The sequence below is a fragment of the Juglans microcarpa x Juglans regia genome, chromosome 3D, assembly GCF_004785595.1.
Source record: "Juglans microcarpa x Juglans regia isolate MS1-56 chromosome 3D, Jm3101_v1.0, whole genome shotgun sequence".
NCBI classification, from domain to species: domain Eukaryota; kingdom Viridiplantae; phylum Streptophyta; class Magnoliopsida; order Fagales; family Juglandaceae; genus Juglans; species Juglans microcarpa x Juglans regia.
Genome location: NC_054598.1, coordinates 25,343,468 through 25,414,499, shown reverse-complemented (window position 1 = coordinate 25,414,499; position 71,032 = coordinate 25,343,468). Strand labels below are relative to the sequence as shown.

At 35.7% G+C, this 71,032-nt stretch overlaps 6 protein-coding genes, 1 non-coding gene and 1 pseudogene across 12 annotated transcripts in view; 3 read left to right on the top strand and 5 right to left on the bottom strand.

Moving 5' to 3' along the window:
- LOC121256392 (polygalacturonase At1g48100-like) overlaps positions 1-4,037 on the bottom strand; it is a 4,574-nt gene extending 537 nt beyond the window's left edge. Inside the window, exons 1-6 of one of the 2 annotated variants that reach the window (XM_041157180.1) lie at positions 3,452-4,037; positions 2,353-2,494; positions 1,880-2,107; positions 1,739-1,783; positions 1,444-1,651; positions 548-738 (exon numbers count right to left, since the gene is read on the bottom strand). In XM_041157180.1, coding sequence (XP_041013114.1) covers positions 548-738; positions 1,444-1,651; positions 1,739-1,783; positions 1,880-2,107; positions 2,353-2,494; positions 3,452-3,474 — 837 coding nt within the window. In that variant the 5' untranslated portion in view covers positions 3,475-4,037. The remainder of the gene's footprint in view (positions 1-547; positions 739-1,443; positions 1,652-1,738; positions 1,784-1,879; positions 2,108-2,352; positions 2,495-3,451) is intronic. The other variant, XM_041157179.1, reaches the window with a different exon arrangement.
- A 15,606-nt stretch (positions 4,038-19,643) lies between these two features.
- On the bottom strand, positions 19,644-23,262 carry LOC121253983 (probable polygalacturonase At1g80170). The gene is made up of 9 exons (XM_041153936.1): positions 22,889-23,262; positions 22,446-22,574; positions 22,157-22,327; positions 22,025-22,045; positions 21,706-21,913; positions 21,246-21,327; positions 20,966-21,074; positions 20,315-20,431; positions 19,644-20,166 (listed from the first exon to the last, which is right to left on the bottom strand). The coding sequence occupies exons 1-9, from the start codon at positions 23,135-23,137 to the stop codon at positions 19,846-19,848; spliced, it is 1,407 nt and encodes a 468-aa protein (XP_041009870.1). The 5' UTR covers positions 23,138-23,262; the 3' UTR covers positions 19,644-19,845.
- Positions 23,263-27,551: 4,289 nt separating this feature from the next.
- Positions 27,552-27,657, bottom strand: LOC121256819. Its single transcript, XR_005939109.1, has one exon. It is a non-coding gene; the product is annotated as a small nucleolar RNA R71 (small nucleolar RNA).
- A 2,897-nt stretch (positions 27,658-30,554) lies between these two features.
- LOC121255175 lies at positions 30,555-36,904 on the bottom strand (annotated as a pseudogene).
- Positions 36,750-43,023, top strand: LOC121254201 (cytochrome b-c1 complex subunit 8-like). Of its 2 annotated transcripts, XR_005938591.1 has the most exons (4): positions 36,784-37,110; positions 42,494-42,566; positions 42,791-42,860; positions 42,896-43,023. XR_005938591.1 is itself a non-coding variant. In XM_041154160.1 (2 exons), exons 1-2 carry the CDS (start codon positions 36,941-36,943, stop codon positions 42,540-42,542), a joined length of 219 nt encoding a protein of 72 aa, XP_041010094.1. In that variant the 5' UTR covers positions 36,750-36,940; the 3' UTR covers positions 42,543-42,759. The 2 variants fall into 2 exon arrangements, 1 of the variants encoding a protein (XP_041010094.1); XM_041154160.1 differs by lacking the exons at positions 42,791-42,860; positions 42,896-43,023 and having other exon boundaries at positions 36,750-37,110; positions 42,494-42,759.
- Positions 43,024-44,013: 990 nt separating this feature from the next.
- Positions 44,014-47,044, top strand: LOC121254200 (RNA-binding protein 48). Of its 2 annotated transcripts, XM_041154159.1 has the most exons (10): positions 44,014-44,512; positions 44,714-44,797; positions 44,867-44,947; positions 45,121-45,260; positions 45,392-45,456; positions 45,546-45,553; positions 45,621-45,678; positions 46,133-46,195; positions 46,309-46,525; positions 46,649-47,044. In XM_041154159.1, exons 1-9 carry the CDS (start codon positions 44,451-44,453, stop codon positions 46,378-46,380), a joined length of 633 nt encoding a protein of 210 aa, XP_041010093.1. In that variant the 5' UTR covers positions 44,014-44,450; the 3' UTR covers positions 46,381-46,525; positions 46,649-47,044. The 2 variants fall into 2 exon arrangements, with proteins under 2 accessions (XP_041010093.1, XP_041010092.1); XM_041154158.1 differs by lacking the exon at positions 45,546-45,553 and having other exon boundaries at positions 44,019-44,512; positions 44,714-44,947; positions 45,392-45,508; positions 46,309-46,396.
- Positions 47,045-49,800: 2,756 nt separating this feature from the next.
- LOC121254198 (probable BOI-related E3 ubiquitin-protein ligase 2) lies at positions 49,801-55,427 on the bottom strand. 3 transcript variants are annotated; one of them, XM_041154155.1, is made up of 5 exons: positions 55,169-55,427; positions 54,983-55,042; positions 52,876-53,039; positions 50,940-51,301; positions 49,801-50,455 (listed from the first exon to the last, which is right to left on the bottom strand). In XM_041154155.1, exons 3-5 carry the CDS (start codon positions 52,979-52,981, stop codon positions 49,904-49,906), a joined length of 1,020 nt encoding a protein of 339 aa, XP_041010089.1. In that variant the 5' UTR covers positions 52,982-53,039; positions 54,983-55,042; positions 55,169-55,427; the 3' UTR covers positions 49,801-49,903. The 3 variants fall into 3 exon arrangements, with proteins under 3 accessions (XP_041010089.1, XP_041010090.1, XP_041010091.1); XM_041154156.1 differs by having other exon boundaries at positions 52,876-53,035; positions 55,169-55,408; XM_041154157.1 differs by lacking the exons at positions 52,876-53,039; positions 54,983-55,042; positions 55,169-55,427 and adding an exon at positions 52,580-52,848.
- Positions 55,428-67,900: 12,473 nt separating this feature from the next.
- Positions 67,901-70,297, top strand: LOC121256622 (DNA-directed RNA polymerases I, II, and III subunit RPABC5). Its single transcript, XM_041157465.1, has 4 exons — positions 67,901-68,057; positions 68,187-68,245; positions 69,862-69,956; positions 70,039-70,297. The coding sequence occupies exons 1-4, from the start codon at positions 68,022-68,024 to the stop codon at positions 70,062-70,064; spliced, it is 216 nt and encodes a 71-aa protein (XP_041013399.1). The 5' UTR covers positions 67,901-68,021; the 3' UTR covers positions 70,065-70,297.
- Positions 70,298-71,032: the final 735 nt, after the last annotated feature.

The window sequence follows — 71,032 nt, the reverse complement described above, 5'->3', positions numbered from 1 at the left end:
TAGCAACAACATGCATTGTGATATAATTACTCAGATTGGGTTCTTTAGGTTTCAAATTTTGATTTGATTTCTTTTAGTATTTTGGTTAACATCAAAACTTCTTTTCAAGGTTTCCAACTTCTTTAGAAACTTTTGAAATCCTAGAAACCATATGTTGAACTGGGTCAAATTCACTAAAATGTGAGTATTTTTTTAAAATTAGTTTCTAGACAATACAAATGGTTGACACTCTTTTGGAATTCAAAATAGACATGTTGAATTATATTGAAGGAAAAAAACCATTGGCTGGGCAATGTTAGTTACAATCAAAGGATGAAGTGCTTAGATATCAATGTTTGCCCGACTCTATTGAAGTTTATCTGCCTTCCGGTCAAAGGATAATTCATCCCCATAAATATGGGGGGATAGTGGATGAGATCAGGTTTAAGCATCCCAAGTGCGTGAATGCCTTGCAATTAGAAATAAAAACTTGATCTTCCTTCACGATATTCCTGATTTTGTTACTTGTTGATTTTTTCAATCATATAATTAGAAATGGTATCAATACCTGCCATGTCTTGATTCTGACACCATTCATAGTGTTCTGCATAGTGATGTCTCGGACGGTAATGTTAGAGACGCAGGCTTTGGTGCTATCCTTTCCTAGACTTCCAATGCTGATTCCATGTCCTGGCCCACAGTTCACATTGTGTATGTATATGTTTGAACATCCAGTTTGTATAGAAACACAGTCATCTCCTGCACATGCCATGAGAAATTCAAGTCCTTTTTTTTTTTTAATTGTAGCCAGCTTATCTTGTCACATTTTATTTCAAGGTTAGTGCTCCCTGCTCGCTTTTGACGTTGTTTATGTATAAGTTTTGAGCTTTTAGTTTTTATATAAATGCAGTCATTTCCTGTTCCAAGGATCTGGTATTTAGAACTAAATTTAGCTTATACTAAATGTATGGAACCTGTTTAAAGTTCATGCTATATTAGCTACATCAGCCTTATATAAGTACTAATAAACAAAGAGGAGAAGGATTGGGAAGAAGATGTTCTAGTTGCTGATGAAGACAAAGAAACTACTGGAAGAAAAAAAAAACAAATTGTTATTGTTATCTACGGGGTTAAGACCTAATCCTCCAATGGATGTGCCACTAGTGATTTCAGAGATGACACGCGTCATATAATTGCTAGAGCCTTGTGTCAGACTGTAAATGGTCAGAGATTGTTGCTCTGAGGAATAAGGCTTTGGCAGGATAAGATTGTGTCTGTGTTTTCATCACCCTAACTCAGTTATCTCAATTAAGGAATCTTTCCTCTCTGTTATTTCTATATTCATTCAAGTAATGTAATTTTGATCTATGACACTATAGGTTGTGTTCTTGATTCTTGCTCAGTTCGTGACCACTTAGTGTCTGATCAATTGTCAAATGAAAAATTGTAGAAGTAATTAATTACCACAGGCAAGATTGCTGCTGTGAATTAGAATGTCTTTGGAGTTCTGTAGATGGATTCCATCTGTATTAGGACTGTCACCAGGAGATGAAACACTTAAATCATGGACCAACACTCCCATGCAGTTGTCAAACTTCAGGTGGCACTGGGGACTACTTTGAATTGTTATGCCTGTGACTGTCACATTAAAACTCCCGTAAAACCTGAGTGCCTGTGCAAGGAGAATGCAGCAATTCTGTTAGAGGATGGCTTGGCCATGATGTATGTAGCCAATTTCAAGTCTTGAAGTGGTCCTTACAGTTGGCTTGATGCTTGGCATTATCCTCCCTAGCTGGCTTCTTACCTGCCACCCAGTTGTTGGAGAAGCAAGATTATGATCAGTTTCAGATAAATGAGAATGTAAATGCAGAGGAAAATACAAGTTGAGGTGAATTGTTACCGGTGCTGACAGGTTCTTTTCAACAGTGCTATTTAATGGGACAATGAGTTCTATTTCATCATCAACAGGATCATCGAAAGGGGCATCTTGCCACCAGACTGAACCTCTTCCATCAATGACACCTTTTCCCTGGATGGTAATTCCTCTTAGCTTTGTGAACTCAAGCCATTGTAGCAGACCTTTGCCCCAAACTTTGGAGCTCGTTGGAGCAATGATTGTGCCATCCAGCTGAGAAAAAGCATCACTTCAGTATTTGAGTTAAAATTACCGGTCTTTGTTATTTACTATTGGATAGTAAGAGAGGAGGAGAGCCATGATCAAAGGTGAAAGCATTGTTTAGAATAGACATGGCTGGATTATACTCATTCATCTAAGCAAATTGGATGTTTCCAGAACAACTTTGGATTGTAAAATTCCATAACAGTTTCAATTCTAACTTTGTTATTTGTATCTAAATGGTCACAACTTAATACCTGAAATACAATGTTTGGTTGACAGTATGGACCAGAGAACGAAATGGGTCCCACAAGGAATATATAATTTGATGGAATGATCATCATTGATGCCTCCACTTTACACGCAGCAGCCCATGCAGCTCGGAATGCCTGCGATTCACTGTAAAATTAATCTTATTGTAATAACACATTTACATTAATTAATTAATTACAGATTAAACTATAAAATAATAATTATAAGTGCATCGTTACCTGTGCAAGAGCAACTGTATTTAGTAATAAAAAAAAAAGGTTGGTGTTGGCTAGTGCAGAACTGTACACAATAATTGTTGGAATCGTGGCTCAACTGCCGTAACGGGAATCAATTTTTTTTATTTTTTATTTATTTATTTATTTATTGGTGCGGGTGTCACCAACTGTTTGGCTGGTTCTTTCTTTTTCTCTTGTCTTCTACCTTTTTTTGTATAGCTAATTATTTGATGTATTCCGTACTAAATGTGTCCCTTTTTTAAGGCATGGTCGATCAGTCTCATTCGTTACTGCAAACTAAACGTTTTAGTTTGTGATTGTGTAATCCTATGATCCTTAAAATGTCCTGAAAAACTTGCATGGCTTTCTAGATGACATATCTATATTCATCTATGGTATCCGAATGGACACAAATGTTGCTATATATGATCAAGTTCAAATTTCTAATTGAAAAAAATTCATGAGTCTAATTTATTTTATAAAATCGGTTCAATAAAAGAGGATTATTCATTCCTTATAAACATACTCGAGAATTCTCAACACTTAACGTAAAATTATTTCTCATCACTAATCTCCCTCGTGCCTTCGTTTTTTTTTTTTTTTTTTTTGGTTTTGGAAAAGAAAAACAGAATATTTATTATGAATTGACTCAACAACGCTGCTAAGAATTATCTATATTTTTTTTTCCAGTTGTAATTCTTGCATTCGCCGAATTTTCGTGGGAAAAAGAAATGAACTTTCTGTAATTATCTGAATAATTTTGAATCTTTGCATGCAAACCATATAATGCAAAGCAACAAAAGACATTTTCCCTTGCACATTTTTTTTTTTTCCCTTCAATTAGTCACAGATCGAATTGGAGAATAACCTGTGTGTCATCGGTGCTTCCATCACCCTTGGCTTCAAAATCTAGCACGTTGAAGGTTGCGGAGTGCCCACCACCATTGTGACCTTTCTCTGGCGGCGGCGGCAGCGGCAGTGGCGGGCTTGACGGTGTGCCCTTTTTTGGTGCAGGAGATGGAGGTGAGGGAGCTTTGTGAGATGGAGGTGAGAGAGCTTTGTGAGATGGAGGTTTTGGTTTTGATCCTCCACTACTATGGTGGTGGTTGCCACTGCTGTGACTCTTTCCTTTCTTCTTAAACAGAGTGCCTGAGGAAGCTCTACTTTTCCTCCAATGCTTCCCTCTTCTCGCATTGCAAGTCTCGAATTTTGATGACCAAAGAAGTAGAGCAATGAGAAGCATAAATGTGAGGCTTCTGTAGCTCAACCCACTCATACTTGCAATTGTTGTATTGGAGAGAGAGAGAGAGAGAGAGAGAGAGAGCTACTTAAAGATGGCCAAAATGAGTGATGGTTGGGTTTATATAGGAAGAGAAGTACTACTTCAAGGCTGCAGAAGACTCTGCAGACATAAGCACAGATATATATTATTTTGGTAGGCTTTTTGCGTTTCATTCTTCTTCCTTCATTTTCTGTTTTCCTTGTCATTTATTAATTATCTTGTTTTCTTTTATGTGAATTTTGGTTGGAATTTGCTTCACTTAACAGATAGGTCCCATTGTGCATTCCTCGTTGCATGTGACTCACAGTCCAGTCTTGCTTGTCCAAAAACGTCCTTAATCAATTATCAAAATATGCCAAACTTTGCCATCCTTTGCTATCTGATTTTCTTTTTCCTTTCTATAACATAGCATATATAGATAAAACAATCTTTCTTTAAAGGAATTTAATCGAGAATAAAATAAAGATGACCCTGATCTCATTCCATTATGAAAATTGGTGTACTGGTTTACCATTTATGAAAAATAATCATCTAAGACTACATCTTACAAGTTTTGCTATTTTTTTTTTTTTTTTATACATTTGGGGAGGTGGGGTTTCGTACCCAAGACCTCCATTTTGGAGGTTGAGGATTTATGTCAATCAGACCACAAGCTTTTAGCAAGTTTTCTCTTTCCTAATTTATTTGGCTTTCCAGCTCCAAGGTCTCATAGCTGCATAACCTATTTAACTAGTGCTAATAGAATAATCCAAAATTTGGTGTAAAAGCCAAAAAAGAGACACGTGAGTGGGTCTATAAGGTGTCAAGGGCCGGCACTGATTATAACAGCTCTATACGGTCACATGCATGCAAGCAAGCCTTCACGGGCTGGGACTTTTTGTGCTTTGTCTTCTTAACCCGCGCACCCGTAAGGCTTTCAACAAACTTGAGGCTGTCTCTTGTCATGCTTTGCTTCTCTTTCTCCTTTCCCTTTCTTCCACCAAAAATTCCTGTTTCCCAATGATGGAAGAGAGAGAAATATGAGTAAAAAGCAACTGAAACTAACTGTCTTCCAACAGAACATATGGCCATGAGGGTTTTAAATTTTTTCTTTTTTGTTTTTCCTTTTTCTTGCACTTGTACTTGAAGGAAACAATTTGAAAGAAACCTCCATGCGCCCATGGTTATACATCTGTAGAGTAGTAATAATTAATGAAAGGACTACAAGTGTTCTTGTGTCCAGCTTAAATTGCCATTTAATTCACAAAAGAAGCTTGGAAAAATGGGTTTCTTTCAGATCACATGTTTAATTCCTGTACGTGGAGACTACAATGACCCTTTGACAAAGAAACAAAGGATAAAAGGACAAACAGAAAACATTGTGATGCAGCATTAAAAAAAAAAATTGAACTTTTTCACTTATGAAAACAGAGGTACGGCAAAATAAGGGAAACCCCATCAGCTTTGAAGATTGGGATTTGCCTAAAATAATTGTTCACCAACGAACCTGTAAAGTGTTTGTGTTAAATTCCCACAATCCCAAGAACTGCATGCAGTCAGTGAGTTGGAGTACTTCCTAACTTCAGTCTAAACTGAAGATCAAAGAAGGAATTCTCACAGCCTAAAAGCCAATTTTACCATTGATTGATTGATTTATTTATTTTGTTTATTGGGTAAGAAATATAAGAAAATCCACAAGGCAAAAGTACTCACTAATGAGTGTGATCAATAAGACAAATCATGTTGTTCTTGATCTTTCCCTTAAATTGTGTTATCTTTAGTCACACCACCGAGTGTGACTGAAAATGACAAGCTTTGGAATAAAGACTAGTATTGTTCTTTACCAGCCACTTCTCGGAAAGGCTCTAAACACCAGGACATTCAAACTTGAGATAATATAGAGATCAATGATCCCCTTTTACGTACCTTGTTATATGATAGAAACAGATCAAATGATGATTTTCTTTGATTGGTGAGTGCTTGTCTATATAAGTTGTTTCATGTTTCTTCAAGAATGAGATGAAAATCCAACCCCAAAAGAATAGAATTGCGATGAGTATGACATAAATGCTCAGGCAAAATCCAAGAAAACGACGAGAATGCTATATGCAAACATGATCATTAATTTCTGTTGAGTTTCCGTTTCGTTCATTCAACTTATTTCCATGACCAAACAAGGTTTATCTTTCTAGTCTTAGAACCCCCGCCCGCCCCCCGCCCCCCCCCCCCCCCCCCCCCCCCCCCCTCCCCCCCCCCACCCGTCCCTTTCCCTCAAGATTTCCCATCGAACGTGCACGATTCTCCTTTCAGTACTACTCTGTGTCTGCGCATGTACGTACTTTGTCATCCCCAAGTTTGATTTCTGGGAGCTTCCAAATAACCTTAATCATCACTAAAATTGATACCATAGGTCCATAATTATAAGAATTAAGATTCATGAAGCAAGTTTTTATAATATATATATATATATATATATATATATATATTAAGGCATTCTCCAAAGAATTTGTCCATGTGATTTGCTAAGTACTACAAGGAAAAAAAAAATCAATAGAAAAAATTTTAGAATTCTGATTGCAAATGGGAGACTATTTGGCCTACTTGATCAGAATGTTGTATAAATCATGCCTTATTTCTTTCTGGCAAAAACAGTTAAAAGGCAATATTAATTTAGAATAAAACTACAGTGCCACCTTACTCTTACAATTCCATGTGACCGTTGGTCAAATTTTTTTATTAAGAAAATGATTTTAAGTATATTAATATTTTTTTATTTTTAAAAAATATTTAATATATTAAAAAATATAAAAAAAAAATTACTGAAAAATATATCCAGCTGTAAGAGTGAGGCGGCATAATAGTCCCACTCATTAATTTATATGCATTTGCCAGTTTGTTGTCGTGAATGTCTCTGTTTTTGGACGTACGATATATATATTATGTGTATATATATGTATATATATGTACGTGATATTAATTAATTATAATAATCACACCTGTTGACTGCCCAGCGTGCAAAATTAATAATTAAGCATAAACCGTTAGAAATGAAGTACGAAAATCTGTGTAATAACATCTCATTGCTTGGTGACATGAATATAAATTATAAATATTCAACACGTAGCTAGCTGCCTACTTGAAATTATCATAGAAATTATCATGGGCCACGTTATACGTACCTCGATCACATATTTTTTTTTTATTAATTTTTGCATTTTATATATTTTTTAAATTTAAATAAAAATTATTATCATGGGAAGATTAATGACTTTTGGAGTACGACCTTCGTAGCAGTCCTTTTGTGCTTATTATATGCTCGTGAACTTTGGAGTATGTACTAGATCTCGTGAACTCATGCGTACACATGATTAGGGTTTCTTGTGCTCCATTATTGAAGTGTGAAAATGTTTCGGTAACCATCCAAGTCATGAAAACCTTCAAGCAGCTTTTATATCACTCTTCATCATGATATTGACTATATTAATTATATTGTGCAGCTATTTTAGAAATTTTACACACATTCTGCTCGCTAATAAACAAGGGAAAATGATTTGTATAGTTTTAAATTGGTATGTAAGTCTCGTATATTTATTTAAAAAAAAATTTAGAGAAATTTAAGATTTACAAGAAAAATTTTATTTTTTAATAATGATTTATTCATTTTATTAATAAAAGTGCATGCACGGAATTTACATACTTTTAAAATTGTATCTAATAAAAAAGAAAAAATGATTTGTACAGTTTTAAACTGGTATGTAAGTCTCGCATATTTTTTTTTAAAAAAAAATTAGACAAATTTGAGACCAATATGAGAAAATCTATTTTTTAATAATGATTTATTCAATTTATTAATAAAAATGCATGCACGGAGCTTACATATTTTAAAATTATATCTTATAAAGAAAACGATGACAGATTATCGTATTTTATTCTCAGGCTAGATGCTCCCTGCGTCATGAGATCAGTATTCAGTTGCATGCAGTATGGACATTAATATTCCAAACGTACACTCTTCACACTCGCACCTAAATTTGGTTTCCCTTTTTTCTAAATTAATTCATGAGATATTGCAGGATCGCTTCAGATCATATTGTAAAAATGTGTATCGGTTGGATTAATTAATGTTGTCTTATTCAATGTCATTGTCTCTTGGGAATAAATTAAGCAACAAATTAATTGTGTAATTTATTAACCATGAAGGAACTTTTTAAATTAAGTTTGTAAGATTAAATGAAAAATATATAATTATCAGTTGAAGTCGATGGATCAGGCTCATGATATTGCTATATATACAACAAAAAGCACCCATATTATATATATACATAATGTATGAGTACTGGCCGCAGCTTACAACATGTGGCCGGGCATACTAAATTCCAAGTACTATATCCAAGTATTAATGTTTTTTTTTTTTTAAAAAAAAAGAATCAGGACCACATGTCCAATAGTGACCCATTTCTACTTTTATTAAAGATCTCTCACTTACGGATGAGGAATACCGTGAAAACAAGACAACTCATCAACATGCTTACAAGAAAAACCACAAAAACAAACTCAATAACTACACTGGACTACATGTAGGACAAAGTGAAAAATGAAAAACTCCATGTAGAACCAACCAACGACTACAATAGACTTGCGCCCCCTTTAATTGCCGGCAACCCCACTCTATCCAGTCTAACAATGCCCTGCAAATGTTTTGGTAGTGCATCATCCACACCATACGTACCCACCTGACCCGCTTCCCCACTTCTCACAAGGAAATTCGCAGCTTGATTTCCTTCTCGAAATTGATGAACTACTTGGTAGGATAAGCCCTCAAGCTCTTGAAGTAGCTCATCCCCAAAATCTCAAAGATACCATAAATTGCAACGCCAAGCAGTAAGCCAATCCACTATTACCTTCGAGTCGCATTCCAAAATAACACAGCGACCACCTAGTTGTTTGCAAAGTTTCACCCCCTAAATTAATGCACAAAGCTCTGCCTCAGTGTTGGTGCCAAAACCAAACTGCTCTGAAAAAGCACCAATAAATATGCCTTGATGATTCCGCACTATTCCACCACCGCCACAATTACTTGGGTTCCCCTTACAATTGCCATCCACATTCAGTTTCCACCACCCAGTAGGAGGTTTTTTCCAAGCAATTAGTTGGACTCGCTGGCCAAGACGCCGACGAATGGGAATAGCTATCTCGCTTAAAAACTACTCATCTACGGGGCCTATAACTTCATTATCTTCATTCAAAATTGCCCCCAGCCATATACGGACCTCTCGCCAAACTCCCACCACAGACTCCTAAAGACCTTCCATCTGTACTTTGCACCTCCTTCTCCACAAACACCAAGTTAGAATACTTGGTAGCAACCCAATGAGTATACCTTTCTTGGACGATTTCTTGGCACAAGAAAACCACACGGACACACGACTCCACCATGTCCCTGTCTACATACACGCTACACCTAGAGTTACCACAGCCAAATTCCACACATGTTGAGCCACCTCGCCAGTTGCAAGAACATGGTCCAATGACTCTGTCTGTGGCACACTGCAACAATCACATCTCGAGGCCAGAGAGACCCCACGAGACTGTTTGCGATCGTCAACTGACAGACACCTAAACAACGCCCTCCGCATACACACTGATATCTTGCCTAGTAATTTTGAATGCCAGATCCAATTCATCCATGCACCACACTCTCCCTTCACCCGAATCAACTCCCACCACTTGTTGAAAACTGGCCATCAGGACTCGATCTCTAGACCAAGATGTCCTTACCCTCTTTACCAGCATGGATCTTCCTACCCACCTCAGAGGCAAGTTCTTCACCTACCAACTAATCAAGACGTTCGAAGTCCCATTGTGAACTGAGCCAGACATAACTAATTTTCAAAGTAGGTTGCTTAATCGTGGGAACCATCTCGCACAGTTGTTCATTCGTGAACCACCTATCGAACCAAAACGACGACTTACCCTCCCTCACCTTTTTTTTTAATATTCACACACCTTTGGGATAGCAGCTACCACCGATCGCCATAGTCTAGAAGTAAAGCCCCTAGGTTCCAGCAATGATAGGTGGCTACCCCTCCCATATTTGAATCGCAAAAAACGAGCCCATAATGAATCCGTCGACAAGAGCCACCATGCTAACTTCATATGCATTGCACGCTGTATCTCCGAGAACTGCCTCAACCACAACCCACCTTCATTTGTAGGCTTGCTAATCCGAGACCAAGCACGCCATTTACTATTGGCTTTCCCCCCTTGTTCTCCCCAGAAGAAGGTCGATAAAATATAATTAAGCTTGGAGAGCACACCCTTCAGCACATCCATGATAGCTAGAAGGTGAGAAGCTATGCACGTGAGTACATGCTTTAGTAAGATTTGCCTCCCACCTTATGACAGCAACCTGGTCTTCCAGCCTGCTACTTTGGCTCTTACCTTGTCAACCAGCGGCTCCACATGACATGCTTTCAACCGACCATCAACCAGCGGAGCCCCCAAATAGATCATGGGAAAATGACCTTCCATGAAGCCAAAAATTCATCGTAAGCCATGACGTCTTGCGGTACTTAAATAAGGAGTTGTGCTGTGAAACAAGAGGATTTATCTTTACTAATCCGTTGCACAGACCATTTCTATACATATCAAGCGTGTTTATAAGCCTGCGCATCAATCTCTTTGAGCCATTCAAAAATATCAGAATATCATTGGCGTATAACAGGTGTGAGATCAGAGGAGCCCCCCTCGAATGATAAAATTTTCCAATGCGACCATTCTCAAACTATTGTCTAAGAAGACGTGAAAAACCTCCTGCATCAAAATAAACAAATATGGCGAGAGTGGGTCACCCTGCCGCAGTCCTCTACTTGACTTAAAAAATCCTTTATATGTGCCATTCATCATCACTGAGTAATAAGGTGAAGTTACACATGTTCTAACCAGCTTGCAGAAAACAGGCAAAAAATCAAATCCGACAAGGACTTGTGGTAAAAATTCCCAGTTCACCCTGTCATACACATTTGTCATGCCAATTTTAACCATGACGTTGCCTCCCCGGATTTTTTTCTTCAGCTCGTGCACCATCTCTTGGGCTAGAGAAATATTTTCAAAAATAGCTTGCCCCGGGATAAAAGTTCATTGTTCCTCCGAAACTAGTCTCGGCAAAATACTAGTCAGACGGAATACAATGATCTTGGAGAATATTTAATATGCGACCGAGCAAAGACTAATAGATCGAAACTTCTCAAAAGTCCTCGGATCCACCACCTTCGGTATCAAAACAATATAAAAGGATGCATAAAAAAATGGGAGCTCAGCTCCACTGAAAAATTCCTTGGCCACCTCTAACAAATCATCTTTTATAGTAATCCAGCTTGAAGTATAAAATGATGAACCAAATCTATCCGGTCTAGGACTACTTTGCTGCAGAATAGAGCATACCACTTCATGAACTTCCTCTTCCACGGGCGCTCGAACTAGCTCCGCATTTTCAACCGTCATCACTTCCATATGCAATAAGGAAGTCAAATCCGTTTGCTCAATCTCCAACTCTTCTGACAAGAAATTTCGAAAGGTCCATCGCACCCTCATGAATTGTTTCTGGAGAGTTCAGCAATGTTTCATCCTCAAGGCACATTTTTGTGATGGTAGAACTCATTCTTCTTTGATTTACTACTGCGTGGTAAAATTTCATATTCTTGTCCCCATCTGTTAACCACATCTTCTTGGTTAGTTGAGCAAGCCTTGCTTCTTCTCTCTTTTCCCAAACCTCTAGCTCCATTTTAGTGACAAGATAATCCACCTCAACGTCCTCAGACCATGCCACTTGAAGTTGAGACTCCAATCCTTCCAACCTATCTTTCAAATCTCTTATGTTCTTAACAACCCGTCCAAAAACAGAGTTGTTCCAAGTTCACAGTGCAGTCTTGGTACGTTTCAGTTTCGCAGCTAGCTTTATTAAACCCGATCCATGCACTGGTCTCTCCCACACTTCCTTAACACAGCTTTGAAAATAGTCATGCATGCACCACATCTTTTGAAATCTGAATGGGGATGGACCATACATGGGCATATGTTGAAATAAAGTCACCACCAAGGGGCTGTGATCAGAGGAAGTACGTCTCCTATATTCCAGTTTTGCCTCTAGGAAAGTTTGCGAGAAAACCATATTAGAGAGAGCCCTGTCCAACCGAGCCCATTTCCTGGCATTACTCGCTTGCCCGTTGCACCATGACATTGGATTGCCATGATAATTCAAGTCTACAAGACCACACACATCAATACAATATTGAATTCGTCTATCGCTTGTCTAGTTCAAGGATGCCTGCTAATCCTTTCCCTATATGTCTTGATAATATTAAAGTCACCCATGAGCAACCATGGATAATCCATTCGAGGAAAGCTCGCTAACTCTGCCCACAAAGATCTTCACTCATCCTGAGTGCACTTAGCATAAATAAATGTCACCAATGTCCTTTTATGCTCCATCGTAACCACCTCGTCACCATCTGGTTAGAGACACCAACTACTTTAAACTCATACGGTTGTTTCCATAAAATTCAGATTTTTTCCCCCACGTCCTCGTTACAATAGTACCCATCAAAACCAAAGCCAAAAAAGAGGCTACACAACTTATCCTTCCTTGCAAAAGTTTTGAAAAGAGCCACAATGGTACCATTAACCTTCCTAATCAATTGCCTTAAATCTCTTCTAGACCAACCCAACCCCCTAATGTTCCATGCAATGATGGATTTTGTCATAAATACAATTTCACAGTGCAAGTAGATACCCGCTGTGATTGATGCACATGTAATTTCTAACCTTGGAGCTACTGGCAGACCCGAGTACATGATCAGAGTCATATCCCTTTTGCTTTGCTACATTTTGGCCTTTGGCAGCCTCTTCTACATCCGATGCATACAGATCATCTGCACTAAGTTCAACCATGGGGTCAGACTGCACCACAGTATGACATTCCATTTCAAGCACTTCAGTCACCACTAACACATTACCACGATTTTCCCTAGGCGACATATGCAACTCTGCGGTAAGAACATCCTGCTCTGCATCCATAATAACACTTTGAAGTTCCTGAATTGTAACCTCTCCCTGCACACTGGCATCGCCTGTTTGGATTGAAGGCAACTCATCCCCAGACCACTCACTTTCTGGTTCTTCCACTATCGACAAAGTCCGCACACCACGAGCAACGAGACCTCCCATTTCACAGGCTGCGCCACTAGCATTTTCCTCACCACAATCAACATGCACTTCCTCAATATTCACCAACTCCACCATAGTAGCATCCTGGATCTTAGAATTCTAAACCTGCACTTCTTATGATGCTTCTAACTCCACATTCGTATATTTCATAGTCATCAGATTCTGGACCTGCAAGTCTTGTGCCGCGACCGACTCAACAGTCGTATCTTTCGTAATCACCACATTATGCACCCTCCAAACCCTCTTGGCCCTCCCTGAACCCTCTTCCCTGGTTCTCTTTGACACACTTTCCCCAGCCCTACAAACCACTGACGTATGGCCTTGCCTACAACATTTCACACAATTGAACCATTTTCTTTCATACCTTGCCTCCTACCACAATTTTTTGGCGCCCACCACAATCGGGAAACCCTGAACAGGCTTATCCGTGAGGTTCACCTCCACGCAGAAACGTGCGCCTGAAGCCCTGGTTCTATGACGAGTGGCATTGTCCATACCCAAAAACCAGCCAAAACGAGTTGCAAAAATTTGTAAGCAATCAGTTCAATACAAGTGCAACAGTAGACCTGGGAGGAAAATCCATTGAGGGGCCAACGCGGTCTCCTTACGTAAATCGAGCTCATTCGCCTAGCGGAAGAGACAGAAGATGCAGCCCACCAACAGTCTTCCCTCGCGAGCCCATCCATGAATAAAGTCTCTCTCAGACTGCATTTTCACCAAGACGTGATGGTCATCCATCACACTAACCGTTGGAGCATCCAGCAAACCCCAGGACGCAATTATGCCTCCACGAACATCATCAATGGTTGGTTGTGTACGTACAAACTTCAATACTAGTGCAAAATGAAAATCCTCAGCCGCCTTCAACATCTTTAGTTTAGTGAAGATGAACCCAGGTTCACCATCCACATCAACAGGGTAACGCATCTGCATCTTGAAGGTAGGCAGCGACACCAATTTGGAAACCATCTTAGCAAAAGACACGGATCCATCATCCCCTGCAGTATCCCCTGGGGGGGGGGGGGGGCGAGGGGCACCGCCATGGGCTAACCCTAGGTGCCGCAACCCACACAACTATAAATATGGAAGTTACGTAAAATACAGAGCAAAAAAATTCTAGAGTCCTATGCTTAAAATACTATTAATGTTGCTAATTAACCAAAATTATGCATAATGTTAATTAATTGAAGTGCCATGCACGTTGCTAACAACTAACAATATTTTCATAATTAATACAGATTATGTTAAGCAAATGAGTGCAAGAAGAAATTAAAATTGGTCGATTTATAATAATTATAATTATTTAGACTTGCTAATTACATAAATTTAATTTCATACTTGTCTCAAGTTATAATCTTTAATTTTTGGGTTTTTGTGGATAAATTAAGGCAATCCGTTAGCCTATCTTAAAATTAAGGCCTAGTTTAGGTACTGAGAATATATCACTAGTACTATTTATTATTTTATTATTACTTTTCATATACTATTTACTATTATTCAATATTCTATCATTAATTTTTCACTACTATTCACAGAATACCTGCAAATACCTTACTACTCAAACACAACGTCCTAATTCTCTTGTACTGGGTATCATAGGACTATATATATATATATATATATATATATATATGGTAAGTATTTCTTCCTGCTGATGATCAGAAGAAACCATGCATGACCATACAAATTCAATTCCCAAATTAATCACCATCCAAATAATTAACTGGAATGAAGTTTGAAGTGGTCCTAGCTACCATTGAATATCACTCCGATCCAATATAAAAGAATTAATTTGTGGTAAAATGGCGACGGATAATTCTAAAATATATATATATATATATATATATATATATATATATATAAATGCTTCCCCATTGGCAGTTTGTCGTTGTTGCTTGCTGGTGATGTTAACCGTTGTGGGACAATATCGTTCATATGCAAGAGAATTTTGATCAGTTGGAAAGGTGACCTTTTTGCTGATGTGCATGATCCCAATAGATTCGTCAATTTTGAAAAAGAGATGTGAATTTGTCCCCACCACTTTGTCTGCATCGTTACACAATTAGCTAGAGTACACTCAATTCATGGCCAACAAAAGTCCTTAATTCCAAGCTATAGCGCCTAGCCATATCACGGATCACTAATTTCAACATGACCTAAACTAAGTTTGCCTTATTTGTTTTTAGATCGAGAATAAATTAATTAGATCTCTCTGAGGGACTTCTTCTTCTTCTTCTTCTGCAAGTACATAGCAGCAGCTATCTAGCACAAGATCAGCAACGTTTTTCCTCTAGATCTTCCTTTGTTTGATCTCTTTTGCCGGACGTACGTGTGTTTGTATATATGTTGACTGTGCATGCACATGATGATGCTACTTAATTAATTAAGCAATTAGTAGCAGTTTTTCTTCTTGACGATCAGATCGATGGTTGTCCTTTCAATTACCATCGATCTGTACAAACCAACCACAGAGAATCCGCCAAACACAAAATGATAGGCTTTAATTATAATAATAATTAATAAAGCTTGTTTCATTTCCAATTAATAGATACAATCGATCGCTGTTCTTACATTTATAATATGCATGTATGTATTTGTATGTTCGAATCTACCGTAGAGAATCGGCCAAACATAAAACGAGGCTTCTTTCCTTTTCTTAAAAGATACAATTGTTATATATACATTAGCTGTATGTGCTTCTTTGTCTAACCCCAGATCATACTTTGAAAATCAAATATACCGGTTAATATATATATATATATATATATATATATATATATACACTTTTAAATGGAAAGTTGTTTAAAATGTATTATATCAATCTATGAGAATCGTTAAACAAGACTAATGAATACCTAAAAATATTGATTTAGCTATTCTGCAGAAAAATATTTGGAGGCTACCCTGATAAGATCGACTTCGAAAGTGTTGTAAACAAGTCAATATACATGAAAAATAAGAATGATGTTTCTCTTGTCAGCTACAAGAAAATTATTTATTTGTTACTAGTTATTTTATATAAAAATGACTATTTACTATCAAAATGAGTCTATTATCGTCATAAATAATTATTTTTGTTACAAATAACTCGCCATAAATGCTGATTTTTCTTGTAGTGCGCTCCAAAGAGTACCAAAGCAATGATTATGAGCATGTGTGAGAATAGGGCTGGCAATCTTTAACACAAGGCATGCACGAATTCGACAATAATTAGATATGAAATTCTTGAGAGGTCTAGTACGTAGTCTAAAAAACTAAATACGTTGGGATAAGGTTGACTCATATATGACCTAAACTGATCAATTAATATACACCACTCAAACTCAATATGAGACATTCAAAGCTGACAATTTTTGTCACAACTTGTACTGAATTGGGCACGAACCCAATTTGAGTATAGCATGCATTAATAATGGAGAGAATTAACTTGTTTAATTAAACATGTTAGCTAGGTTAGAGTTAACTCATATATATATGATACAAATTTGCCGTGATCCAAACTTGACATGGAAACATGAATTACTAGCTAACCCTATGTGAGAATGTGTACATGATGAGGTTGTTGCATATTCACTATATGCACTAAGCGCCCGGCCCATTGAGAGTTGCTATTATGTCAAGTGTTGCCATCTAGTTGGAAGGTCGATCCATGGATAGTAATAGTCTTTTTTATACACTAATTGGGTATACCTTTTTGCTAAATCCTATCATTTTCAATATGCAAAAGTGCCTCGTACATATTCTATGAGGCCGCATGAAGCCATTAAAGTTATCTTCTACATTCACAGTGCATGGCAATGCACCTACATGATGGGCTTGTTTGACTTTATCTTGGGAATAGTGGACTCTTGCCTTGATCAGTTGCTTTACTGTTGAAATGGTTTGGCACATTTCATCAGACAAAGCCTATATATTATGAATGGGTACCACCATATAATATATCTGTATTTTCCTTCTTGTTTTGTGTTTGTTTGTGTTAAAAAAAAAAATAGTATTTTTTCTTTGGTCCTAAATCATGCACATATGAAAAACTAGTAAAAAGGAAAAGAAGTTACGTGGAAATTATATTCTTCTTATATATAAATATTATAAATGAAAAACAATGAGGGCCGGAAAAAATATTTTAGTTTTCATTTGATCAAATATATAATAGGTCATGTCAGCCACATTCATGTATGGTCTATTTTATCCACATGCATGCAATTCAAATAGTGATTCTGTATTCGGACCATATATCAACCATTTTATATATATGTAAGAATCGAGGTAGCTAGCCAGCCCATTCACCTGCATGCATTTCCTCTGGAAAAGAGCCTTATAAATTGCCCGGCCTTACCCAGGACTAGGTGTCCTTTGCATGCAGTCTCGTGCCCAATGTTTATATATATAAGGAGTCAAGGACTAGTGACTGACCTAGTTACAGCTGGGGGCATGCAGTCCCAAATGAACGATAAAAATTCAGATCAAGATACAACCACTAGATAATACAAAACGGTTATCATGATCTGGCTTAGCCCCCCGCCCAACCTTGGCATGCATCGATCTCTTGTCTGAGACTTTTGTCTTTTGTCTTTCTCAGTCCTAGCTTGGCAATTGGCATGCAATTCAAGGCCGGAGGCCAGGAGATCAATTTGACCCAACCTCCTGGCCTTTTCTAATTGTCATTAATTAATTAGATCCTTAATTATCGTTTTATCCTACTTATATGGCGCTGCGCACCTGCTTGAGCTGATCAGCACATCAAATTCAGATATCTTTTGATTGTATTATTTCATTTTAAATTAATAGTATAAAACAAAAGCAAAAGAAAATTAAACAATGATGTTTATTAATTAATATATATATATATACTATATATATAGAACATGTTCCAGTAGTACTACTGGACCACCGCTTACATGAATTTCTTATGATATTATATATATTACAAGCTGTATATACGTCTAATTTGCAAATTAAATTCAAGCTTTTGTCACTATGGAAAGAGACTATATATACTAATGGTTGCTTGTATCTCTCTGCATGACATTCTTCTCCAAACGTAGCTTTTAAGTAGAATTTGTTCGTCTTTGGATCTACTAAATAATGTACCAATTTATCGCTTACTATGGACTGGACTCAAAATGTCTCAGTGGTCCATGATTGTCTTATATAAATATATATATATATATATATATATATATATATATATATATATATATATATATATATAATCTGATCTATATCTACGTGTCTTCATTTAGGTTTACCAATTTAAAAAAACCATGCAGCTTTATTGCTTGTTATTTTCTACCAACTTTGAAGACGTAAAAGACAGGGAATTGTATAGGCAATATTGCTGCCAAAACAACATTAATTTGTTCCTCTTTGTGAGAATTATTGAGGAGAATATCTCCCTGGCTTTAAGACAATAACTAGTAGTACTAGACAGTGTAGATGGCGTAGGAATTATAGTAAAAGTTTTTAAATAAAATTAATAATGAATTTGACTAATTTAACATATCTTGGCCCATCTTTATCCATGATAATACTGACTACTAATTAATTGATGTGCGTAAGTACTGGTATAGGCATTCCATATTATTTGAGAGAGAGAAGTTCTTACTTTATGTAATGGTTTTAATGGAGTTTTAATTATTGACTAGTTCTTTTGAAGTATTGGTTCAGATATAGCTAGGCCCTCCAATGGGACATTACAAATAGTATCAAAATCTAGGTGGTGTATAAGATCCCACGTTACTTGAGAGGGAGAAGTTCTTACTCTTTATTATAATTCCATTTAGGCTCCAATTATACCATTGACTAATCATTTTAGAATGTAGGCCCGGGTGTGGCTAGGACCTCCCTTGCGGTGTTACAATCTTAATTTCTCTTTATTTGAATACTACTTACAAGAAATATGTAGGAGTAGGTTAGATAAATTAAGAGCCTCTTTATAGGATAGTGTACTAATTAAGGTAATTTCACCCATCAAGAGACTTATCTTTGAAGCTCTTTAAAGTTTAACCACCTTTAATAATCTTTTATGATTCATTGGTTACAAAAGTTAAAATGCATGAGTTTAGAAAACAAAAGGCATACATTAGAAAATTAAAAGGATTGTTAAAGTTCGGAAAATAGACTTTTATCCACATACATGACACAATTCTGTCATCAGGGCTTAAACCATATATGGTTTAGGGCTGGGCTGGGCCTTGATTTTGGATTTTGTAGCGGAAACCAGAGCCTGGCTCAGTGTTGCCCAACTATATCTCTTATTATTACCATGTTCAATTTTCCTTGGGCCTGAAGCTTTCAGGCTTTTTCTCTGTTTGGATCAGTAACCCCTTAACCTTGGAGATCAGCATATAAAAGTCCAATTTTATTTTTCTTTTCATTTATTTATTTATTTACTAAGAATTACTAATACCCACGATGATTAATTAGATTTATTATTTATATTTTTCTTAATACTCCCGGCCCTTTATGTGTAGACCAAACTCTTTTTTAATAAGTGAACCAAACACATAAAATCGTCAAAATTTCTCTCATATCATGTGAAATGATTCTAAAAATTTAAACTAATGAAAAGAGATAGATTTAATCCTTTATAATTATCTTAACAATGGGCAGTGGCCTCCCAGATGTAACAAAATACATAACTCAACATTCTTAAAATTGATAATCTCTGTATTTTGAGTATAAACTGCATAAAACAAATGCTTTCTATTTTTTCTGAATTAGTTTCATTCCAATTGTCGTTATTTAAGTTCTATATAATTTAGGGATCCAAGTGATCAGAGCTCAGTGTGAACGATATCCTCTGAAGATCTGCTGGTTTTCACAACTTGAGCATCTTCTTGCTGATTGATAAAGACATATTCCTTGTCACGGGAAGATAGGCAGTCAGCCGAGGGTTGTACAACTCCGTACCCAAAGCCTTCGGCAGAGTTGCAGTAGGTCTCTGCTGTGCCATCTTTCTTCTCTAAGTTGATGTTGCTAAGGACTATGTTTCTGCATGGAACTGTGTCACTGCAAGCAAATTTCATGGCCTTTGGACTCTTTGTAGTCCCTCTAATGTTCCGGTAGACAATCTGGCTTATATTTATGGCGGATGTCTGACATTAAATGATCGAAAAATTATTTGTTTGTAAACGAGACATTATGAGTGATAAGGAGGGTAGTTAAAAAGAAATGATACTTGCAGTCGATCACAACGGGAGATTTCAGATCATGTGATGAAAGGAGATTGATGATTGTTATAACCTGGTTTTGACAAGCAGTTGGAGAATCGCAGTAGAACTGATCAATAATGATGGGATTTGATACATCTTCCATCCTCACATTTTGGAAACGAACTCCGCGAACATAACCAGAACCTCCCTATTCCAAAACACCACAGTCATGAAAGGAATCTAAGGTCATTCCGATCCCATGAGGATTCGGAAAAAAGCTATACTTTTACCATGATAAAGAGTATAGTATCGATAAATTTCATATAACCTCTAGCTTTAATAATCCTTCTCGTCACAAATATTCATTTTTTTGTTCACAAACATCACCAATATATGGTCCTTTCTATGAATCTGTTAAGAATTAGAACTTGGGTCTCTGAAATCTGTTAAAAATCAAAATGAGCCCAGTTCGGTGCGACCACAGGTCCTACGCATGATTAGTGAACTACTTCGTAACGCTATGGTCAACTGACAGTTTCAAGAATGAAAAATTTAGCTCGACCGAAGGTCTTTGACTTGTAACAAACTCGCTAGAATTTTGGGTCTAGCGAAGTCTCAAGTACTTTTGCATATCTGTTCCAATTTAAACTTAGCCTATACTCACTATATTTATAACTAAATTAGACTAAGTCTTATCATTGAATATGCCAACATGATAATTTTAACTTAAAACCAGCTTTACCTGCCAAGTTTTAATCCTAAGGCCATTGCTAGTCTCCTGAAGGAATGCTGTATCCAAGACAACCTTCGAGACTAAACCAGTAGAGTTGTCTTTCCCAAGGCTTCCAATGCTGAGAAGAACAATTTTGCAGCAATATAAGTATCGTACAAAAAAACTTCAGCTACAGTTCTACTTTGAAGTGTGATCATATATAATCTGCCCATTTTTGCTAATTAGTTACTCCTTCTGAGGTAATGGGACTGGAAAATTCAAAGAGAGTAATGCCAACTTAAGATGGTACCTGATTCCATGTCCTGGTCCACAGTAGATCCTCTTCATCTTGATTCCAGAGCTAGCATTCACAATTGAGATGCAGTCATCCCCTGGATATTACATGCAGAATCACCATCATGGAACAGAAATTGTTAGTATGTTTCCCTAGCTTGGAGGCTAGGAAATCAACGTAAAGTCTCTAAAGACTAATCAAATCTACTATTCGGCCTCAACTTCCTTCTATTCCTGCTACAAAAGATGGGGACGAGGAAAGATATGGACTCCAATATGGACAGAAAAAAAAAAAAAAAAAACTATTTGCAAGCCTTTTTTTTTTATGCATCTAACACACCACAAGTAGGTTCCATAATAATGAAAAAGTATTTAACTCTTCTATCATTATAATAAGTCCCACAATAAGTGGTGAATTGATCTATTAAGCAGCTTGCTAGGAACAGAACTCGTATCGGTCTGGATAAGGTATGAACCTGTTCCAATTTTGCAGTCTTGGAGAGCAACATTAGTTGATGCAGTGATATGGATTCCATCGGTGTTTGGACTGTCTCCTGGAGACGAGACTAGGACTCCCGAAACTCGTATGGAATCGGACCGAGAAATAACAAAATGCATTTGTTGGCTGTTCTGGATGGTAAGGCCCTTTACCTGTACAGCTGAGCTTGAATCTATACTTAGTGCCTGCAATAAAACTCGCGAGTTAAAATTCTATTTGGCAATCCTAGTCCCACATGCATGTTCAGCATGAATTCTCTTGCATGTAGAAATGGTAACAAGGAGATAGATTCTTACTGTTGGTGCGCTTCTGCATGGCTGTAAAATGGGGAACACGCAAAAAGAAAAACAGGGGTTACTGTTATATGATGAAGTGATTTTCTTAGACATAAACCAAAACTATATACAGAGTAAATGTTAATAGATTACGTTTGATTTGTTCTTTTTGCAAGATGATGCCCACCATTTGCTACCTGAGCCATCAATAACACCACCTCCTTGGAAAAGAACTCCATTTAGTTGGGAAAAATCAAGCCATGTTCGTGGGAACTTTGGATCCCAGTTTTTTGGCTCAGCTGGTGCTGTTATTGTTCCATCAATCTGCCCCAAAATAAATCACCGTATAATTATGACCATGATGATATATAGAAACAACTAAGATGTGCAATTTAGAAAGTTAATGTTGATATGATCGAGTGAAAATAGGCATATTAATTACCTGAATAACTAATCTGTCTGAGCATGGCCCTTGAAATCTTGTCGCATTAACTAGATATGTCCGTCCTTGGGGCACCAAAAATACTGATCTTGGCGTAGAGCATGCAATGTCCCACGCTTTTAGGAATGCCTGATTGTACAATAGGATTAGAGAACAATCAACGTACATCGATCATAACAATATATAGTTTCGTTAAATGGTAATGGTTGAACATGTTCAAGTTGGGGAGATCGGAATCCGTACTCAAATGATCACATCGATCTATAACATATATAATTTTTGAAGCTAAGAACTTTATTTCTATTGAGCCATATATATGATCATGAGTTGAAACTTGAGATTTAATTGAAAGACTTGGTGAAAAATGATGTTCATTCACTAAATTAATGCATCTGAATCCAATGCATGAATGTTTCTCAATTAAAGGAACACATGAGATTTACCTGGGTGTCGTCAGAAACTCCATCTCCATCCGCACCAAAGCTATCCACATTCACAAGAACCTTGGAACCTCGTTCACTGGTCCATGAAGATATTGGGGAAGATCCCATCTCATTCTCTTCTTCCATTTCCCAGCTTTGATCTAGTTCTTCAAGCAAGCCAATGTCGTCATACACCACGTTTCCTGCAACTCCATGATGAACTACTAACAGCATACCAAGAAAGGAGAACAATAAGAATTTGTCGTCCATGTTTTGGATATATTTTTGCAAGACTGATTTATTTGTATAAATTCAATGAACAGATTGGATTATAATTTATATGCACAGATTAGTTAAGAAAATGAAAGGTTTTGTGGGATATTTGTCTTGGCTTGAAAGTAGATGAAGGTGTTGCATTTTTATACATGCCCACACTTTAAGTTCAAGGAACTTTTTTTTTTTTTTCCACTAGTTCTTTGCTTTACTCTTCAACCAGTGTACAAGCAGCCTCTCCCAAGGAAAACAAAATAAAGAAAGGTTCGATCGGTTAGACCAAACAACAAGCACTCCGAATACAAAGCCTGCTGTGCATTTCATGCACTCAGAATTCTTTAAGCAAAAAAAAAGAACTATTCCTGGGTCAATTCCAGCTTATAAGAAGAGTCAGATTCACATATAGGTTCAGCTTCTTAATTGATAGGAAATGCCAGCCCAAACAACATTGACCATGCTCTGTTTTGATATTTTGCACTAGATTTCAAGTTGGTTCACTTGGTTCCGTGATAATATTATATATTAGCCTATTGGACAAGTTTATATGCATTATTCTTACTTAGTATTCACGTCCATTGTAATTAATAAGTAATATAGTATAATTATTATATATATTATAAGAAAAAAGTGTATTTGTAGTTATAATTTTGTATAATTGATTGCGTTATGTATTTCGAATAATTAATAGCATGCATTTTGTTACCTTTAGTTTTTAAAAACTTTATTTTAATTTAAAAAAAAAAAAGAATAGAGTCGAGTCGAGTCAAGTCGAGTATTCAATAGATCGATTTCAGTCCAATCCGATGTAACACCCCGCCTAAAAAACTCCTTAGGCCTTGACCTTAGTAACCTTAGGAGTTGAGCTATTCTAGAATAAGAATAATTTTGGATATTTGAGTTGGCAAGAGGACCTTATACTTTGGGTTTAGAAGAATTATTAGAAGATCCTAGTACAATAGTATTTTTGAGGAAAAAAATGAAAATTTTGGACTTTGATATTATTTGGAGAACTTTTAGTGCTTATTTAATTTTGAGGATCAATGCCAAGAGTCCCATAAGGGAATGACACATGACATTGGATGGTTGCCACATTAATGGGCTAAGCAATTTGAGTTAAATATTTGATGGAATTGGAGAAGGCCCAAAGAGTGGTTTGCTAAAGGCCCAAGCTTTTTGGGTATAAAGGCTTATAGAGACACTAAGGTATTAGGCCCAACTTATTAAGTGTGAAGGATTAGAGAAGCAAGCCCGTTAGTGAATTTAGTGAGGCTCTTAGGATGGTTAATGCACTTTTAACTTGACTTGGCCATTTTAAGCCCACTTGGCTAAAAGCCTTTTAAGCCTACTTGAGGTTAATTAAAAGGGCCAATTTTCAAAACTTAATTTGGCCATTTTAAGCCCACTTGGCCCAAAGTCATGTTTGGGTTTATTTCACTATTTAACTTGAAAGCCCAATACCCAAATCATACCATTAGTACCCAAATTAAGTTTTGAAAATTGGTTAAGGCCATTAACCATCATACTTGAGATTAGTGCACTTTAAATCATACTTTGAAGTTTAATTGAGCTTAATCTTTTCTTAAACTTTTTTCAAATTTTTCTGTAATTAACATTCCCTTAAATCATGATTAGACCATGTTAATACCCTAACTAAACCATCCCACATGTCATTAAGAAAAATGACATATCAAACTCAAACCATGCTTAAATCGATTTTGTGCATTGCCCTTTGTAATGCTTGGACTGTTTTGTCCTTGGGCCCAACATTTTTGTACTTTATCCTCAAGGGTAATATGGTTCTTAAACACCTCATGAGACCCTTTCAAATCAAGTTTGAGCCTTGGACGAAAATGGCTGCACAAACCAACTCAAAACACCAAACCGATTGCACCTAGAAAACTAGTTGGCTGCAAATTGTTTTGGTTGAGTTTCAACAACCCATCTGCCATGGTTAAAGCCGCCACCCCATGCCACCTCCTTCACTACTTAATCCTCATGGGGCCACATGACCATCATGAGAGTTTTAACTCAGATTTTCTCACCCAAACTATCCAAAATCGAAACTCAACAAAAATCTGCCAAATTGAAACTATGTGAACCCACCGGTTGCAAGAGAGGATTGCATGACCTTTTTGTCAACCAAACAATGCCCCACGACCTGACCACCACTGTAAGACCATTGTAGCCACAGTAAGGAGGAAATCATGGTGGTTTCAGGCCACTATTCCCCTTGCTAAAGAGGACACAAACTAATGATGATAATCTGAAAATTTCAGGAAACACCTCCATTGCATCACCTTATTTCGGGCTGCACCTTCATGATCACTTGGTAGCCAACTGATTGTCAAGATATTTTGATTAAAATATCTACCTACAAGAGAGTAAATTGAGACTGAATAGTTCCAAAAGTGAGATTAAAAGTTAGATTTTAAGAAAAAAGTTTTGTCCTTTGGAATTACAAATTTAGAGGAATAAATTCATTATTTACCTAGCTGATGGGCTCAATGGTTTTGTTTTACCTGCAATTGGTAAGGCCCAGTCCCGTAAGTTAAGCCCAAAAGCTCATCAATCTTTTGGCCTAGCCTTAAGCTCAAGTCCTAACTCGCATAAGGACTTTGTTGTGGCTTCTCCTCAATACAACAAGAAAAACCGAGAAGGGTCTCATCCTCTAGAGGGCAGAATCGCGAATCAGAGATCAACGGTTAGAAGAGAGAGAAGGAAGGAGATGATGGAAATGGGGATAAAAGGAAATGAGGCACACGAGAGAAAGGCATCGATTCAGGACCACATTTAGAATCTTTAGTCTGTTTTTATTTTGAGAACAATCGTTGGTATTCTTCTTGCTTTTGTTAGGGTTTTCAAATCATCTATCACATGATGATTCGGGGCTAATTTCTATAACTAGGGTTGCAGAGGAAAGGGTTTTCTTTCACCATTGTCGATTGTTATCTGTTGTTGTTATATTTAGCCTATACTTGTTGTATTTTCATGCCTTATCTACTATCGGTTTGGAAGGATCTCTTGTTCTTGATCTATTGTAGACTCATGGCATAGCAGGACCTTGAAATAATCAAGGATCCATCAACCTTTGAGTCTTGAGATGAAAGTGGATGACAATACAGTGAGGGTTTTATTTCTATCGGTGTTTTAATCTAAGTAATAGTGTTCGTTTGGTTTTAAAGTGTTAATTTCTTGATTGAGTTAGCATAAGCAGATGTGCCCAACAACTATAACCAGATGGTAGAGGAAACCCTAACCATGTACCCCTAGTATTTACGCTTTTTGACAAATACAATTTCAATTTCTAAGCTTTGAAAAGTTGCTTTGTATTCTTATTCACCTCGTTTCAAATATTAAGGTTGCAGATCTGGTTTTATATTAATAGTTTCCTTAGAGTAATTACAAACCCTTGTTTCATTTGCCAAACCATTAAATCATCCCACATTCTGTATAAATCCAGTGCACACTGCTCACTTTTGTTCTCTCGGCAATTGAGAACAAATCAACTTCACAAAGGAGATTTGTTCCACCATATTCTACTTCCACTTTGATTGATTTCATTTTATTTGTTTGAACTTTGTTGGATTATGTTGATATAGTCGTCATTGTGGAATTGACCTTGGACACTCCCACTACACTCAAAACTTGCTTTTATACTTGGAAGCACTATTTTGGCGAGTATCAAGTTTTTGGCACCGTTGCCTAGGACAACTGGTGAAACATATTTTTTTCTTGCAAAAAAACTTGCAAAAAAAAGAAAGAAAGAAAGAAAGAGGAGTGTATCTGTGAATCTTTTCACAGAATGGGTAATAACTCTCACCCTTTTTGTTAGATAATTTTGTACCTGTTTGTTTTGTTTCATTTAGTTTGTCTTACACCTGTTATTAAGTTTTTCTGTTTAGAATGCATGCATGTTTGGACTAGAAACCAAGCATCACGACTAGCTAGGGCTGAGTCACTTTCATCCACAAAGTCTACATCCATATCTTTTGAGTCATCCTCTGAGAATCTAAGTAACATAGAGGAAAATGAGCACCGAAAAGTCTTGAATCAAAATAGGACATTAAGAGAGTACTTACAGCCTGTTAGAACTAGCCCTTCTTTCTGCATTATTCAGCCTTTAAATGCAAACAACTTCAATTTTAAACTTGGGATGATTCCATTGATCCCTCATTTTCATGGAATGGAATCTGAAAATCCTTACTTGCATATTAAAGAATTTGAAGAGGTGTGCTCTGCATTCATGGATAGGACATGTACTGAGGAAGTGATTATGTTGAAACTGCTTCCCTTCTCTCTTAAGGATAAAACCAAAACATGGCTGAATTCTTTAAGGCCTCGGTCTATAGGAACTTGACAAGAGATGCAAACTGAGTTTCTTAAAAAAAAATTTCCCATGTATCGAACAAATGCCCTAAAAAGGCAGATTATGAATTTTGAACAAAAAGACAATGAAACTTTTTATCAATGCTGGGAAAGGTTTAAGGACTTGTTGAATGCTTGTCCTCATCATGACTATGAACATTGGAGAGTCATTAGTTTCTTTTATGAAGGCTTGCACCCTAAAATGAAACAGTTTGTTGAAACCATGTGCAGTGGTGAGTTATTTAGTAAGGAACCTGACTTGACCACCCCCACCCCCCATAGGAGTAATGTAGCAACTATAGAAGTAAAATCATGGTGGTTTAGGGCACTGTTTTGACCTACACAAGATGACACAAGTGATGGAGTGCAAATCTGGAAAATTCAGATTCATACACCCCTTGGACCAAGGCCAACATCCCCTCTCCTTTGGCTGCCTCTAAAAGGCCCCCCCACCCCCTCATTTCCTCTACACCTCAACTCCAAACTTCCTCTTAAGCCTTGAAGAGCACTTCTCCCTCTTAGAAATCAAAAGAGTAAAACCAAGTAAGTTCTTGAGTGTTTTTGTATAAGGCTGTCTTGGGTGATTGGACGGCCACAAAATTTGTAACTTTTCTTGCTTTAGATCTTAGTTATCATGTCAAGCTTTGTTTCTAGGTGTTGGTACGAAATTTGGTTGAGTTTTGAAAACGTTATCAAACTTAGTTCAAAACCGGGTCAATTAAGAGATGATTTGAATGATTGAATAATGTTAATTAGAAATTTAGCCATGGCATGTCCTAAGCATGATTTGATATGATTTATCATTGTCCTAACATGATTATGGAAGGTTTAAATTGTGGTTAGATGCATGCTATGTTAGGTTTTGAATCTATCTTATTTTGATCATCAAGTATGAATCGGTTTTGGATGAACTAGAGATTAAGGATATCTTAGCCATGATTAAGTGTTGGGATGAACTCTATTATCCAAGAATTAGCTTTCATTATGTCATTAAAGATGTTAGTGATCATTTGTGATTAAATAAAATCTCATATGCATGCATTCATAGGGATCAATAGTTGAAAACACCTTAGGCATCAACTAGTATGCATGCCACGGGTTGGGGCTGTTTGGGCAAGTTTCACTTTATTTTTTAAAAATCCAAAGGTATAGATGGTTTTAGAATGCGAAAAATATGAAGTCCATGAATTTTGGTTAAATTTGGAATCCGTTTGTAATTAGTAAAAATTTAAGGCCTTAACGGCTATTTTTGAAAATCTAGGTGTATTTTTGTACATACCAATTCTTAAAGCCTTTGATTTTGAAGCTCAATCATAGAAGTATTAATCCTAGCTTAGTACGCACTTGATTTCAACTGCTACGACATTTTTCGATTACTCAAGAAATTTGTAAGTTGACCTCTAACTTACACCTTAATAGATTATTTATGAATTATTAATAAATGCCTCATTCATGTTTCAATTATCATTTTGAGCATAATATCATGTTATATGATATATTGAGTGTATATTGACATGACAAGTGATATTACTACCAGTTTAACATAATACACGTATAAATGTCATTTTTACTTGAAAAGCTTGCTATATATGTACACGTCATGAAACACATTTTTCAAGCATAATATGAAAATGAATCTTTTCACGACCCCAAAAGTTAGGATGGGGAATTATCCTAGTGGAACTCTTTTGTCCACTCTGGAGTGAGTAAAAATGGAGTGGTAACCCTTAGGTTGATGAAGAACAGTCAACGGGTTTCGAATGAGTTCTTTTCAAAGAACGCCGAAGCGAAGTCATATGTTATGACACCTAATACTAGTGGGTGTATATATTATGATGTTATGATGATGTTATGTTGTATTACTAATGCATTGAGAATAATGTCTGCAGACAATGACGTAGTGCCAACATGATTTGTGTTACGGTTACCGGCAGGTGCCCATGGTGCATATGAGGAACCATGTTGCTACCAAATGTATGTTAATGACAGCTTTAATAAACGATGAAATGTTATGATTTTTTAAAACAATGAAGTATGAAATATTCTCTTTCGAAATGTCATATTTTTGGAATGAGAAAGTGAAAATATTCTTTGAAAGCGAAAATGCATCAAGGTTTTTCTAAAAATGTTGAGGAATCTAGATGGGAGGCACATGCACATTTTTTTGCATTTCATGCAATTTGTATTTATCATTCTTCATGCACAATTTATCTCTGTGCAAGTTGGTTGTTTAACTTACTGAAATTTCAAGTAAATCTCACCCCTTGTGGGACCACTATCATTCCCCCTAGAATGATAGAAGTTGTGACAGGATAGGTAGAGGATGAACATGATGGATCACTAGATGCAGATCGTTGAAGAGGAGTTAGACCTTGAACAAAATTAAAAATAATTTTCATGCTCATAAGTATTGACTCTTCATACTTCTGAGCGTATGAAATAGTTGATATAACCATAAAACTTGGATTAAGTATTTTGTATTAAGGAAATGTTATCCTTAAGTTTGAACTTATGATGGTTATTAATGCTATTGGTATGTTTTTAGTCCATTTTGGCATGAGTTATAACTAACCATCCTTATTCCACTGCGATTATTGCATACTACTAGATGCATACTTGGATACATTGCATATTAACTATCATGAACAGGAGTATGTAACCTTATATTACATGTCCCAATATCCTAAGTCTCTGTTCCATCCCAAGCGAAGGTTGGGGCGTCACATCTGGAGTCGAGTTTCTGTTTAGATGAGGGAATACTATATCCGAGTCAAACTCAATCAATCCAAAAAGTTCAATTTAGGCCTTGTTTTGTTTATACAGTTCAAATGAGATGAGATGAGATGTTTTATTAAAAGTTGTATAAAATATTATTATAATATTATTTTTGCTTTGAAATTTGAAAATTTTGAATTGTTTATTATATTTTGTGTGAGAATTTAGTAAAATTATAATGATAAGATGAGATGGTTTGGTTTTGTGTAACCAAACTAGCCCTTAACGTCAAGCTTGATTTCAGTATAATTGAGTCAAGGTTGACAGACATAACTCAATCAAGTTCAGCTTGATTACAGCCCTGCGTCGCAGCTCTTTGAGTAGTAGGAGCACCTTCATCATCTGTAGTACCCCAAACCTTGGTAAGGATTATGAACTAATTTAATAAACAAGTGTTATGGGGACCTAGGATGTCATTTTGAAAAGTTTAGAGCTCAAAACACAATAAGTACTATTGCAAGAGAAGTTTGCTCAAGTGGACATCGAGCAAGGATTTGTGCTAAAAGTTCACGACTTTCGTAAAAATTGGAGATACATGCATATTATACTAATATTTTAGTTGAATAATTACAAATTTACTCGAGACAAAGTTAAGCCATGATTGCTCGACCAAGTATACGGTTGTGAATATGTATAATTAATATATTAACTAAGTTTAAGCAAGTTTAAATATGATGTGTTAAAGTCGATTTGATATGATTTATATATTAACCAGGTTATATTTGGGTTGAATGAATTGATGTATTTAATTAAATAAATTGAATTATAATTGAGTCACATATATAGTATTGTATACCCATTAGAAATAGAACACTAGCTCATCCCATGAAAGCTTATCACCCCCTTCATATTATATACTCATGTTAATACTGTTAATGTGTTTGAGATTTGGATCTCTTAAAGTTGATTTATCTGCCTTATATAGAGCTTACAATACGATAAAGATATACAGATAAAGTGAGTCTCACAATATTTTTTGAGTATTTAGTGCTGCTCAAGAAATTCACTCGAATGGTTATAAATATTGTCGAATCTACTTTATTCTATCTCTCAGTCATTCAAGGCGTAAGAGTTTAGCCATGAATTCTAAAAAATCTAAATATGTGTATTTATAACAAAAACACATTCTATATTGGTTTTGGCATGTTTCATTTTGCAAGAACATAAAAGTCAAATGGTAATGGATAACACAAGATGGATATTATTAGTTAACAAGAGGAAAATACACTCTGGACTCTATAATTAATAGTTGTTTTACATTGTGTACTTCAAACTATTGACACATTATACTCTCAAACTATTAAGAAATTACAATATACTTCATCTGTTAGAATATGACATTTAAGATTATGTTATGTCACCTATTTTTCATTCATCTTACCATTTAAAATTAAAAGAAAATGACATTTATCATCTTTTTAATTAGCAATTTTACTGTAAAATTGATCAGCAATAATCTATAATGGTGCGCATTAACGTTCCTACATTCCTCCTCAAGAAGCATTAACGTTCTCATTCTTATCTCTCTCTCTCCACTCAAACCCCAGTATGAATAATGGCTCTATCTCTTCACTTGGAACAGTTGGGGGTATTTTGACTTGATAATTTTCTCTCAGAAAGAAAATACTAATAGAATCATCTTCACTTTACTCATTTTTACTATTTATTACAATAAATATAGAAATATTATTATGAGACTACCATCATGAAAAAATATAAAATATAAAATATAAATATTTCTTTATATTAATTAATGTGATAAAGAGTAATATTTTTCTTCATTCTAATCTTTGACATCCTTAATCATATTATGTGACACATTTTAAGGCTTGGTTTGGTTACAGAGACCATGCAAACAATCACATATCATCTCACTCATATAATCATTACAATTTTTTAAACTTCCACACAAAATATAATAAACAATTCAATTTTTTCAAATCTCAAAACAAAAATTATATTAAAAAAATATATTCTAACAATATTTTACTTAATTTTTAATTTTTATCTCATCTCATTTACCTGTGTAATCAAATGAAACCGCAATTCCAATTTAAATGGTTGATAACAGAAAGTACATATGTGATCATGGATGATAATATTTAGGATAAGAAAAACAAGTACAATTGGCCTTGTGCAGGCACCGCGCACTATCCAATGTGGGTTGGCCGCGTTGGATTAATGAAACCAGTTTCTTTTCTTTTTATGTTTATAGTGTCTTTCCCAAAAAAGCAATGCGAGACTTGTGCATACGATGTCTTTCCCAACTGCCATGAAATTGAATGCAATGTCTCTTAGATATCTATTAGATCTTCTATAATCATCTGTCTGTACTACTTCTTATTCTTCTTCTTATTCTACCATGCAAACTGTTAGTAAATCAAAGTCCTTGTCCTTTTCATCCTCAACTTGCTCTATTTGGGATGTACTGCGTCTCAAAAACTCTCATTTCTTTGATGAAATGCGCTGGTACAAGAAACAATCCAAGATCTTTGTTGCTCTTCTCAACTTATTCTCTTCTCCTATGTTAAGCCATTTTTGCAACTTCCAAATGCTTTCTAGCATAATATGCCAGTAAAATATGGACTCCTCTACTTCATCAAATTTTGTTCTATAATCAAGTTTTGATAATTCAACAGAAAGGCACTTTGGATCAAAACCATCACCAAAAGGCAGGTATTATCAAAGGTGAACCTTTGAAAAACATCTTGCAAATCAACCATAGTTTCTAGTCTGGACACATGATCAAGAACAAAGAACAGGCCTTTCAATACCTTTTGCCATATAGATCTCTCATGAAACAGCTGGAACTTCTTGTGTTTAACAAGCGCGTGAATCAACTTTCTATAGGATTTCCACAACTCCGAATCAAAGTTGAGAAGTATCCCATCTACAAAAAGCTCAAAAAGGTTCTTGAACTCAAGTCCCTTGGGGTAGTTGGCAATGTTTCTTGTCGATATATAGTGCACGTTTTTGGGATCACAAGTGACCAAAAAGTCCATGTTAGCAAACCATGTCCCATCATTTTGTTTAAGAACCTCGGTTGCATATTCATGGATGAATAATTATGGGTACAGTCCCAAGGGGAAGACTACCCAGGCACGAATTGAAACTAATTGTTTCATTTAAATGAAATGATTCGTTTTATTCCCAAACTTTCCTCCCATTCCCCCTCCCTCCTCCCCCTTTCCTTTGAAAATCCTAGAGACTTTTTCACTGAGAATCTCTCTCTCTCTCTCTCTCTCCTGGCTATGATCTCTTTCTCACATTTTACTTCTCAAGTATTCTTTTTTCTCTTTGAAATTGGACAAAGAACTGCTAAAAAGGAACACTGATTGCATGTACTTCCTGGCATGACCTTTCACCTGTAAGAAGGTCCGAAAAAACGATGTTGTCGTTTCGTTTGTTTCTATGAATCTTCTTGCTCTTATGATGTTTTCCTATGTTTTTTTCTTTTGCAATTTTAAGCTGCTTAGTTTGTTTGTTTTTTCAATTTATATTCTACAATACGTTTCATTCAACTGGTTGGTGAATTTACATGAATCAATTTGCTCTTAATTTTCTTGTTATTTTACTTGGAGATAATATGGAATTTCTATAAATTTTTAAGCCTCAGTACTGGTTGGTATTTCGAGACATTATGAGTTTAGTTTTTTAGGCATTCTGCTTTTTTGGTTTATGTGATTTTGGAAATATATAGTTGGTTTTTCCATAATAATTGCAATATAAACGACAATATTCCTCAAATGGATGTTACCCTTATGGCCAAAGACAGAGGCAACTTTAATAAGAAATAATCAGTTGGATTAAGAAGAGTAAAAACATTTTTGGGCATGCACATGCACCTATGAAATGTGGTGATAAGAAAACAGGGTAGGGGTGGGAGGACGGAAACACATAAATGCATAGAGATGTATACAAACCTGTGAAACCTGTTTGACAATGGAATTAAGGATGGACTTCCACTTGGAACCATAATTTGAGGCTGATGTAGTGTTCTTGCAGCTTTTTAAACCAATTTGGGTCTATATGTGACTACTTCTTTTCCTCCAGCAAAGAGAGGGAGAACTCCAGCAAAGAGAAGAAAAACTCTAGTGAAGAGAGGAAAAACTCCAATATGCAAAGGAAGAGATACATAAAAGAGAAGAGTACATCCAAAAGAAAGTGTTGGTTATTCTTAATGTTGCTATGTTGTGTTGGGACTTAGCTCTTTTGCCAAGTTTGTAAAGTTGTAAAGTGTTGTGAGTGTTGTCAAGTTAGACTGGTCACTTGTAAAGTTGTTATAAGTGTCTAATGCTCAAGAGTTTTCCAGACTTGTGATACATTGTACCAAACTTATGATGTTACAATAAATAATTGTTGTTTTCTAGAAATTTTCTGCTTTTGTGGTTTTATTTATATAGCAGTGCACAATCCAGCAATCATACTTCATAAGCAAATTCTTTGTGCGCGGTCTTGCGTGAAAATTGAAAAAAACATATTTAAATGTATAATGCTCAGGATAAGACCAGCTTCTAAGCATACTTAAATGTATGATTATATATAACAGCTTCTATATATACTCAAATGCTTAGGATAATGATTTTAGAAGGATAAGATCAGCTTTTATAATGATCGAGAATGTTCCTTACATGCAGTTTTAGATTTGACTAGTTTCCAAACGCAGTCGCTCATAATTCAAAATTTCAATCTTCAATTAGTCCAGACATAGTAAAAATTGTACTTCATACATTAAAAAATCGAAACCAATATAGAGTAGCAACTCTAAGAATACATCATCGAAAACTCGAAACCAGCATAGAGTAGCATCTCTGATAATACATCATAAAAAACTCAAAATATAAAACTATACAATGGATGAACTGATCTGAGAATACATTAATCAAAAACTCAAAATCCAAAATATCAATTCGGATTTAATTCATCAACTGAGCATGCCAATCATGATGTTGAGGATCCGTCTATAAAAATCACAACTTAAAATCACAACAACAAATATAAAACTCGAAATACTTTTAAAAAAACATGGATACCCGGTAACTTGGAAAGAAGCCCAAGCAACATTCCAACAACAGGCCAGTTTAAGACCGGAGTTATTCTCTTCCAACTCCAGACCAGGTAGAGAGAGAAAAAAAAAAAAAGGGTGGAGCGACTGGTCGAGCTGAGGCCAGATTCACCAAATGAGGCGGAGAGAGAGAGAGAGAGAGAGAGAGAGAGAGAGAGAGAGAGAGGAGAAAATGACAAACTTTTGATGAAAGAGGGGAACGAGAATGGTGCTGGTGCTTGTGGCGACCAACACGACTGTATATAGACGAATTGTTAGAACTGTAGGATAAAGTATTGTATGTACTACCAAAAAATTAAGCAATACAACTTAACAAGCCAGATTCGGGTTTGGCTCGATTAAACTCGCATTCGGTTTGATTAATTTATTAAATAAATTGTGAGGAATACAAAAATTTTATGATCGATTAATAAATAATATAATTTATAAAAAGAATATTTTTTCTCATCAGCTACTATTGACTGCATACACCTCATACCCTATGAAAAAATATAGAAAAAATAGTCAGGTATAGGATATGTGCAGTGAATAGTAGTTGATACATAGCAAAACCCTATCATATCTGTATTTATAATGAGAATATTTTAAAACAATTAAAATATTAGAGAAAATAATATTCATAATGCTAAACATGTTACCTACAACCTCGAGAATCTAATAATTGATCAATAATTCTATGGGCAACCGGGGTGCGTCCTCGCCATAGCCCCGCGTCTGACGTGGCCCATGCCACGTCAGCACCGTATTAAAAAAAAAATCAAACACCAAACTCAATAGACCACAAAATCGCAAAGCGGGAAATCACAAAACACATAGCTTCGTCCGTCTCTTTCCTCTGGGTTTCGTTTTAGAGAAATATTTTGGCTATAAAGAAATTACATAAAAAGAAATTTATAAATTGACATGACTTGATGCAGAATGTCAAATTGTAAAGTTATTTTTTATGTAAAGTAGATTTAATGCATCACATGAAATCACGTCAGTTTGTGAATTTATTTTTATATAATCTCTTTATATTTATAATAATTCTCTAAAATTTAACTTGATGAAAATGTCAAGTTTGACCCGTAGTGAAATAAAAGTTAAATGAGTAAGGCTTGACCACCAGACTTGATCACCCATTACTCACTCAAACTATAGAGTCAAAAGCAAAATTTGGATTCTCGGAGAGAAATTAAAAAAAAAATTATATTTGTAATTTTAAAGTATACAAATTTTGCATAATTATTTTTTAAAAATAAGTAAATCTAAGATTCACTTGAAATAATTATTTTTTAATAACAAATCTTATTTTTTTTAGAGGAAATGTTCGAGATTTTTACATTCTAAAATTCAGTCTAGTATTAATTAAAAAAAAAAAAAAAGGAAAATTCCTAAAAAAAAAAAAAAAAAAAAGGAAAACGTACGTTTGCGCTGGCACGTGCGAAAAGAAATCTCCGTGTTCGGTCACAGATCGAGCATCGGATTGATTAAAATCGGGATCTTCTTAAAGGAGCCCCCAAATTCCCAATCTCTCCTGACCTAATAACTCCCAGAAGGCAGACCCAGAAGAATACCATCGTCTCGTTCGATCAAACAGTTTTGTTGAGAGAACAATGGGGAAGCAGCCGGTAAGGATGAAGGCGGTTGTGTACGCTTTGTCCCCGTTCCAGCAGAAGGTAATGCCTGGGCTCTGGAAGGACCTGCCCGGCAAGATCCACCATAAAGTCTCCGAGAACTGGTTCAGTGCCGTCCTCCTCCTCTCTCCCCTCATCGGCACCTACACGTAATCCTTGCTCACCTCTCCTCTCTGTCTCGTTCTCTAATTTTCGAGATCAGCGTTAGAGTTTCTCTTTTTTCTATTTTAGATTGGTTTTATTTTTCTATACGAGGTTTTTCTATCTGTGACTTCTATTAGACTGTGGTATTAGATATATGATTCGGAGATTTTCTCTTGTTGTGAAAACTGTGATTCGAACTTTATACGAGGGACTGGTATTGGATTGAAATATAATACTGGGAGAATTTTTTTTTTGGGAAAACTTATTAAAAAAAATTGTTCTTTGGGAATACAGAATTTTCACTGGTAGATTCGAGATTTTTATGGCATTTTAGGCTCTATTTGGATGCAAGACTCAGCTGAGATTAACTCAGTTCAGTCTAATTTTAAGTTGAGTCTAACATCTAAATACCTAACTTTCAAATTACTAAACTCATCTCAACTCAAAGCCTCCTTACATGTAGGATCCATATCCTTTTTAACTCAACACATCTTTATACGTGAGAGCCACAACCTTTCAATTTTTCATAAATAGTACTAAATTCATCTTAACATCTAAACACATTTAAACTCATTTTAGATGGGTTTCACATAACTCACTCCACGTACTCAACTCACTACTATTCATAAAAAGCTTAACTCAGCTCAATATCCAAACGCAGCTTAATCTCTTTTTCATTTAGATAGACTAAGGAGAAGACTGTCAAACGTATAACTAAACATTCTTAGAACTTGAACCTACATATCGGGGGAGTATAAGTGGTGGATGAGATCTTATATTGCTTGGGAATGAGAAGTTATTACCCTCCATCATGAATTTCAAGGAGCTCCAATTGTACTGCTAAGTAGTCTTTTAGGCTACATTTGGTTGCAAAATTTAGCTGAGTTCAATCTAATTTTAAGCTGAGTCTAATATCTAAATACTACTCTCAAATTACTAAACTCATCTCAATTCAAAACCTCATTACACGTGAGACCCACAATCTATTTCAACTTAACACATCTTTATACCTGAGACTCACAACATTTTTCAACTTCCCATAAAAAGTACTAAACTCATCTTAACATCAAAAAAAACTTTAAACTCAGTTTAGATGGACCACACATAACTCATTCCACTACTCAACTCACTACTATTCATAAAGAACTGAGCTTAGCTCAACATCCAAAAGCAGTCTTAGAGTATTGACCCAAATGTGCATGAGCCTCACTTGGGGCATTAGGACGTCAGGAATTCAAGGCAGAGATTGTGATACCCCCTATTGAGTTAGTATTGATGGTGAATGGGATTCCACAAAGTTTTTGTTCTTTACAATGATTCCAAGGGCCTACAATTACCATTGACTAGAGTTATGATCTAGAAAGTGATTACCCCCAATCCTTTTACAGTTCCATTAGCAAAGTAGAGAGAGCAGCACAGCTTAAGTAGATCCCATCTCTCTAAATACACAAGATGTATACAAATGAGTACACCTAAATACAAGCTAATGCAAAACATTACTAAAATAAAACAGTACAAATATTCCCATCCCTTACATGATTCTTCACCCAAAAACTTAAAAGTGCTAAAGAAAAAATCCCTAAACTCCCCTATAAAGCGTTCACAATCTTCAAAACACCTCCCATTTCTTTCTAGCCATAAGCACCAAAACAAACATAAGGGAATCCTCGTCAACACTACTGCACTGCCTCTACATCCCACTGAGCCTTGCCAGCAAACCAAAAAAATCCACCACATGCATAGGCATCACCCAAGCAATGCCTACCCTTGCTAAAATCTCATTCCACAATATTGTCGCCACCTCACAGTGAAGAAAAAGATGGTGAACAGATTCACCATCCTTCTTACACATAAAACACCAATCAACCATAAATAAGCCTCTCTTCCTCAAATTATCCATGGTTAATATTTTCCCAAGAGATGCCAACCAACAGAAAAAAAAGTAACCTTGCTAGGCACCTTTGCCCTCCAAATGCATTTCCAGGGATAGTCTTTAATTCCCTGACTAATTAATGCCTTATAAAAAGATTTTACAGTAAATCTGGAGTTATTTGTTTGTAACCATAGCAGGCTGTCCTCTCTATTCTGATCAATTTTCATATCAGCCCAAGAACATTTTGAAGGCAAAGTTGGGTCAGAAAAGAGAGTTTGTTCCTTTTTTTGACAAAGAACAATCCTAGTAGACTAATTTGAGATAGGAATGGCTAAACTTATTGTTCTAGGAAGCAAGCTAATGAAACCAAAGATCAAGAACATCTTTGTTTAACGAATTTCAGTCAAAAAATCTCTTTTCTCCTTTATCCATCATGCTATGATTGCTAGATGGCATTTCAAGATCCTTATTCTGGCATGATCCTGCAATTGAGCCTTCCATGTCAAGTGAACTGTAGCCCCAAGGTTACTCATATCTAGGACAAAAGGGAAACACAAGAAATAGTTAGTATGAATAGGAAAGGATATTTGGTATGGAGACTCCTACGACACAGCATGATAGATTGAAGTGGAGGTCTAATAATCACAAGAAATGTACAGTTAAGGCGTACTATAAAATTTTGTCAACACAGGATCATACTCCATTTCATTGGAAGAATATTTGGAGGTTTTGTGTGCCTTCTAAAGTAGCATTTTTTGTTTGGAATGCCGCTTTTGGGAAGATCTTGACCACGGACAATATGAGGAAGAGGGGATGTGTAGTGATGGATTGGTATTATATGTGTGAAAAGAATGGAGAATCTGTGAATCATTTCTTACTACACCGTGAGGTAACAAAGGTGTTGTGGGATGAGATCTTTCAAAGGGTTGATGTTGCTTGGGTTATGCCTTTGAGGGTGGTGGAGTTGTTGAAGGAAGATGCAAGGCTATCATCAAGTGGCAGCGGTGTGGAAGATGTTCCCGGTGTGTATCATGTGGTGTATTTGGTCGGAAAGGAATACGTGTTGCTTTGAAGATAAGGAATGCACAATGGCGAAACTGAAGAATTTTTTTTCTCCACACTTTACTGCTTTGGTTTTCTGCTATTGTACTAAATGGGGACAATGTTCGTGATTTCATGTCTTTAATTTATCGCTCTTAGAATGTATTAGGTGTTCTTCTGTATACTTTCTGTGTACACAGGCTATGCCTATTTCATTCATATCAATAATATTTATCTCTAACTTATAAAAAAAAAAAAAAATGAATAGGAAAGGAAGTCAACTGGTACGTAGCTCCTATGGTCTACACTCATCTTTATATCTCCGTTCGTCATTGTTGATAAGGAATGGGCTTCTACCTTGAAGAAGCTCTGACTTCTTTGCATAAATAACCCAACCAAACATTTCCATCTGAAGTTAATAAAAACAGTTAACGAGTTAAAAGGGAAGACCAGATGCCATTAACGGGCACTCGAACATATCATTGTGATAGGGTCTGTCCTAACTAGTGATTTAATTATATATCAGGTGTAGGAAATAATTAGTTCAAAATCAATGCATCTATTGCAATGATTCCTCTGGTATGCTACTTATATCTAGTATACTTTGTTTACCTGAAATTGAGGTAGTATGTCTCATTGTGGTTGGTACTGCTTGGGAGTTGGTTATACAGGGTTTTCAATGAGCATCTTCAGAATCTACCTTTTTATAATGCGGGGTTTTCCACTTTAGCATCTTCAGAATCTGCCTTTTCCAAATATTATGGGTGTATGCACACCAAAATAGCCATGTCTCTGGACATCTAATGAATCTTTTCAATGGACTAAGGGGTTGTTTGGATGTTGAGATGGTCGCATCACATCTCAACATCCAAACACTACTCAAATATACACTTTTCAATTTCAAATTTTCAAATTTTTCATCTAATCATGAGGAAGAAAGTCGACAGGTCCCCTGCATCATTAGATGAGGGACACGCTTTCTCCACTGAGCTAAATATGTTACTGGCTTAAGAAGGGATGGAGCTAACAAGAGGTTTGTAGGCCCCGAGTGGTGTACGCTAAGGTAGTCAGCATTTGGGCCGGTCGGTAGAACAACCCTCGACCTAATGATTACAACTTTCTTAAACTTCCAAACAAAACACAAAAAACAATTCAATTTTTTCAAATCTCAAAATAAAAATAACATTAAAAAAATTATATCCTAACAATATTTTAACTTTATAATTTTTTTTATTCAATTTTTTCTCTCTCATTTCCTAAAACCCCATAAGACATCATAACTCAAACCATTTCATTACTATTCATAAACCATTTCACTACTATTCACAGATTTCTCATCTCATCTCATTCCCTAAGCATCCCTTAAATGTCCATGATTTTCTACTTTCGGTTGTAAACCCTAGTTAGGTACTTCTCTTGTGTACTTGGACTATGCATTTTTCTCTTATGAATAAAACTTCTTGATTAGCTATCAAAAAAAAAAAAAACCCTGTATGAATCTTGCTTGTTGGAGGGAACTTCGTTTCCTTATCAATAAGGTGAACTGGTGTTTAAATGTGGGGTTTGTTGTATCGACTTTTTTTGCTTTGTTCAGATTGTTGTTTGGGATTGGAGGGTATGAGTTGTTTGCATGCCGAAAGTGTCTCGTATGCTTGTGTGTGCATGTGTGTTGTGTGTGCTTGTATTTGTGTAATCATCCTTCTCCATTAGCTGTTGGGTAGTGGTTACAATGGCACATGTTCACAATATCAGCCTTGAAGTTTGCAATGTGATCACATAATTTATTTTCTATCAACAGGTAATAGAAAATGTTGTTTGACATTCTAAGGTGCAAGGTAGACATTTTTCAAGTTAGTGGTTCGTAATGAGAGAAACATTTCATCTCCCTGCAGTACTTCGAAACTGAATGTGAATTAGTGCTATTTGGTATGATATATATTTTGTGATTGTGTTATTGATTGTAAAACGAGTACTTGAATTCGTATGTTGTTATCCTAGCAGATGTTGATGGTGAGGAACTTGTAGGTGTGAGACAAATTTCTTTGAGATGGAATTGGGCAGAAGTTTATCATGATGTTGTTCATGAAAGATGGTTGATCAATGAATTGTCTGGAAGCATAAACATATTTTGCACCATTTTAGTGGCTCATGCACGAACTTACTGCTTTTCTTCTGTCATGCATCATTGTACCATATGAAACAATGCTCAGAAACAGGGAAATGAATATGGACGGTGTCATTTTAAGCTCCGCTGTTGTTGCGATCTGTAATTGCCTTACATTTTTTTGTAGTAATATACATGGAAGTTGATTTAGCAGTGGATTTTGCTTGGAAAATGGACAAACTAATATGCTTCCTGTTCTTCCCCTTTTGTAAATTAAATATCTTTTGATAGTAAATTGTGCCCATTAGCTTCCATCTGGGATACATTGCAATCGGACTATTTTTCCTGAGTTTATATCGATTGGATGCAGATATGTCCAACATTACCAGGAAAAGGAGAAGTTGGAGCACCGCTTTTGAAGTGCATAGATGTCCACTTTCACAGTAAAGCTCCTCCTCGTTTTGCTACAACTTTGATGAAGTTGTGTCAAGAGATTTGAGTTATTGGGAATTTTTCGGACAATACATGTTTGCCTACTTTTGCTTGTTAAAATAAATTGGTGGATTCGGTCAAGTGCACGAGTCTGATGTAGAATGTGGAACTGCATAATTATTGAGAGTGCATCTTCTTAAATAATTTCTAATCAAGTCACTCATCTAATCTTCAGGTCAATACTTTATATATCATGCAGCCGGAAAAGTGGGATTCATAAAATATTTAATAAAAGATAATTTGCTTTTCACTTACAAAGAAATCACTGCATTTGTAAGAAATAAACGGCGGCCGGCCCTAATGGATAATGGAACTTCTCCGGTAGATGTGCATATTTGTGTTTGTTTTTCCGCACGTAGATGTGTTACTTATTTATACGATAACTAAGCATGGGATCTTTGATGTCAAGAACGTACATGTACAGCTATCCTTAAAATAATTTTTGCCCCCACCAATTTAGATCAATTGGCATGTACTATGTTAAGGCAAAATTGTATCTAGGATACAATAAAGTCCATAAGAATTATGTTGTTTGATTGCGTTATGCACTTCACGATTGGAACACCAAAAGTTTTGTGATTCTGTCAAAATCTAATGACCATTAACTCTTGAGTAAATTGGAAGAGACATACACTTAAAAAAAAACTGTTTTTATCTTTGATTAGGCGTGTCTTTATATAGACATTAATGATTGTTAGAAGGCATTTATTGTTAGTTGAGCAGTTTTCGACAGTTAAAAATAGTTTATGATAGTTAACCCTGAGGGATAGTTCAGCTGATCTAATCTTGCGTTTGCTCTCTAATAGTCATCAGTTCGAATTCCCGTATGGCCACTAGAGGTTTACCTGGTCGTTAACTTCAGGGTCTCATGGGATTAGTAGAGGTGTGCGCAAGCTAGTCCGAACACCCACAGTTATAAAAAAATAAATAAGATAAACATAATTTTTTTTTTATCTCAACCTTTGAATCACACTAGAAATAAATGTAATTCAATATTGACTGCTTGATCTGGCTTATTTTTTATTGTACCGCGCAACCTTCATTGCTCATTTATTCTACATGGTAGAGCCGAGTTATGTGCTCGCCCGAGACTTATATGTCCGAGATTTCTTCCCTATATTTACTTTGCTTTATTTCTTTCCATGTGAATTTTTTTTTTTAAAATAGATTAAAAACACTATTAAATACCGCTATTCAATTAAATAAAATCACACATTTGTATTCACATATTTATATTCCAATATAATAATTTGGAGAATTCTAACATTTTTCAGCTGTCGTATGCCTTTTATTTTCATCTGTCTACATTTACATTTCAATTTAAATTGAGTGATTTTTTTTTTATACATTAGGGAAGGGAGTCGAACCCATTATCTCTACAGAGATAAGGAAAATTCTATTCGTTGGCCTGGTTTTTAACACACTGGCCACGCCTCCAAACTGGTAGTATGTGAAATGACCAAAAAGCCCATAAATTGTAATGTTGCATCTTCTCTTCCCCGTGGCCCAGCCTGCCTCGGACTTCGACAAACAACTTCATTTCTCAAAACAGAACCCAGCTCTCACCCTCCGTTCGACGGCGACTCCTTCAGCTTGCCGCAACCCATCACTCGACGTCGGCTTCCTCATTCGACGGCTTTCGTTCTTTAAACCAAAAAAACCCATCACTCCAAGGCTAGGTCACTCGACGGCGATTTCCTCACACCGCACCAACTCATCACTCGACGGAAGAAGGACTGCGCGATACTCATCAGCTTCTGTATTCGACGATTAGATCTATACAGAAACGTCTGAGCAGTTCGGAATTCGGGAACTAAAGGAAGGAAGTAAATAAGATGCCTCGTTACAAAGACGAGCCTCCGGCTGTTCGCGTCTACACCGTATGCGATGAATCCAGGTCGGGCCTTTCTTTCGAATATTCTCTTTTTTATTGTTTCCGTGTTCCCTAACCCCTCCCCCCCCTCTCTCTCTCTCTCCAAGAGAGAGAAAGAGAGAGAAAAAAAAATACACTGGAAAATAAACGAGTTTAGGGAGTGAGCAAACCCTACACATAATTTTTTAGTTCCATAAAATTTCTGTTGTTTTGGGATTAAAATAGGTACCTGATTGTGAGGAACATTCCGGCCTTAGGATGTGGTGACGAGTTGCTCAAATTGTTCGCTTCATATGGTGAAGTTGAAGAGTACGTAACATTTCTCCCCACTCCCCCACTTAACTGCCTTGATTTACTAGTTTTAATCTGTTTATTCAGGTGTAAACCAATGGATGAAGAAGAATGTGAGCAATTCACTGATGTTTACTGGATCAAATTCCGTCTGGTCAGCAACGCCAGGTGATAGATCGTATAGCTTCTGTGATGCTCTCATTTTAATGAGTAAAACCCAGTTTAGGAACATCACTAGAGAATGTTTTAGATTTTGTTAGCGTGCACAATAAGTTTAGAATGGCATTTGTTGATTAGGTGTTGAACCGCTTTTTTTTTCTTGGTATTTTTGGGGTTCATAGGTTTGCGAAAAGAAAATTGGACGAGTTTGTTTTCCTAGGAAATCGGCTGCAGGTTTCGTATGCTCCACAGTATGAGAGTCTTTCCGACACGAAGGATAAGCTAGAAGGCAGGACAAGGGAAGTTCTGACTCGATTAAATCGTATGTGTTCATGCCATATTAGGAACATAACTGTTTATGTGCTGCATACTATAGGGACATCTTCATCTTTCAGAAATGAATCCTTTGTTGTACAATTTTGTTTCTTGTTTGTGTCGTGGTTCTGTTCTCAGCCGGGAGATCAAAAGGGCCCAAGGTTTTGGACCCCAGTGGTGCTTCCACTGAGAATTCGTTGATTGTAACTCCCTCACAAATGAACTGCCTCCCCAAGTGGGACACTCTAACCAAAGGTAATTTCATATTTCCCAATTCAAAAACCTTATGCAGGTGTTTCTGTTGCAGTACTGGTGATTTTTCTTATAAAAAAAAAAGTACTGATGATTTTTCTTTTCTTTTTCATAGGGACTCTGTAAATTCTGTTAATAATTCTTCTCCACTCACACTGGTTTCCTCTGACCAGGTTTGTTACTATTTTTATGCATTGACTTTGTAAATATTTTCCTTACCTCTATTGACACTCTTTAATTTACACTTTTTAAGTAAGGGAAATTGTTTTTAACCACAGCAAGAAATCCCGCTTGAAATGGAATTTTTATGATTTGCACTATCGTATCCTAATAGGAACATCCATTCTCTGGTATCTCCCTCTCAGTCAGTTAGCAACTTAAAGCATTTGGCTTAGTATATACTTTGTGGTCGCAGTTTATCCCTTTTGAAAGAAAATTTGTTTCCTTTTACATCTATATAGCGAGATATCACACAGAATCTTTTGTGAATCTATATTGGATTTTATATTTGGCTCCTATTTTACTAGACTGTGTTAAACTTGGATCCTTTCATGAAAATTTGTAAAAGTTGCCTGATGTACATGCCCCAAGTCTGATATTTGATTCTGGTCGTATTTTTTACTTCAGGATTATTTTGCATCTCAATCGATGAATCACACAGTTCAGTTGGTAAGAGAGAAGCTCAATAAGGTGATAACCCAATCCATATACTCATGCCTTAAGAAACTTCTCATCAGTGTTGAGTTTTAGAATGTGATTTTTGTTTATTTATTTAATTTTGCAATCAACTTTTTTCTGTTTAGATTCAATCAAGTAGTGAGCATCTACAACCTGCACCAAAGAAAACACGAGTAGACAACAGAAGAAGAATCTAATGGATTGTGAATGGTGGTCAGAACTGATTAGCATCCAGAAAATGTTTTTCTATTTTTTGTATCACCTCAGCCTTTTGCCTCTCACATGTGCACGTGTTGACTGCACCTGCGAGCAACCATCCATCACATCTTGATAATGTAGATGGTACTTTTTTTTTTTAGTTTCTGAGGGTTTTATTACTATTATTTTGGTCTTTCTAAGTGTATTTAGATTATGTAATCCTTGTATTCTTTACGACTAACGTGGTAAAAATCTTTTTTGTTATAGGTACATAAAGATAGTTTCACATAATTGTAGTATTTTGCTTTTGGTAAGTCAAAGGAGATCATGTATTGTCTACGAGTTAATCTATATGGAAACTGAAGAGGAGTCACCAATTCTTCAGATGTCTCACTTGCTCGAGTCCTGCCTTATGCAAGCTAGAAACTCGGGTGCCATAATCTTTGGGATGTATGCTGTAATGGATCGATGAAGTTGAATGGTATTTCTCTGGAGCATTTGTTTTCCATTAATGACGTCATGGTATCTGTTCTTCAGCTTTCCCAATTGGTTTTCATGATAAAGTCATGGTCTCAGGACTTTATGTTATTAATGTTAAAAGATGTATGCAGAAGTGTAGACATAAGCATAGCTGGAATGCAATTGGGACTGTTATCATGAAAATTATAAAATGTGTGAATGCAGATGCCATGATATGTTGCTTGAGTGTGGCCTTACAAAAATGGCTGGCTAGACTCGAACGATATGAGCGCCATGGTATGCAGAAGAGTTGTTTAACTTCAACGTTAACTGATTAAAAAAAAAAATTGCTTACATATGAACTCATAAATACCACAGGAATCCACGACATGGGCTGTTTCCCTTTATCTCTGTAACACGAACACTGTATTCTCTGATAAAAAGCACCAAACGCATGCACTTCTCCCTTTCGTATCTTCTCCTCGTCCTCATCTCCCTTCCTCTGATGTTCCGCTTTTACTAATTGACATACCGAACATTTAGCTACGAATATTGCCTTATACCACCAAGTTAGCAAATTTCAGGGCTTTCTGTTGCTTGGCCGTCTCAGGAAAGAAATGACTGTCAAATTCTCCTTTCTCTCTCTCTCTCTTTCCCTTTTTTGCTCATATTCTAGGAGGTTAGATCTACCATTTTTTGTCTTCCTCACAGCTCACACGCACCATTACAATGGATTGATTCCTCACTCTCCATCCAAGACACCCTCATCTCACGGCATCTATGCATCTTTCAACCTATTTTGGAGAATCAACCCTTGCCCATGGGACTAGATTTCTCTTTTGCTAGGAACTGTCATTGGATTATACTTATCTAAGAACGGAGAAAAGAGATATCTTCCTAACTGCCTCGTCACAATCAATAATATTGTGCATCTTCTTCTTGTGGAATTCAACTACAACAAACACCTCAATAATCCATCCGTTGGATTGCTTTAGAAACAACATTCAAGACAGCTTTCTTAACACTTGATCATGGTATAATTTTCTATCTTTGTTTTTCTATATGTAATAATTTTGCCAGGGGATTGTTGGGATCCCTCGTCTTCTCTTGCACTTTTAGTTTTGAATAATATAATCTTGCTCATGACAAGAAAAAGGGGAAACATGAAACATGACATTCATTTAGAGTAATTCTACTCTTAGGCTGGTTTAGTCTCAAACATTATACACCAACTGAATTGGCAAACCTGGTTTCTTAAAAACGGTCTAATCCTTCTTTGCTCTCCGCCCTCCCTGCCGAATCCTTTGTCTCCCTCCTCCCTCTGCGAATCCCTCTCCCCCCCTCCCAAAACCACTCTCCCGTCAACTCTTTTCTCCCCTTTCCCTATGCCAAATCCTTCTTCTTTCCCATTCCTTTGCCGAATCCCTCTCCCTCCTTCCAAAACCGAATCACTTTTTCCCGTCGACACCCCTCGGGAAACTAGATAGGGGACTCAAAAATCTCCGACGAAATCCCTCCCTCCATCTCTCTGCCGACTGTGACAAACCCGTCGACACCCCTCAAGACATACACCAAGAGATCTGATAAACATTCCCTCCCTAATACAATGATTGGGAGAAATGTAAACAGAGGGTTGCTCGTACTGTGGAGATTAATGGATCTTCAGCCGCAAATGTCAATCAAGGAAGATTGAGAATAGTTGCAGACACTGTGCAAAGAGCACTGCATTCATACCTTCAAGGGCTAAAGGATGGTGGTGGGGTTACAGCGAACTCTGGTTGTGTAGATTCTCCGAGATTGGTATCTGGCAATGAATCATTTCAGGTTGTGTAGATTTTTTAATGGCTTGTATTTTTATTTTTTTCCTGAGGGTATGCAAAGTGGAGGAACTTGAGGTAATGGGAGAAGAGAGCAATGAATGATTTGAATGAACAAAGTTACAGAATTTGATGATAGATGGACAGTTAATCTGGGGCTAATTTGATTAGCTGACTTAGATCTCTAATTAGTAGGATGGATGATATTTTTAAACCTTAGATCATTTGATAATTAGGGTGTAAAATACTTTTTAAGATGAGTGTAATTATTTTTCTTGTACAAATCACACTTGATTACTGTATGATATGAACTCTGTAAAAAAAGTTGGTTTTGCTAGAGTTTTATATCCCCCAATGGATACTTGCAAGATGCTCATCTTCTCTTTTAGCTAGACTCTGTTCAACCACACCATCCCTGTTGTTCTATTGTACTATCGAATCTAGTTTGACAAGCGCGTCGGGGGGGGGGGTTCTAAGATGTACTGAGTCTTCTCAACATTTGTTTTTTGTCATCTCATATTATTTTCTTCAATGGTTTTAAATGATATTTATGAGCTCGCTTCCTTTTTCTTTTTATCTTTCGTTTATGGTGGATATTCATGCATCTAAAAGTAAACCTTCATAATATATTTTCATTACAACTTTACGAAAACTAATGGCGGCTTATATATAAAATCTCCATTAAAATGCAAACAAACTGAAATGGATTGAAAATGATTGATTCCACTACAATGTTCAGTTGGGGTTGGTAAGGAAACGGCAGAGGGGAGAATCTGAATGGAAGATTTGGGGTTAGAAGGTGGAAAACGTGGGAGTAAACTTCAAAACCAATCGTTTAGAAAAAAAAAAAAAAAAAACGGAAGTCAACTCAACTGGTGTGTAGTGTTGGAGACTTAAGTGACCTAAGAGTATAATTACTTATTCGAGAAATCTGCTGTCGAAGTCATCTCTATGTTCGAGATAGAAGAAATTACTTTTTCTCATTTCTGTCGCCTTGGTGGTCATGATGGACCAACTTTTTCCTCGTTGGTTTCATTCCAAGTTCCATGAGATGTCCAAGCACTCCGAGCTTGACCATTACCATACGCACGCGCACAAACATGAGAGAGAGAGACAGAGAGAGAGCTCCAACACAACCGAGTCTACATAAATCACACGGTTTCCTTTTCATGATTAATAATTTTGAGATATACATGTAACAAGAGTAAATGATTTTTCATTTTGTATGGAAATATGCTTTCATAAATTAGGATAGAAACACTTGGACACTGCCAGTTTTCATCAACTGGCATACAGGACAAACACTAACCAACCCCTCACAGTCCTTGCATAAACACAGGTGCCGACAAGGCATCAACAACATGGAGACCTCCTTTGCCTTGCATGCTCTACAAGCAACGTGCTCTTTCAACCCTAGGTTATTCCTGGGAAATGATTTTGCAGGTCCACCTGGAATGCTCAGCAAGTTGTTTGGGTCGATATACGAGGCAGTGTCATCGACTTCACTGTCTCCAAATCCTTCCTTCCCTTGTTCAGCACCCTGTGAAATTGCCTGCTGGAGGTTGCTCTTCAAGACATTAACAATTGATTCATTGTACTTTGCTCTATAGTGCCAATTCTGGGCTTCCATTGCTACCTGCTTTATTCTCTCTACCAGTTCCCTGTTCTTACGGTTCATGTTCTCTATCTCAATGTCTTTCTCCCGTAGCTTTTTGCTTACACCTTTCTCTATAGCAGTAAGGAAAGAAGCAATGTGTTTCTGCTTCATGTCCCTCACCCCCTTTGCCAACTGTTCCTCCTGATTCAAGAGTGATCAAGAAATTATTCCACAGGTGCTGGAACAGCATAAAATGATCAACTAAATTTATATGGAATTAGCTCGAATACTGCTTTTAGCCGAGTATGAACTTCATACCCTTGAAAACTACCACACATAATGCCCCGCTAGGTCTCCATGACACAGCATCAAAAAACAGTGATCCCAAGTATACATTAGCTATTATTAAAACTACCAACTAAATAGTCGAAGGCCACACTTCGTTTGAAATGCTACTGTCATATTCTTGATAATCATATTAAAATGGAAGGATTAAGATGACTGAACTATCGGGAACGGCACCCCAGCAAGGCCCCAACGGCACCCCACCAAGGCCCCCCGAAAAGAGGAAGAGAATCTTGCCCCTGTAGTTCATTTGAGCTGGCTGCTGGCTAGCAGAAAACTGAACTATCTACTGAATAAATTTTTGATCGGGAATATCTACTGAATAAATTGGAAGGAATACCTGAATTTTGATAAAATGGTCAAATTCTTCTTTCTGCCTATCAAGCTCAGTTCTAATATTTTCACCAAGGGACAAGATGATTGAAGGTGTAGCCGTCATACTTCCACTAGCAGAAGTAACTGATGAGTTACGCTCATCATCATCATATGATAGCCTTAGCCCTGTTGATACCGGGTATGGGTTCGGAATGCTTGCTGAACGATCAGCTTCATCTTGACAGGGATTATAATTCAAGGATATCTGAAGTTTTTGCTGCCTTGAGATATCTTCCATTTCCCTGCCTCGTTTGCTTGGCCGAATAATAGGAGTAATATGCTCATTTCCAAAATAATTTACTGGATCGGCATTACATCCAGCTGGCACTGCAACAAAAGTCGCATACATGCTCAGAAACCAGATTGAGTACAGAAATTTAAGAAGATACAGAAAAGGAAAAGAGAATATAAATTCATACAAAGCAAGCGCCCCTAATCACTACAAATTTCCTCTTATCATATTCTCTGTTATGTTGAATAATGGTTTCATCCCAGCTCAACTTTATTCAAACATTAGCCATGCTATGGTTCTAGCTGTTTAGATTTAGGCACTAGATAATGACAATGAAATATATAACTAGAATTCTTGTGGTAACCATACAAGATAGTACCCAGATTTATTCCTGTTAAGAAACTTGCATAATGTCTTGCTAATTCTTGATGTCCCACTAATTAGTACATAGTATTCATTTATTTCCACATGAGTGAAATTCTCTAGAATACCTCTAAAAAGAGGCCTCTCCAAATACTGGTATACTGGTTTCGAGGTATCCATGATCAATAATTCATAACCATATTCAAGCAACCACAAGATGACAACAATTATACAACTGTAATTACGTGCAATGAAAAAGATAAATTATTCGCCTTAAAGCCTTAAAGACTGAGAAGGAGAGGAGCAGTTATTATGTAATTAAGATCTTTGTTAATATTTGGTCCGTTAAGAACTCTCTTTTCTTTGTACAATTCCATATATCCAAACTAGACTGAATTCTGACTAAGCTGCAGAGGGTTGTGAAGTTAGACCAGGTATGAAGAATTAATCTAGATCTGTGTATGTATTGTTGGCCGACGGCCACTCACATGTTCGAGCACCATACAGTGGTGGCTGGTTCCAATTCATCAAGGGTGGTGTTATTACCCATTCGTCTTTAGTTGACTGATCTTGATTTTTAAATCTCTAAGATCATTTCTTGCCATTATTTAATCTCATATCCTTGCCTCAGAAGTCAATAAATCTTGACCACATGTTACACATCATATGCAATTATGACAAAGTGATTGTGACAATGATAAGGACTTATTTAACAAAACAACAAGAATGACTACAAATATAAATAAATATCTAATAGATCTGAACAATGTTTTGTTTTTTTTTTTTTTTTTTTTGATGGGTAACAATGTTTTGTTTTTTAAGAGACACATAAAAGACTTGGGGAAAAAGGTTATTAGCAATAAGAGAAACCATATCATAATGTATCAATAAGAGAAAACCTAGAAGGCAACAGAAGAAACACGCAAAAAAATCTAATTAGCATAAGATATGCAACAGAACAAACAGACATGAGAACACTCGGAATATATATATATATATATATATATTACCCAATATGCTGCAACTAAAAGTTAATATAAGAAAATTCATCTTCTCCTTGATATCCTCAAATGAAATATTTTCTGAATTTGCCCCACATCAAATATGCTCAAGCTGGACAGCAAAATATCCCTCACAAAAGCAGAGGGGATCAGTGAACAAACATAACACTATGAGCAACACAATCAACAAATTAAAAAAAAAAAAAAAAAAAAATAGAGAAGAAGAAGAAGACAGTGAAAAGAGTCGTGAATGTAAAAAAAAAAAAAAGTTCTAAAATTAATGTGCTAAGACAGGGAGAACTTACGACTGCCAAATAACTGCAGCTGATTTGATGCATTAGCCTGATACGGGAAACGATTCTCATCCAGGAAAGCAGGAAGCAAAGGATTACCATTGTCTCCTCCCAACATTTTCCTTGAAGAAAAATAAATTTCCTCTTTTTCTCAAAACAACCTGTGGGAATCCTACCTGCCAGAAACAATAAATAAATTAATAAATAAATAAATGTTGAGCAAGACAACAAGCAAGCACAACCGGATATCCAAAAAAGATATTCAAACAAAATAACTGGTCTCAGCTTGAGAAATGATACTTTTAAAAACCAAGGATTCAAATAAAATTTCTAGAGGATCAAACATGGGACTTTAAACTCCTTGATGAGGCACTCACAAATCCATCTCATAAATAATCTCAGGCAAGTCTTTCAAGTTTATTCGGGGAGAACAAAAATATTTTCGATGAGTAAGATAAAATTTTAATAATGGCGGAAAGGGTTGTTATCCCTATATCTGCATTATCATTTTTACTTCAAGAATCTAGAATAAGTGCAATTCAGCCTTCATGGCCAACATGAAAAAAGATGTAGCTTGAACACCAATGAAAATCCTAATGAAAAAAAAACCAATATTAGGATTTAGGAAAAACATAATAGAATTCAATATTTAACTTCACTGCAATCAAATGTGGTAGTTTCAAAGATATAGTTCAAATGAAACACTTTTTTTATAGGTTGTTCACATGAAACACTTAAAGGCATTGCCCAAGAATTTCAAACAATACATAAGCTTTAAAAATAGAAATCAACTAACCATTGGAGGCTCAATTAATTCTAATGTTGAGAGTTCTTTTCAGCGATTGTAATTTAAACCCACCAAATGCACTGTTATATTTTATTTGAGTAGTAATACGGTGTGACTTAGCTCTCAAAGAGAGTCATTCTTATGCTTATCAACCCTTGGATGAATAAACTTCCAATTGGATAGCACCGTATCAACTCTAATAAGTTTAAAATAATGCAACGTGTCTACTATATATGCGTTCAAGAGAATACAAATGTCCAAAAGCACAAAGACACTTGCAAGTTTCGGAACTATAAGTAAAGAATTAAAGGCCTTTATAAGGAAAGTAGCAAATCAAGCCTTTGGCCGGCCATCATAGGTGTTGAAATCTGGCAACAATGTCTCAAAACTAAAATCACGTGGTAAATACACTCTGGATAGAATGCAATACTGTTAATAGGCTTTAATTTGTGTACAACAGCACATAACCGGGGATTCCATAAGTCCCCAAATGTTGATATGGCACAACTTGCATCGCAATAAAGAACAAGTTTTATGCAATGACTTCTTGGTATGAATGGAATGTACTAAACAGAACTTTTACTTTATCACTTTATCACCCAATAAAAAAATGGAAGTTTTAACGAGTAACCATATCTAAAAGGAATTATGAAGTTGGCCTTAGGAACACGGTAACATAATTGCCAGACTGCTCCAAGAAAAAACATTTCACGTCTATGAGAAAATGTGAAAAAAATTCTATAGACACCGATCATAAATTGGCACTATCAGAACCAATAAAGAAGTTTATAGCTAACATCCTAAAAAAAAAAAAAAATCTCGTTTAGTTTCTATGAAATCGATGAAATCCCTTGGAACAACCGTGAAAACGGCAAAAAGAAAAATATAGCTTATGCAACATTAAGCAGATCACCCATTGACGTAGAACGTAAAATAAGGTACAACAGATAAAAGCCGATGAGACTGAATAAAAAATCAATTGGGGCAAGAAAATCAGATGCATCGAAAGATAACCAAATTGCAAGATTAATGGAAAGAGAGCGATAAACACCTCTCGTAAAAATAAAATCAAATAAAAATCAAATCATAAAATTATCTGCTTTTATATTTACGTATCGAAAAAAATCAGAAAAGAAAGGAGAGATAAACAGAGAAGGAAGTAGTTGACGATATATATTCTTCACAGCAAAGATGAAAAAACCTTGAAGTTAGTAAAGTAAGGTTGACCAGATTTTCAGATGATATAAACAGAGACAAGAAAGGAAAGGGAAAATGCATAAGAAATCCGATCAAACAACAACAAAAAAATAATAATAACAGAATCCGAGTTACCTGAATATGCTCAAACAGAGGCTCAAGAGAAACAACGGCTGCCACGGATCCACCACAACTCTAAATCCAACGAACAAACAAAAAGAAAACCGCTTTCTAAGATATATTTTCCTTAAGAAAGAAAATAGAAAAAACTAAATCAATACCCAAAAAATGTAATGTGTTGTAAAGAGAGATTAGACAGACCAATGATGGAGGTCGTTCTACCAAAACGATCGGAGAATGTAAGAACACGGGATGAGGGTTAAGGCTGATGGGGGTAAACAGGGGATGGTATGGGGAAAAGTAAAGGGAGAGAAATGGAAGATAAATAAGAGAGAGAAAGAGTAGGACAAGGATGATGAGATGGGGAGGGAGAGGGTGAGGAAGAAGATGGTGATGCGGTGGGAGGGAGTGGAGGAGTAGTAGTAGCAGTAGTAAACGACGAATTATTGTTATTATTACTAATTTATTATTTCCAATGAAAATGAAGTTGATGACTTTATTCCTATTAGCAATGACTGTAATATTGTTTTTTTTTTTTAATGAAAATCAATTAATATTTTGAATATAATAAATAACCGACATATATATTTGTGTTTCAAGTGTTATTTTTTTTTTTTTAAGTTCTATCTTTTCTCAATAATTAATGCATATTTGCTACACTAATAACATTACATGAGTGTCCAGGCAGCATTATTCTCTTTGAGTAGGAGAGGAAAAGTCTTATTACAAGCGAGTTTGTGCATCAAATCGTGCATTGATATTGACATGTAAGGCATCCGTTTAATAAAAAGGTACGAATTGAGATAGAAATTTTCGTAAGACAAATGACCTTCTTTTTCTTTCAAAATTTTTCTACTTTTATTTTTCTTTTCAATAAAAAAAATTATGTCAGTGTCAATATACGATTCGGTACGCCAAACACTTGTATCTAGCAAGACTCTTTTGAGTATTGTGGTATTCTTATCTTATCATGAAATGTTATTTGTAATATCACTTTCGTAAAGATTTTGTTATACATCAGTCATTATTTATCTTCACACACTACACATGAATGTTTTTTTTCATAAAATGTGAGATATTTTTTATAAGATGTGGATTGTAGAGTAGTGAATAATAATTGATAAGAAGAATTATTCTTTTCGTAATACCTATTATTGGCATTATCGACATATAATGTAATAAAGATTATTTTCTTAGATAATATTTATTTACTATAATATATATATATATATATACACGTGAGAATTTTGTAATCACATTTGTTGCCATAATATAAAATGGTTAATATAATTTATGTCTTATATTGAATAAATAATATTTATTTTTAAATAAAATAGAGATAATCTTATTTCATATTTCATACGGGAGTTAATGGTTTAATCTTTGAAACTGTCAACTTTTTATAATTAATACATGTCTGCTACCTCAGTGGTTTTAGGTTGATTAGTCTATTTAAATTGTTTACAAAAATAGAGAAATAATAATGATATTTTATAATAACATGAAAATATCTTACATCCATGTGCTTTTTAGGCGACACGCACCCATCTTTTATTTTATTTTATTTTCCTTTCTTAATTTTGATAAGAGATAATAAAAGGTTAAAAAAGAATATTTGTATTTAATTCAATAAATAATAATAAAAGGAGTGAACGGTGGTGGGTTGGGAAAAACGTCAGAATTTAAGAGCGGATAGCGGACCCTACGTACGGGTAATAGAGAGGAGTCAGAAGACGGTAGAGGCGAAGAGGGAATCCCGCTCTTCTGTATTTATCGTCAATCATGACCCCCACGCCACACGTTCAACCCACGCATCCATCCTTTCATCCATCAATATTACCTTTTTTTTACTCTCTTTTCCAATTATGAATGCGTTAGTTTACCATAATTCTTTTTAAAAATTAAGAAAATATGGAGATTTACGTAAAAAAAATTAATTATTTAAGAGTAAATTTTACTTTTCATTAAAATTATTATACAATATTTATATATTTCGTGATTGTATATAATATTATTCTATATAATTACACGTTGCCTTCTCTAAAATTAGAAAAATGCTATTTTGTTCTTTGGGTTTGATAGTTAGTACATTTTTAAAAAAATATTTTTAAAAGTTATTATTAATGAATTTGTGTTTTCTTTTAAAAAAAAATTGAGATTGCACTATCAGGAATGCACAACGGTAACACCGTAAGAGTTGGATGGCACAATAGCTAAAATTATTGTTTATTATTATCAAAGAAATGATATTTATATTCTTAGAGTATATAAGTTTCATGTTCTTTATTTAAAAAAATAGATAGATATGAGACTCACATGAAAAATTAATTTTTTAATAATAAATCACACTCTTTTTTAAAGCGAGTGCACAAAACTTGCACAACCTAAAACTATAACAAGCATTACAATTTTTTTTTTTTTTTTATAATTTATCTCCTTCTTTCAAAGTTTAATCTTTTTTTTTTTAATCTATTTTCATGAACTGATAAATTAAACTTCCTCCTTTTTTTTTTCCAAATAAGAAGGGAAAAATGAAGCGTCTAGGAGGAATTGAACACCCATTGAGTAAAAATAAAAACGCAAACCTTCTTAAATTATACTCAATTTACAATCACATCTCAGACTATTACTTTCATTAATCACCTTTCAAAGTATCAAAAAATTACAATGCATCCCTTTTTTCTTTTGAGTATACAAAGTTATCCCTCAAGGTTTTTAAAAAGAGGAAATATCATATTAAATGAAAAAAAAATATGTTGAGATTAATTATTTAAAATACTCTTTTGATACATATCAAAAATTAAAAAAATACTATTATTTTAAAATTAAAAAAATCTATAAATTTTTTTTTTATTTTTATCTCTTCTTTTTTTAGTTTTCATAAAATAATTTAATTTAATGAAATTTCAATATTTATTATTCTTATATAATAAATAGTTTTATTTTTGAACTTTTTAGTTTTTGTATCAAGGATATTTATTTTAGTTTTTTTTTTTTTTTTTATGAAATGCTTATATTATATTCTTCTTTACAATTTGAATGGAGATTGCTAAATTTGAGAACTTGGGAGGTAAAAATAGAAAAAATTTTCTTATCAACTACTATTATTCGCCACCCACACTCCACATCTTATGAAAAATATTTTTATACCTTATAAAAAATATCTTTACACCTTATGAAAAAGTTATAAGTATGGAGTGTAAAAGTGAATAGTAGATAATACATAACATTCCTAATAAAAATATTAGATGGTGACTGAGAAAAGTTTGTGTATTATTTATTTTTTATAAAAAAAGAAAGAAAAAAAAAAAAAGAAGATATTGTCCAATCCACAAAGAAATATGAAATCCAATTGAAACGTCAAAGTAAGCTGCGAGCACGACACCAATAATCATCAAGAACATCAAACTGGACTTTGAATAAATTGATGCTAACTTGGGATTACCGCTTACATTCTTTTTTTTTTTTATTCATTGCAGTAATAATGTCCTAAAATTTATGTTCCTAACAGCAATCTGAAAACTACGTCGTAAACACGTGTTCATGACATAAGGCTTAGCTAGTAGATTGTTCGAAAAAGAGAGGGGTACGATCGTCATCACGGCATCTCAATTTTTAATTTTCTTTATTTAATAGAAATCTTTTTAATATTTTTTATTTATTTATTTTCTCCTTAAAAAACGCGAGTCATATGAGCAGTTTGTCGATGTGGTCGGTATGATGCCCATTCATGGACAATAGAATTTTCAATGTAAAACCCGGAAAAGAGGTTACGCGGTTGGCTTGCCTGCCTCACTCTCTCTCCCCTGGACCCACTCACCCCTCTTGTTGTTGATGGCGGGTAAAGCAAACGACGAGCCGTGTGAGGTCCCATAATTCACGGGTTTGGATGGATGTACATGTACATATACTCACGCTACAAATTTCCGTTATTTATTTTAAATTTTATTACTTTTAATTAAATAATAAATTGGCATTATTTAAGACATAATAAAGATGATTGAAAATAATAACATTTAAAATAAAAATAACTTTCGAAAAAATTTATTTATAAATCTTATTTTTTACACACCTAACACATTATTGACGTGAGTTTTGTTATAAATCAGCAACTGTTTACATCATACATAATGTAAATTTTTTTTTAATAAGATGTAGAGTTGTTTTTCATAAGGTGTTGAGATGTTTTTCATAAGACGTGTGGTGTGGAATAGTAAATAGTGACTGATTGAGAAAAAATTTTCTATTGGTGTACAAGTTTTCCACACCAAATATGCTAAAAAATGATTGATGTTTTAATTTTTTTAAATTTATAATAGGTCTCATTATAAGTGGTGTGTTAACACACTGATTTTATGTATGGCAAAATCATGCTCTCTGTATACATAATACCCACAAAAACACAAACTCATCCCCTTATAATTAAAATCAAAACGAGGACTTTAACAAAAAATAATGACATAACTGATCAAAGTAAGATCCAAATAAGGAAGCACCAAAGCATGTCGGGCTGTCCAATCAATGGAGAAATATAAATGCAGAAATGGAGGGGTGAGATGAAGTTTCTCGAGTTTCTTTTCCCAGCTATCATCATTGCGTCAATTTCCGAATGAAAAGGGAGGGGGGGCATATGCTAATGCCTCTGCCTAACTCCTATGATGAGAACCTTCCGTGAACGTGATTGGTTATTGATCACATGGTTAATAGATCAAACTGTACCCTTGTAAGTTTGTCTTGAAGCTTCGCCACCATCGCCAATTACATGGACTTACCTATAACTTTCTTTCTTCCTTGAAAAACGATAAGACACAGCTTTCGCCATGTTAATATAAAAACCAAATTATAAAAAGAAAAAAAGTTGGGAATCGAGCTAATGGTCTTAAGGATCATAAGCCGGAGGATTTGGTCAAAAACCGAGCAAACCAATAGACAATTATGTTTACAACCCATCTCTTGGCGTGCGCTTCAAGATTTTTTCAAGTGAAAGAGACATGTAAAAGAGGTTTTACCATATTTAATACTTGGTTTTTTTAATAATATTAAATGTTTGCTAAATGTTGTAAGATCAATTTCATGTATACGTTTCATTTTCACTTAAAAGCCCTAAATTTGAATAAGAATCTGAAATTGTTTTATTTTTCAAATGTTAGGCGAAACGGGTCAATGTAAAGAAAAGTATAATCGATGTTCAAATTACATGTTAGACTCATTAAGAGCCACAAATTTTTTTAAATCATTTTTGTAAGCAAATGATTTCATTATAATAATCCAAAGTGCACCATAGGTGGAAGTTGGGGAGTCTACAGTACTCACACTAAAATTTTTAAACTTGGGTGCTATACAACCAAAGAAGTGTATAGAAAATATAAGAAGGAAAATTGGGACTAACATAGTAGCTAGGTTGAATGCTATCTTAGCCAATAGCTAGCCTACAATATGATTTAAGAGAGAACTAACATGAAGTGTGTTTTTGCAGGGAGTCCTCCAATAGGTGAATCCAAGATTTCTACTACAAAGTATGAGAAGTTACGGTAGATAGGATTACATCAGCTCTAAATTATTATTATTTTTTTTAAACTAATCAACTTCTATTGATGAAGACCTCTATAAAAGAGATTGAATACACTATGGAGTTTCCTCCATATCAACAATGAAATCAGGAATGTCTAAAGCATTCTTTCCCAAAGTGTGAGCTAGGCCTGTGCAAAAAACCCGTTAGACCGAGCAACCCATCTCACCCGATCAGATCCGTCCGATAAAATACGGTTTTGCTTCAGTGTCGGGTCGAACCCGATAAATGACGGGGCAAACCGACTCTTAACATTTTTCAAGTGTTCACTCTTAAAAACCCTAGGGCAGCCAACTTCTCATTTTGCTCTAAAGGCCATTGTGCAAAAACAAAATGTAGCTGACCCACGCCAGGAATTTCTAAACAAAAGAGCAAAAACACGGATCCATTTCTGAAAAATAAAGAAGCTTTATTAATTGAACCGACCAACCCAAATCTGCGAAGTGACTCAAATGCACAGAAAGATGGAAAATGATAGGCGTCGCGTCGATGCTAACAAGCAGAGGCGGACTGGTGGGTGGCACGGGAGAGCTGATCGACGAGGGAGAGAAGATGAGCGTTGTACTCACGGGCCTGGTGGATGGACTCTACCTCGAGCTCACCGAGCTGCGAGTAGAGCCTCTCCTCTGCCTCCTCAGCGACTCTGAGCCTTTCCCAAGCCTTTTGCAACTCCTTCTCATCTGCTCCTCCCTCTCCTAGCTCTTCCTTAGCTTCCTCTCCAGCTTCTCGTTCTTCTTCCTCATTTTCGACTCCTCCACTTTGCTCTTCATCTGACCCGTACCATTTCTCATTCTCTTTCTATCTTATCTTTCCCAAGGCTAGAAACTCAAAAGTGACAAGCAGCATATTCTCTTTCCCAACGTTAGATATGTTTTTAGCACGAGTATTCGGTTTTGACCCGACCCGAGTATTACGGATCAGGTTGATTTGGACATGACATGCGGTCGGGTCGGGTCGGGTCAGGACAAAAATTAACTCGAGTTGGACGGTGTGCAGGCCTAGTGTGAGCAGCTACATTTGATTGAGATTCCCTATTGATATGTCTAACCGACCATTGAGCATAACTTTGAAGCTTATACTTGATATCAGATATGAGCATTCTTATGCAATTCAAATCCGCCACTAATCCTTGAATAGCCTTTACCACTTTAATTGCATCTCCCTCTAGTACTATTCTCTTCAGTCCCAAATCAATGCCAAAGATTGTTACTTGCAGGGCTGCATAAGTATCTGCTAATAAAGGACTTGGGAACAAGTATTTCATCTTTCTCATTGTTGCCATAACATTGCCCTCCCAATCACGAATTATAATCTCAATTTCAACCCTGCAATGCACCCTATCTATTGTGGCATCCCAATTGATTTTGAAAAAACCCCTTGAGGGGGCTTCCCATCCACCTATCTGACTATTAGAAATTTCTGCCTAACTAGTACCCTTACATTGAAGTCTCTAAAGTGTTGCAGCAGCTAGTGTGCTTGTTGCACTAGAGAATTTGGGTGGGTGAGAACTTCCTTAAAGACTAAAGCATTTCTTCTCCTCTAGTGCTTCCAAAGCACTACTGTCATTTCTTCCACCTCCTCATTGTTTAGTTTCTCAAACATTTATTCCATAGTTTCCTTAAAACTGTTGTTGAGAACTCTACTCTTTTGAATCTTCTTTGAACATTGCCCCTACACATCTCTAGCAACAACACAATCTCATAATTCATGCTCAATAGATTCTGGTTCCTATAAACAGAAAGGGCAATATGGATTTTCCACTATTTTCTTTTTGAACAGGTTTAGCTTAGTGGGCAGCACATTTAGGCAAGCTCTCCATAAGAAAACTTTTCTTGTATTTGGGATTACCAGCTTCCAAATCTTAGTCAATCTTTCACTTTTTGTGTTTCTTTGAGAAGTTTGGCCTTGTGATTTGCTCTGTACTTCACCTTGAAGATGATATGTACTATTGACTGTGAAGAGTCCATTATCTGTGCACCTCCACATTATTTGGTCTGGCATGTTGCTTAGACTTAATTAAATTTTACAACTGATCTCTGCTTCAACATTTGAGAAAACTTCTTTGATAAAATTGAGGTTCCAACTCTTTTTGTTTGCATCAATAAGTCCAACCACTTTAGCCTTTGCATTTAGAGTTTTCACTACACTTTGAAGTCTGAAAGAACTAAGTTGAGGAAACCATTTGTCTGACCAGATTCTTATAGATTCTCCATTACCAACTCTCCAAGGGATTCCTTCCTTAAGCAAGGATCTTGCTGATGGTATGCTCCTCCAAATAAAAGATGGATTGCTGCCCATCTTTGTTTGAAGAAAATCAACATTAGGGAAATATTTATGTTTGAGAACTTGAGTAGCAAGTGAGTTTGGAGCGTGTAACAACCTCCAATCTTGCTTTGCCAGCATTGCAAAATTAAAATCTACAAAATCTCGAAATCTCAACCCACCTATTGACTTTACCTTCCCCATTTGGCCCTATTTAGTCTAATGAACTTTTCCAGATCTATTTGACCTTACCAGTAACCTTGCACAAGTTTGTTAATATCTTGCAATAGGCCTTTGAGAAGTTTAAAAACTCCCATACTATAGGTAGGGATGACTTGTATTACTGACTTGATCAATATCTCTTTTCCAGCCTGAGAGAGAAACTTCAACTTGCAGTTGTTTAATTTACTTCTCACCCTATCCAAAATACCTTTGAAAGATTTAGATCCAGATCTTCCTACCAGAGCTGGCAAACCAATATACTTTTCAAAAGATCTAGTGGATCGAATGCCTGCAATGTTAATGATTAAGTCTTTTGATACTTTTTTGGTATTGTTGCTAAAGAAGATAGATGTTTTATCTTTATTCAATTTTTGGTCAGGTGCTTGTTTATAAACTTCTAGTAGACTGAGTAGCCTACTCCATTCTAAAGAACTTGCCTGACAAAACAATAAACTGTAATCTGCAAAAACCAAGTGATTAATGTAGGGCTGACCTCTTGCCATGTGAATGCCATTAATTAGATCAGTTTCTTTAACTCTATTTAGTAGTGTGCTAAAAGATTTTGAACATAAGATAAATAGGTAGGGTGATAGAGGATCACCCTGCCTAATGCCCCTTGAAGGTTTAAAGGCTCTTTGAGGGACTCCATTTAGTAATAGTGAATAAGAAACAATGGAGACATACTTCATAATGAGATCATTCCATTTTTTGGCAAAATCCATCCTTTCCATAGCAGATTTAAAATTCACTTGATCAATACATTTATTAGTAAAAAAATTCCACTCGATCTTATCATATGTTTTAGATATGTCCAATTTCAAGGCCATGTATCCAGCTTTCCCTTTCATTCTACTTTGCATTGTGTGCATAGATTCATGGGCAACAATCACATTATCAGATATTAATCTCTTATGGATAAAGGCACTTTGGGTGGGGAAAATGATCACTGGTAGTATAGTTTTCAATCTATCGGCCAACACTTTTGCAATGATATTGTAAGCTACATTGTAGAGATTTATTAGCCTAAACTTCGACACTTTTGTGAGAATTTTGGTCTTTGGAATCAGAAATATAAAGGTCTCATTAATGTCATCTGTCTATTTTTTAGAGTTTAGGGATGCCAATACTGCATCACAAATATCTTGACCAACTATGTTCTAATGTTCTTGGAAAAACCCTGCTAGAAAGCCATCTGGGCCAAGAGAACTTAAATGATTCATTTTGAAAACAACTTCTTCAACCTGTGGCAGAAAATTATTGAAGCAACATATCATTAATCTCTTCAGTAACTAATGAAAGCGTAGGTTGTAAGCATTCTGCAATTCCTTTAGACTTGGATGTAGTGAACAACTCTTGGTAAAAATTCTGGAAGAGTTGGCTTATCTCCTGTAAAGAGGTAGTTTTATTGCCATCCCCATCAATGATGCTATTGATAGGGTTTGTCTTCCTTCTCTGAAAAGCATATTTGTGAAAAAAATTTGTATTTATGTCCCCTTCCTTTAGCCATCTTTATTTCAAATCATCTTCTTCAAGCAAAAGAACCCCTTTTTTTCTGTAACTGTTTTATTTCCACATGTGACAGTCAAGGTTAGATTCTTGGAGAGATTAATCAGTGCTAATTTAGCCTCAATAGCTCCCTTATGATTTCCTTGTACCTCCTTGCTCCATTTAACCAACATAGTTTTGCACCTATATATTAAGCCCTTCTATAGCTACTTTCAAAGAATTGTTTGACCTTGGAGAGCAACCCAAACTGCTTTGATTAAATCACTACATTTCCCTCTCCTACTCCAGCTTGCTTTATATCTGAAGATTCTTCTATTCCTTACACATTCCATCCCATTATTCATTGAGATAAGAATTAGACTATGGTATGAGCTATAGATTGCTAGGGGTTAAAGAAGATCTTCATCTCCTATATTACTGACTTTGATAATAAAGCACGCAATTCTAAATATATCGTTTCAGTCTATGTTCATTGATCAAACCAAAGAAACTATTGCGATTGAGTTTTGATTGAGGTCTTTGGCCTAAATGGATCGAAACATGTTATGTTTAAGTCATAACATAACAAGTTTATAACAAAGTTGCATGAATGTGACAACGCTGAGTTATTTAATTAACTTTATGTCAAGGTTGAAAGTAGTTTTAACTAATTTAAATAATAAATTGAGTTAAGATTGAATTATATAGTCGCTCAACCAAAACATAGAAAACACAAACCCAAATTACCATTCCTAATATATATTTGATTGTAATTGTAAAATAATAAAAGGTCTATGACAGTCAAATCTAACCATACACACGGCACATACCCCATTTCTATATTAGGAATGGCAATTTGGGTTTGTAGCCATTTATTGTAATTGTAAAATAATAAAAGGTCTATGCCGTGTGTATGGTTTTTGGCTACAACTTTCATTCGCTTTCGGTATCCCTGCAAGTCCAAGAAACCAAGCCAAGGTATCCAATCTCCAATCTTCAACGATTCATTAAAAAAAAATCCACTCGTCTAGCAATTCTTGGAACAAAAATGCTTTGGAACAGTACGTCTGCTAGTAAGGCTTTAACAACCACCAATACAAGCCCACCATGTCAGCCATTTCACACAAAAGTCATAAGAGTGATCACACCGGATAAAATCATAAGTCCTCAATCTTTCTTCCTCACTGCGAAATTTGGAGCCCCTGCAAATTCCAGACCCTGTCTCTCTCTCCTTAAGCCCCAAGTCCCATGAGCTCTCCCTTAAATCCATTTCTTGAGTTTCTCTCCTTCAGTCACTCCCTCCCTCTCATCTCAAGTAGAAATAAAATGAAAATTGAAAAAGGGTTGAGGAGCTCATAAATGATGAAAGTGGCGTCTGAGTGGCAAATTCAACAGGCAAGTTACAATTTTTCATCCTCAAACTTCATACATTTAAAGCCCCTAATTAGTGCTGCACAAGTACACCATTTAAACAGTGTCACCATGCTCACGATAAAAAAAAGAGACCTATGCAACTTAATGACACTCGACATTAAAGCCAATTGAAAATTAACTTTTGGCAAGTTAAACCCAAAAGGCCATCATCAGGGTCCACTATGAGGATGAAATCCATGGTCAGGGGCACTTTTGGCCCTCTGGGTGTGCTTGTTTACTTTGAGCTGCCATGTCCAGACTATTCAAACTTGAGATGAGGAGAGAGCAATTGATAGAGGAGAAAGGGAGAGCTCTTGGGTCTCGGGCTTAAGAGAGTGTTTTTCATTTGAACCTAGGCTAAATTCAGTAGATTGGGTTTCAACGGAAGAGGGGGAGGGTCAACAGGAGGGAGGCTTTGGAAGAGGGGAAGGGTTACGGGAGGAGAGGTGGGCAGAGAGGGAGGGGAGTTTTTTTTTTTTTCGTTATCAGCTGTTGTGTAGTTATATGAAATCTGAAATGGAAGATCTACGTGTCAAACACATATTGGAGGGTTGTTATTTGAGGAAGAACGGATCAACTGGTTTAAAGATTTTCTCTGGAATTCTTCTAGCTAGTGTCGGTATTGAGTTTGAAGTTTCAAATCTAGATTCAGTAAAATACTTCTTACCCAAAACAATTCTGCTAAAAAAACTAAGGGTGAGGCGTGAGAGATGATCTTTCACAGTACCCCAACAGGCTCCCCAGACAAATTAAAGCACACAAGCCAAAAACAAGAGCATGTCTTTCTTCAACGCAAATATACTCGTAAGAATCCAGTCGTCTTTAGCTAAATAACTCAAAGACACATATGTTATGAAAATGAAACCAAAGAGTGGTGTCGTCTTCGTTTGCATATAGTGTTTTTCTTCAAAATTACCCTTAAAACTCGACCAACGTCTAGGCCCTGTTTGGTTGTTAAACTCATCTGAGTTCAACTCAGTTCAGTTTAATTTTAAGCTAAATCTAACATCCAAACACCAAACTCTCAAATTATTAAACTCATCTCAACTCAAAACCTCTTTATATGTAGGACCCACAATCTTTTTCAACTTCCCATAAATATATCTAAACTCATCTTAGGTGGATTCTATAAAACTCACTCTATCATTTCAACTCACTACTATTCATAAAGAGCTTTAACTCAACTCAAAATCTACACGTAACCTAAAATTTTCACCCGGGCCTAAATAATGGCAGATAATTGGCAATCTAACCTTCTTAGCCCTCAGCTCCCTTGCGTGTCCTTGTTGATTTCTTTTTTTTAATATATCTCGGTTGGCCACGTCAGCCGATTTCTCCCCCACCCCCGATTACCTGTAGTAGAACCGTTAAACATTTCACCTTAAAGCATCTTCAATGGATTGGATAAAAGTTAAATTCATTGAATATTTAGCTATTAGAGAGCAAAATATACTCAAAATGGATTAGCTAAATTTCAATTATTTAGAATTTAGCTACAGTGACTTTCAAAAGTTTTTCTAAATTTGAAGGTTACTGTACATACATCAAATACATATTTTAGCAATAATTTCTCTCTCACTTTCTTCCTATCACATATTTTATCATAATTGATATATTAATTTGAGTTAGTGATATATTAATTTAATTAGAATATGATTATTAATTAATATATAATAGGTATAATAGTAAAATATGATAAAATTAAAAAAATTAAATATTTTTGAAATTATTAGTTATTCATTACTATATAATGAATAAATAGATAATATAATGTGGAGATTTGATGTAAATAATTAAAATGAAATTTATTTTATATTATTTTATTAATATATAATGAAAAAATAATTATTTTAATATAGATATTTATGTAAATAAAATAACTAAAAATCAATTTTTTCTTATATTTATAAAAGATATCTTTTAGCTAATCTGTCGAGCATGCTAAAGCCAGGGTAAACATAATGGGCCGGGCAGTCGAAAATCTAACCGCCCCGAGTCGAAGCCCCACCCGTGTTAAAATACCTCTCTGAAACTTCTACAGCGAGAGAAAAAGTACAGACGGAGAGAGAACAGTGACTGCGTAGGAACCCTAGGCAATCAAAGATGATCATCCCAGTTCGTTGCTTTACCTGCGGAAAGGTACGCCTATGGTCCTCAATCACTTCAATTTAATTTGTAAAACCTATGTTTATGGCTAAGAAAAATACCGGAGCTTGCAGAATCTTTAACAATAGCTCGTCAACGTTAAATTTGGTCTGTGTTCTGTAGGTGATTGGTAACAAATGGGACACATATCTTGACCTTCTCCAGTCAGATTACTCCGAAGGGTGAGAAGCTCTTTACTTTATCTGTTCATGAATTTTTAGTATTTATTTTGTACATCAGTTGTATAATGTGGTCCTGTAATGGTATCCAAAATCGAGCTCATTCGTCTGCGTCGACTGTACGTTGAATGCTAAAAACATCTGTCTATAATGTAGTGTGCTTACTGGAAATTTATTTTTCTGTACTTGCTCAATTTTTGTCATGGTATGCTTCTGTTGGTCGGGAAAACGCACTTATTTTCCGATGATGCTGTTTTTTCACAATGCATTATCTCATTCTTCTTTTCACATCGAAGTTTTCAAATGTGTTCTTGTTCTCTAAAGTATGGGTGCAAAGTTTCTGCTTGAGTCACGTTTGATCCTATCTGGGCAATGTGTATATGTGAGTCTATAGGGTGGTTATTGTAAAAGTTTTTTTATGACATTGTAAATTACAATTTTGTTTTTGAAATTTTCTGCTCAAGATAATTAGGGAAAATTTTTAGGGGAGAAGGGCCTAAGGGTTTATAAGAATCACATTATAAAAGCGGATTTGAAAAGTATATTGTGCATTACCTGATAGGTGGGTATTCTGTTTTGGTTCTTGGACATTACGATAAATCTTGGCAAAATTTGATATTTGGACCTGCACAACATTATTAGGTGGCTGGTGCTCCAAGGAATGCTTTGTTCAATCAGGCTGGTTAGGCTTGTGTTATGCCCAGAAGCATAGTGGAGCTTTTTAACTCATGGAGAGGATTAGGCGGTAGTCCACAAGTCTCTGCAGTGTGGAAAATAATTCCAATATGTCTCATTTGGTGTATCTGGGATTCTGGAGGGAAGGAAATTAAATAAATTTTGAGGATCGGGAACAGAGGATAGAATAGCTCAAGTCTTTATTTTTCAAAAGTCTTCTTCACTGGACAGCATCCATAGGCTTTAATGGGCTCCTTATCCATGACTATCTTGTAACTCGTTCTCTTTCTAGCTAGATGCCTTCCTTATACGCATCTTATTGTACGCAGGATGCATCATTTAGCATTTTTTAATGAAAACCATTAGCACGCATGGTCAAATTCACAGTCTAATCTACAGCAACAGCTCTTGGTTTTACCAGCACTCTCCATCTTAATTGTGTGTTGACTTAAGAAAGGCCTTTGTGGGCGCAACCACCTCATGCTTGGTTTTTTCTGTTAGTTTCTATCAAATTTGAGAACAGGACACTATAAAAAGACTATAAAACATCCCCAATTATACACCAAACAGAGACTGTCCCAAACTATTGTTAAACAATGTTCTATCTGACATGCAGCACATGGTGCTTCATGCGGCATTATGGATAATCGAATTTGTAAAGTGTTTATTAAATTACATATGGATGATCTTCATCCTAATTCATAGATTAGATCCCACCAATTCCTCCCACTGCAAACAATACATTGCACTGGCTGCTGGAGACCAATTGAAATGTGGTAAATGTAATTGGCCGAGAGACATGCTTGATTAGAGTATTCAATTTTTGGAGCATGACCTTGATGGATTAGGGAGCCTTCTCTCACCTTTGTCTGAATATAAGTAAAACTTGAAGTAATTGTTATTACATGATGATATTGATTTCTGATAACCATTTTTTTTGGCAGAGATGCCCTCGATGCCTTGGGGTTGGTCCGTTATTGCTGTAGGCGAATGCTGATGACTCATGTTGACCTCATTGAGAAGCTTCTGAATTACAATAGTATCTCTCCTTATTTCTCAACAGTTCAGTTTAGGCAAATACTTATAGCTTTATGGTTGCTCACGTTTGCACTTTTTTGCAGCTTTGGAGAAGAACGAAAACAGTTGATGAATGGTTTATAACTTACAAGTGAGGAGTTGGTTCTACACAATGTCCTGTAAAATTTTTACCTGACTCTGTTATGTCTGTCCACCCTGTTTTGTTCTGCCAGATACAGGAGGAGAATTATGGAATGTGTTCGAGTAGACTATGTTTTTCATATAGCTTGCATCATGAATTGTCTTAGATATGTTTAAGTTATGAACCTACCTTCTAAAAGAAAAATTATGTTTGCCACTTGATATGGTTGTGCTTTCTGGCAAGTAATTGGATCTATTGACGTGAATTGTGAAATGGAGCCTATATATCTGCTGTGATCCAATGAGCATTTTGTTTTATATCAGTAAAATTGTTTCCTGATAAAGCTAGGCGAGAAGGCATTCTTCATGGTGCTGGTGACATTTATAGATTTCCTCCAGGTTTTTTTTTCCCAAATATTTTGATAAATCTCTGGTCAATTCAAACAATTATAAGTTACCCGCAGAATTTAGTCAGATGATAATTCCTTGAAGCAATCAACGTATCATGATTCATGACACTCTTTTCCTTTCTCTAAGCAACGTATATTTGAAAAAAAAAAAATGGTCTTTACACATGGGTCATGGAGAGAAAAATGGTCTGAGTTCTTTGGCTGGATGTTGGCTGCAGAATGCCAGAGATCACAAGTCCACCCCAAAATTAACATGTAACTGATCCCCAATATGGACGCAAAACTTAAAGAAATGCATAAAAAAGAAGAGTGGTTTGGACCCGTGATTACTGATTATAATTGATTGGTAAGCACAAATGTTTAAGTTGGGCAAATGGTGGCCATATGTTTTGGAAACGGCAAGTCAAAGAGTAGAGAAAAAGTTGCTTTTAATAATGTGGTCAGTAATGGTGGTTTACGTTATGTTAGACGTGTCGTAGACTGCCACTTTATATTGGGCCCGTGCCGGTGGTTGGATAATGATGGCCACCACATAATAATCCATGCA

Bases quoted from the DNA above. Each gene is read 5' to 3' on its own strand.
- LOC121253983 (XM_041153936.1), bottom strand. From the start codon at position 23,137: ATGGACGACAAATTCTTATTGTTCTCCTTTCTTGGTATGCTGTTAGTA. The intron at 22,575-22,888 runs GTAAATCTCATG...TTGTACAATCAG, and splicing joins GAGTTTCTGACGACACCCAG to GCATTCCTAAAAGCGTGGGA. The intron at 20,432-20,965 runs GTAAAGCTGGTT...GTTTTGGAATAG, and splicing joins TTAGGATTAAAACTTGGCAG to GGAGGTTCTGGTTATGTTCG.
- LOC121254201 (XM_041154160.1), top strand. From the start codon at position 36,941: ATGGGGAAGCAGCCGGTAAGGATGAAGGCGGTTGTGTACGCTTTGTCC. The intron at 37,111-42,493 runs GTAATCCTTGCT...GATTGGATGCAG, and splicing joins CCCCTCATCGGCACCTACAC to ATATGTCCAACATTACCAGG.
- LOC121254200 (XM_041154159.1), top strand. From the start codon at position 44,451: ATGCCTCGTTACAAAGACGAGCCTCCGGCTGTTCGCGTCTACACCGTA. The intron at 44,948-45,120 runs GTGATAGATCGT...TGGGGTTCATAG, and splicing joins CGTCTGGTCAGCAACGCCAG to GTTTGCGAAAAGAAAATTGG. The intron at 45,679-46,132 runs GTTTGTTACTAT...TTTTTACTTCAG, and splicing joins CACTGGTTTCCTCTGACCAG to GATTATTTTGCATCTCAATC.
- LOC121254198 (XM_041154155.1), bottom strand. From the start codon at position 52,981: ATGTTGGGAGGAGACAATGGTAATCCTTTGCTTCCTGCTTTCCTGGAT. The intron at 51,302-52,875 runs GTAAGTTCTCCC...CTTTTGTTGCAG, and splicing joins GCTGCAGTTATTTGGCAGTC to TGCCAGCTGGATGTAATGCC. The intron at 50,456-50,939 runs GTATTCCTTCCA...CTCTTGAATCAG, and splicing joins ACCATTTTATCAAAATTCAG to GAGGAACAGTTGGCAAAGGG.
- LOC121256622 (XM_041157465.1), top strand. From the start codon at position 68,022: ATGATCATCCCAGTTCGTTGCTTTACCTGCGGAAAG. The intron at 68,058-68,186 runs GTACGCCTATGG...TGTGTTCTGTAG, and splicing joins GTTGCTTTACCTGCGGAAAG to GTGATTGGTAACAAATGGGA. The intron at 69,957-70,038 runs GTATCTCTCCTT...ACTTTTTTGCAG, and splicing joins GAAGCTTCTGAATTACAATA to CTTTGGAGAAGAACGAAAAC.